Source organism: Micromys minutus (assembly GCF_963924665.1).
Source record: "Micromys minutus genome assembly, chromosome: 22".
Classification (NCBI taxonomy): Eukaryota; Metazoa; Chordata; class Mammalia; order Rodentia; family Muridae; genus Micromys; species Micromys minutus.
The window spans coordinates 45,206,612-45,271,562 of record NC_137957.1 but is presented as its reverse complement, the minus strand read 5'-3'; the positions used below and the strand labels follow the sequence as shown (position 1 = coordinate 45,271,562).

Below are 64,951 nucleotides of genomic sequence, written 5' to 3'. Positions count from 1 at the left end.
TTTGCCTTCAGAACAAAATGTAGAACGCAGCTCCTCCAGTCCTACATTTGCCTGCACACTGCCATGCTTCCTGCCTTGATGATACTGGACTGAACCTCTGAACCTGTAAGCCAGCCCCAATTAAATGTGGGTCTTATAAGAGTTGCTTTGGTCATGGTGTGTGCTCACAACAGTAAAACCCTAACTACGGCAAGCAGTCAGTGTTCTTAATTACTTGAGTCATTTCTTCAACTCCTTTAACATTATCTATTGAGCAATTTTAAGCAGTAATAACCGCATATATGTGTGCATATATACACACACATATATGAAAGTACAAGTTAATAAGCAGTTAATAACGAGATTCATAAGGGTTACCTAATTCTCATGGACAATAAAATGAAATACATAATTTATTCTTTTAAAAGGCACATAGGCAAAGTGGTCAGAAGTTAATCAGTCAAAGCAAGCTTCGAGTGAGGACAGTCTGACACAGAAAACTTTATTTTAAAATCCCTAGAGTTATTGTGCGAGTAAATATTTTCTGTACTCCAGGAAGTTCCTAACTGGCCCATCAAGATGGCTCAGTGAGTAAAAGCGTCTGCTGGGCCTGACACTTCGATGCCTCCAACCGACATGCAGAAGGAGAGCTCTGATTCTTGCCCTCTGACATGCACACACTCACCTTGGCACGAAGCTGAAGCTAGCTGTCCTTGCACTTCCAGCCATGCTCCTGCCTCTGCCTCTGCAGTGCTGGGATCACAGGAACACACCACCTCACCAGCTGCTGACTTGTCCTGGTTGGGAAGATGGCACTGGCTAAGAGAATCCCCAGCACCCGTGTAGACAATCTGTGTACCTGTAACCCCGGAGCTTGCTGCAGTCTCAGGGTAAGATGGCACAGCAGGTAAAGGCAGCCACCAATCTAGCTCCAGGTTCAACCTGTTTTAGGAAATAATACATGGCATCCTTCTCCCGCCTCCTGATGTACAAGATACCAGATGCCCTTCTCTAGCCTCCTGATGTATGCATGGACAGACACACCTGCATACATACATACACACAAAACACACATGCATCAAAGAAAGTGAGGTAAAATAAAGTATTTACCTGTGCCAAGTGAATAAAACAACAAATGCAAAGGGGAAGAGAAGAGAGACGGAGGAAGAGGACATGGGAGCTCAGCACCTTAGGAGAAACGAAGAGGAGGGAACTGAGAAATTCTGTCCACTGACTTTTGTCTTTTGGTTGTGAAATCCCTGCTATTAGCAATGTGGGACAGCTTGGACGTCCGGCAGCTTGAGGCCCTTGGGTGTACTGGAACCTTGTATCTGAGAACTGAGAGAGGGCAAAGGTAGCCACAACACTAAGTTCTGTTATCTAAAATCTTCGTTCGTTGCAGCCTTTTATTTCGGGTACTCCTCAGCTGATGTGCTCAATTCATATAGCCTCCTCTGTTTCAAAGGCAAATTGGGATTTTTAAAAGGTCCCATGAAAACTCTGAAAGCCAACTAATGTAAACCTCTCCTAGAATGCAACACTGAAACAAGGTAATTACGTGATAAAAATGACATCGTGGTACTGCGATTAATAAGAGAATAAATAAAGGCAAGGAAATGTGAAGATATAGTCATTTCAGGTTTTTTTTCTGTAAATTAGGAAAAAAAATATATTCTTGGTCTGTTTTAGTTTTCATGTTGAGGATTTCATACATGAATGTCATGTGTTTTGATCAAATCCATCTCTACTTCCTCCAAATCATCTTCGATAACAGTCTCTTTCCCTCACCAACCTCATGTGCTGTGTCCTTCCCTCTGTCTTTCTGTCTTTGTCTCTATCTCTCTGTTTTCTCTCTCCCTCCCCTTTCCCTCCCCCTCCCCCCTTCAAAAGCTTGCTCAAGTCCACTTAGTGGGTCTGTATGACAGGGCTGTAGGACCACCTACTGGGGCATGGGTAGCCTTTCCGGAGCCATGTGCCTGAAGAAGACTTACTCTTTCCCCTAAGCTGCTATCTGTCAAATGCCAGTGGCTTCTCGGCGAGCAACAGGACTTCAAGAGCCCCTCCTATGTCCGTGCTAGGATTTCCGCCGGCTTGATCTTCTGCAGATCTTGTGAATGTGGGCACAGGTGTGTGAGATCACGTGGCATATACTGGTTTGAGGAAGACGTCCCTCTGGATCCCACAGCCTTGCCAACCCCTGTTCCATGACACCACAGATAGCTGGTGGTTATTTAGTGCATTTCTGTATTCGTGCAGCCATGTTTCAAGTCAGGACTCAGAGGCCATGTGACCCCAAACTCACTTGACCTCCGGAATTTCCTCCCTCTTAAGTCATTTGTCAGTTTCTGTGGATTATAAAACAACCCGAGGAAACCGACTGTGTTTTGTTCGTCTTTACATTTCTTCTGTATTTCAGTGCTCTGTAAGCTAGCTATTATCTTGATAAACGTTGAAATGTTTACAAACTTCCACTGCATCTTACTTATAACCTATGCTGTCCATCTTTATACACCCTTCTTGACAATTTTTATTGGATATATTTTATTTACATTTCAAATGTTATCCCCTTTCCTGGTTTCCCCTCCATAACCCCCTTTTCTCATCCCCCCTCCCTCTGCTTCTGTGAGGGTGCTCCCCCACCTGCCCGCCCTGACATTCCCCTACATTGGGGCTTCTCCTCCCACTGATGCACAACAATGCCATTCTCTTCTTCACATGCAGCTGGAGCCATGGGTTCCTCCATGTTTACTCTTTAGATGGTGGTTTAGTTCCTGGGAGCTCTGGTTGGTTGGTATTGTTGTTCTTATGGAGCTGCAAACCTCTTCAGCTCCTTCAATCCTTTCTCTAATTCCTCCATTGACCCTGTTCTCAGTTCAGTGGTTGGCTGTGAGCATCCGCCTCTGTATTTGTCATGCTCTGGTAGAGCCTCTTGGGAGACAGCTGCCAGCATGCACTTCTTGGCATCAGCAACATTGTCTGGGTTTGGTGACTGTATATGGGCTGGATCTCCAGGTGGGGCAGTCTCTGGATGGCCTTTGCTTCAGTCTCTGCCTCAAACTTTGTCTCCATATTTCCTCCTGTGAATATTTTTTGTTCCTCCTTCTAAGAAGGACTGAAGCATCTGCACTTTGGTCTTCCTTCTTCTTGACCTTCAAGTGGTCTGTGAATTGTATCATGGGTAATCTGAGCTTTGGGGCTAATATCCACTTATCAACAAGTGCATAGTGTGTGTGTGTGTGTGTGTGTGTGTGTGTGTGTGTGTGTGTGTGTGTGTTTGGGTTATCTCACTCAAGATGATATTTTCTAGTTCCATCCATTTGCCTAAGAATTTCATTAAGTCATTGTTTCTAATAGCTGTTCTAATAGCTGAGTAGTACTCCATTGGGTAAATGTATCAGATTTTCTGTATCCATTCCTCTGTTGAAGGACATCTGAGTTCTTTCCAGCTTCTGGCTATTATAAATAAGGCTTCTATGAACATAGTGGAGCATGTGTCCTTGTCAGATGTTGGAGTATCTTTTGGGTATATGCCCAGGAGTGGTATATCTGGGTCCTCAGGTAGTACTATGTCCAATTTTTTAAGGAACCTCCAGACTGATATCCAGAGTAGTACATTCTTTCTTAACTACAGCATTCCACTATCTGAAATAAAATTTACTTTTTATTTATGGAGTATGAGAATGTCAAAACAAAAAGATATTTCAGCTTAGAAAATATTTAGTCTGTTTTATTCCTCAGATACTAAAGAAAGATTCAGATAGACAGATAGATAGATAGATAGATAGATAGATAGATAGATTTACATGTTTTATGTTTATGGAATCTTTACTTTTATGTACATCCACACACCAGAAGATGGCATCAGACACTTTTGAGCTGCCATGTGGGTGCTGGGAATTCAACTCAGGAACTTCAGGGAGCAGTGAGTGCTGTTAACCATCTCTACAACCTCCTGAAGGCAGAATCTTAAGTAAAATGATCTGGGCTGGACATACATTTAACCATTGATTCCAAGAAGATTCAGCTCAAGCCTCACAATTTTCACAAGCTGATATACAGATCAGTAAAGCTGAAACAAATATCTAGTCTTAAGATGTTGGTAAAATCAATACCAATTAATTAACAGCCAATGTCTTGGACCAGGGCAGTGGTTAAGAGTTCATACTGTGCACATGTAGCAGAGGATGGCCTTGTTGGGCATCAATGGGAAGAAAAGCCCTTGGACCTGCCAAGGTTCAATGCCCCAGTGTAGGGGAATGTCAGGGCAGGGAGGTGGGAGGGGATGGGTGGGCAGGTGAACACCCTCATAGAAGCAGGAGGAAGGGAATGGGGGAGGGGAATCCAGAAAAGGGGATAATATTTGAAATATAAATAAAATATATCCAATAAAATCAGTAAAAAAAAAAAAAAGGGGGGGGGGTTGATATTGCTCTTACCAAGGATCAGAGTTCAGTTCCACTTCAGGTGACTTACAACTTCCTGTAACTTCCCTCTGAGGGCACAAGACATACAGACACATAGAGACAACACATTGCACTAATTAAAAATGAAGTAAGTCTTTTTCCCCAAAGATTTATTATTATTATTATTATTATTAGTAGTAGTAGTAGTAGTAGTAGTAGTAGTAGTAGTAGTAGTAGTATATGAGTACACTGTAGCTGTCTTCAGACACACCAGAAGAGAGCATCAAATCCCATTACAGATGATCGTTGCGAGCCACCATGTAAAAGATCTTTCAGATCTGGCTTTAACAGCCTCTTTAGGCATCCAGTGCCCTGAATGATTATCTAAATAAATCGAGTGAATTGTTTAAGGGGATTAAGGATAGTGGAGTCTCACAAAAAGTTAACTCATCTGTATGGATGTGACAGAGAAAGCTGTTAGTCCGTTCAATGAATGAGCTCATAATGAAAGGCTGGGAAACAATAATCACACGGGCAGAAGAATATCAAGAAACAAGAGTGAACGCCAGGTGCCACGTAGCCCCGAACTCCAGGCTAAGGAGTCCTTTTGGGACAAGGGTTCCACCACAGGATGTGTGAGAGTTTCTTCAGAGAGGCGAAGGACAGATGCAGGTATGAGTTATCTACTGGGGACTAGAACTGTGGGACAAGCCCAGTGGACGGTATCTTACCGACCCTCTTATCCTGCGATGATCCGGGTATCCGGCTGTGTCTAAAGCAAGGGCGCCCAGCACCTTATCTTCCCAGCTCAAGCCCAAGCTGCACAAGTGTGCCTGTCGCTTTCTGGAGCCTGCTATGTCCGTGACTTGGAAGGTGTTCTCACTCATTTCTGTTGTGAAATACCTAGGCAAAAAAAGCAACTGGTTTGTCCAGATTAGGAGTCCAGTTACTATCCATCATTGTCCAGAAGTCAAGGCAGGAAGCCGAGACAGCTAGTCACACTCGGAGAGATAGAAAATACATGCACTCAAGCTTACTGCTCAGCACGGTGTGTGTGTGTGTGTGTGTGTGTGTGTGTGTGTGTGTGTGTGTTTTCACTCTTTCGCAGTTCAGGGTCCAGCCCACGAAATGGTGCTACCCACAATCAGGACGCATCTTCTCACCTCAGTTAACCCAAGAAATATTCCATCCAGGCGTGCCTTATCTAGGCAATCCCTTTCCCAGGCCACCCTATCTTAGGCCAAGTTGATAATGAAAAGCAACCCTCACAGGGTGTCTGATCAAAGTATAAGGCACGGCTCTCTACCTGACTCCGAGGGTCTGAGTAACTCGTGGAAGATCCTACCTCTAGCGAACGCCTGGGCTAGCCATAGAGTATAGTCTAGGTAGCTTCCAAGCTGCCCCTGTGGTTAGACATCGGTTCATTCCGGAGACTTGCACCAGGTCACGTGTCCTTAGGGGCAGGAGCTTTGCCAGCCAAGGGGCGGTCCCTGCCACTCGAGGGGGCGGGGCCGTGAGCAGAGCTGGACTGAGCTGAAGCGGAGCCGTCAACCCCCTGCAGCCTTGGTACCCGCTCCTGCGGTCTGCCTGGAGATCGCTCGCTCCTCTGCATCATGCTGTGGCGGGGGAGCCAGGTGCTACGGTACTTCTCCACCAGCCGGGTGAGTCCTGTCAAAGCGAGCATTCACATCCTGGTCTTACTTTCCAGACCTCGGGGGTCGCAGGGCCAGGACGGTGAGGTTGGGTGGGCAGTGATGCTCAGACCTTGCTAGAAGGGACAACAGCTTTTTTTCAGACTAGGAAAGTCCAGAGAAGCCTGTGGCAGTATCCGGAATGGGAATCGTCAAAGAGCCTTTGTCTGCTGCGAGGAATCAGCAGCAGACGCGGTTGTCTGGTCTGGCTGGGATGGCAAGCTGGGGACTGACAATGAGTAAAGGGAAAGCAGCCAGTCTGTTTTCTTCCTTTTTGCATTTCATGGCCCCCCGACGTGAGTGGACGGTGCGTAAGTGTGAGACTGCCTTCAATGTCTACCAGATGTGACTGGGACGCAGGCAAGCTCAGCGCTGCAAGCTGGGACAGCCTGGTGCTTCCCACCGAGTAGCAAGTAGTGACAGGCAGATTTCCAGGATCACCCAGCGCTGCAGGAGTAGCCACGCTGGAACATTGTAAAACTGTAGAGTAAGAACCGGGCCCCGGCCCAGCCCGCGGACGTGGGATTGCATCAGATCGCTTCTAGAAATGGAGAGAGAGCCGACACGTTGCAAGTGACTCTGCCTTCAGCACTTCGGTGGGTCTCGGATAGACAATACAGGCTGTTCCAGCTGAGGAAAGCGTCTATCCTGTGCACACAAGCCCTTTTGCGATCAGCACGTCCTGGCTGTGTTATAAAGGATTTCCCCCCCATTGGTTTTCTTCTGACAATGCCATATATAAAAAAGTTAAAGGCAGAATCCAAATAAATGGTCAGAATTTATCTTGCTCTGTTTAATAAATATTAGTGACTTTTGGGGACAGTCATAGTTTATAAGAGACCAGTCTGCTCTGGGCTTTTGACCCTTCTGCTGGGTAACCCTCGGACCCTTCCTTAGTTTTTTTTTTTTTTTTTTTTTAACCAGTCTGGTCCTGGGTCACAGATAACAAGGAACTGTGTCTACTACCCTGGTCTTTGCCACCACATTGTCAGTGACAGATGAAAGGAAGGGGTTTTGAAGGATGAGATTTCCACGTGGGAGTTCCAGAAGTTTTCAGTTTAGAAAAAAGAGAAGCTGAACAAGCCAAGTGACAGATACCAGGAATAGAAACATGGCTGGGCCATCAAACACTCACGGCATAAGCCACAGATACTCGAACGTTAGCAATACACAAATGACGAATCTTTCAAAGGCTTGGTTTAGGTTTTGCTGTAGGGGGTTGTTTATTTGTTTTGGTATTTTTTTGTATTTTGAGACAGGGTTTCCTGTGTGTAGCCTTGGCTTTCCTGGAACTTGCTTTGTAGACCAGGCTGGCCTTAAACTCACAGAGATCTACCTGTCCCTGCCTCCAAAGTGCTGGGATTAAAAATGTGGGCCATCGTGACCAGCTTGAAAAGCATTTTTAAAAAGCAATGATGGCTAGGCTAGTGGCAAACCTCTGGCCTGACACCCACAGTGATTCAGCTTTGATACTCCCCCCCCAGTACTGAGGGAAAAATCGCATGACAATTGACATGAACCCCTTCTTTATGGAATGATGCCCTAAGGAAATCGAGTTGCACAAGCTTGTCACTGATGACGGCATCTGCACGTCTTGCATCGATTCATCTCCCTGGGAAGAATGACACGAGGCTCCTATTCAGGTGAGAGCTTCAAACGCCAGACATGGGCCTTTGCACACACCAAATACATCCTAGGAATCTACCAGAAGTCAGCTATGAAGTCAGCTGTTACTTTCCCTCTCTGCTCCAGTTTTAAGCACACGAGGCATGCCTCCTTGGGACCAGGTCATGCCTCCATCGGAGTTACCTGAGATCTACTAACCCAGAAATGAATCCATGTCACTCTCCCGTCCCTCGGAGATTCCCACTGTCTTCAGAATATGATACAATGACTGGCAACAGACAAAGCCCCCTGCAGTTGCTGACTCCCTTGATGTTTGTCAGAACCCCGTGACTCCCCTATTCCGGATATGGTGCTATTAACCCATTTTCTTCTGCCTGGAACCTCCCAGGGTCCTCCCATAATCCTCCCCACCTTCTCGGCCAGCTCCCAAGATGAGATGCCTGAGATTCCGCCTGAGAATTCCCCTGGGGAGAAGGAGATGGCTCAGCAGAAGTGCTTGGTGAAGAAGCATCAGGTCTTGAGTTCAGCTTCCTGCACCTATGTAAAGAGCTAGGCATGGTGATGTGCACCTGAAGTCTGGGAAGGCAGACATAGGAGGATCCCTGGAGTCAACTGGTTTCCAGTGTAGCTGAATCAGTCAGCTCCATGTTTGGTGAAAGACCCTGTCTCAAATAATAACACGGAGCGTAGTGATAGAGGACACCAGACATGGACACCTGGCCTCCATGAACACAGGTGCACACACACATATACACCTGCATCCATATGTGCCCACGAACACAAACACATATGGACACATATGGACAAATATTCTATCTCCTACTCACTGTGAAGAACTCTTCCAGTGATATCTTCCCCTTTCAGAACCTCATTGTGCCCTGCCCACCTATCTTAGCACTAAGTCACTGATATGTCTACTTGAGTGCCTTCCCTCCTGACTGATGAATTACCAGACAGGGACCATTTTTTTCTATGCATCATGTCGTGTAGGGGGTCCTAAAGGGAAATGTGCACAGAGAGCAATGGACAGAGACAAATTGAAGAAGTGTGAGTATGTCTGAAAGAGATCTTCTTGACTATAATTGATGTGAAAGGGCCCAGCCCACTGTGAGCACCATCCCTAGACACTTAGGTTGTATAAGAAAGCTAACTGAGCAAGAGGGAGGGGGCGAGCCAGTAAGCAGACTCCCTCCATGGTTTCTGCTTCTGGTTCTGCTTTAACTTCCCTCAATGGTGGAGTGTGACCTGGAACTATGAGCCAGATAAGCTCCTTTCCTTGCCGAGTTGCTTTTGGTCATGGTGCTTATAGGAAAGCAGACTAGAAAATTCCATCCTGTTTCCTGGTGACTACTGGACGTCAGGCTGTCTCCACACATCATTGCTTTAATATCTTCATCATTTTTACAATGACTTATGAGTGCCTGTTTCCGAGAGTCTGTGTAGTCGAATCATGCATGTGAAATATTTGACATGGACCAACAACATTCCAGTCAAATGTTTCGAGTTGTTTCTACATTTTCTTCCTGCCCCAAGCTTCCCAGGGCAGTCTTTATCTTGCGGTCTGGCAGATGGAGCGGAGAATCGGATGTTAGTGAGCTCACTGATCGCTAGGAAGCCTTCTTCAGACAAAGCTTCCTGGGACCCTGATTCCAGCTCACTAGGTCTGCCATGAGAACCCAGAACCCACATTTGAAACAGCAGATTCTGAGTATTGTCAAGTCAGGACTGTGCTTGGAGAAATGAAAGCGACAAATATCTTAAGTCCAGTTTTCTGGAATCTTATAAATTCACAAATATACTGTGAGTCCTGAAATCTTGAGTATTTCTCAGTGTTAGAGACTCACCTTGGACTGGGGGTGTAGCTCTGTAGTAGAGCACAAGATTCAACTCCAGCACATGAGGTGGTGGTGGGGAGTGAGGAGTCGCCAGTTAAGCTCAGAGAGTGTTTAATGACTATGATATTTTCCGTGACAACATGGTTGCTTTAAACACCCCTTTTCAGCCGATCTAGAATTGAAACTCCAGCTGGCTGGATGACAGTCACATAGAACACGGCAAACACACTGCACTGAAGGGTGCTGTCTCCTGGCTTATGTGCTCTTTGAGGTTTTACACCAACACACCCATTTTTGGTAACAATAGTTGTCATACTAAATGTCTTGCATATGGGGAATAAATATTCCCCCAAAGAGCTAGAGCTACATACAGCCTGGCCCCTCTGTGTATTTTGAAAGCAGTGTTTCCTATGTCTTAAAATAGCTGGTGTTAGTAATTGCATGAGGTGAAGTTGAAGTTTTTTTGTAAGGAAGATTCTATTTCAGCTCTAATAATAAGATACAGAAATAATGTTTATAGAACATTTTTATATTTTTCTTGGTGTGTGTGTATGTGTGTGTGTGTGTGTGTGTGTGTGTGTGTGTGTGTGTGTGTACTGGCTAGAGGTCAACTCTAGGCTTGTGCCTTAAGTATGATCTTCTACTTTTGTTTTTTATTTCTTTGTGTGTGTGTGTGTGTGTGTGTGTGTGTGTGTGTGTGTGTGTGTGTGTACCAAAGTAGATTGAAAGAGAGTTGAATCCCTTGTAGCTAGAGTTACAGGTTGTTGTAAGCTACCTAACATGGGAGCAGGGAACTAAATAAGAGTCTTCTGAAAGAGTAGCAAGAGCTTTTAACTACCAAGACATCTCTCCGGAGCCCACTGGTCTTAGTTAAGGTTTCCATTGCTGTGAAGAGACACCATGACCAAGGCAACTCTCTCTAAAAGGACAACATTTTACTGGGGCTGGCTTACAGGTTCTGAGGTTTGGTCCATTATTATCATGGTTGGAAGACATGGTGCTGGAGAAGGAGCCAAGAGTTCTACATCTGCATCTGAAGGCCACTAGAAGAAGACTAACTTCCAGGCAGCTAGGAGGAGGGTCTGAAAGCCCATTCCTAAAGTGACACATTTCCTCCAACAAGGCCACATCTACTCCAACAAGACCATACATTTTAATAGTGCCAATTTGTGGGCCAAGTCTATTCAAACCACCACACCATTTATCTTGATTTTGAGACAGTCTCTCATTGGCCTGGAGCTTGCCCATTCAGATGGACTGGCTGGCTAACGAGCTCTAATCATCCACCCGTCTCTGCTCCCTCAGCACTGAAATTATACGTGCATGCCCCCAAATCCAGTTTTTACACTTTTTTTTTAAAAAGTAAATCATTTGAGCATTTCATATATAAGTCCTGTGTTTATAACACTTCTATTTCTCCTTTTCCTCTCAAATCTGTGACCTCCTCAATTATTATTTGTGTGTGTGTGTGTGTGTGTGTGTGTGTGTGTGTGTAAGACCTGCTAAGTCCACTTAGCATTGCCCATAGGTATGTTTTTAGGGCTGGTCACTTGGGATTTGATAACTGTCATGTAACCTTAGGTCTAAGAATTGTCTGTAGGTGTATCAGTTACATGTTGGAGTTGTATGTAGGTGTATCAGTTACATGTTGGAGTTGTATGTAGATGTATCAGTTACATGTTGGAGTTGTATGTAGGTGTATCAGTTACATGTTGGAGTTGTATGTAGGTGTATCAGTTACATGTTGGAGTTGTATGTAGGTGTATCAGTTACCTGCAGGATATTTAGAATGCAGTTGGGAATCATGGGAGTTTAAAAGAGTGGCAGTGGTATACTCCAAGATTTATGACCTCACTAGCCATGGGATGTTGGGTATTAATTCCCTCCTATTTGGAGGGTCTTAAGCCCTTAAGAACAATTATAAAGCTGTTTGTTGGTTACCACCAAGATGTAAGTTCCACGATTGCCCCTTTACAGATACATGTCCTGATGGTCACTGTGGTTCATAAATGTTACAGCTGGGTAAGACTGTAAATTGCTTTTCTCCCTTGGTAGCTTTCACAGCACCTTCTACTATGAAAGTTAGTCCTCAAGAAAGAGGCCTTCTGGTCAAATCCAGTTTTATTTTACTGGATCCTCTGTCTGAAGTTTATGGCATTTTCAGCAATGGGATCTTATCTTCAACTTCTGAGACACAACCAAAGTCAACAGTAATAGCATTGTTTGGGGAGTTTCTTGAACTCCCCTGACAAACACCTTGAAAGAAATTGATTCTTTCTCATGCTCAAAACTGTGTTTTGTTTTGTTTTATTTTGTTTGTTTGTTTTGTTTCTTGTTTCTTGTTGTTAGATATTCTAGTTTGGGGGAACATTAACACCCCAAGTAGCACAGCTGGACTGCAAGTCACATGTAGCCCAGGCTGGTCTTGAACTTGGGACCCTTCTGCCATCACACCAGACTATACCCGTTCACAGGTTTATTTAAAAAACAAGCTGAAGTTGGCACTTATTGGCCAGAGCCTGTTCGGACAGGAAGTCTACAGCCACCTCCGGAAAGAGGGCCACCGAGTAGTGGGAGTGTTCACAGTGCCAGACAAGGATGGAAAGGCCGACCCGCTGGGTGAGTGCATCCTGGGACATGAAGTCCAACGCTCTCGAGGCTGGCTGGTGATCTGAGATGCTTCTGTTGCATCTCACGTGAGCTTTTTCTTGTTGTGCCCTACCAAGACAACTCCTTCATGGTCCAAGGTTGCTGCTTCAGCCCCAACCAAGTCTATGTTCCAGAAAGCAAACAGGGAAAGGACGGAGCTGGGATGGTGGTGTAGCTACTAAAGAGCTTGCCACCCAAGCTTGGGGACAAGTTCAGATCTCCAGTACTCAGGTCAAACCTTGTGCCCTGGCCTTGTCTCTTACCTCAACATTGTGGGGTGGAGGTGGAGACAAGAGCATCCTTGGGACTTGTTGGCCAGGTAAACTAGATAACTGGAAAGCATTTGGTTCAGGAAAAGACCCTGTCCAAAAAAAATAAGATGTTAGAAGAAACGTCAGGGATGCCTGGTGTTGCCTTGTGGCCTCCATACACACAGGCGAACACATGGACACGTGCATATGCTCGTGCAAACATGTACACACATGGACAAGAGAAAGAGGGAGCACAGAATGAGCATTTTACTACAGACACAGTCAATTCTGGGCATATCCAACCTGCCAGATGCTAGGCACAGGCTGAGCCTGGAAACCCAGTTTGTCTTAGAGGTGGCTATATACTTAACTGTACAGGGTGTCTTAGTTTTGGTTTCCTGTTGCTGTGATAGTAATTTTTAAAAGTGCCCTGACAAAAGCAACTCAAGGGATGAAGGATTTCTCTGGCTTGCAGTTTCGGGTTACAGTCCATCGCCGTGAGAAAGCCGAGGCGGCTGGAGAGATCTCATCCATTATTAGATCAAGAGCAGAGAGTAAGGAATTCATATATGCATGCTAGTGTTCAGCTGGCTTTCAAACAGTTCAAGATCCCCTGCCCAGGAAACGGTGCTGTCTATTTTAGATGGGTCTTCCCACTTCAACTAAGAGATCAGGATAATCCGCTGCAGGCCAGCCCATAGACCAATGTGATCGAGACAGTTTCTCAGTGAGACTGTCTTCCAAGGTGATTCTAGGTTGTGTCAAGTTGGCAACTAAAGCTAGTCAACCCGCTAGGAGATCCCTCGCCTGGTGCGGACAACTAGCGATCCCTGCTGTGTACATGAACTTTTGGAATCACAGGTATGATTATCAGGCTCATTTCAAAACAGATCTGGGGAAGGGGCGTTCCCTTGGTCCCTGGATCCAGGATCAGGACCTCTTCCCATTGGCCATGACCATGTGAACTCATGATGTAACACAGAAAAGGAAGACAGCCCAACATGACTTTTACACAATGTGGCCTGAGATGGTACAGCTGCTTAAGCTCTGAGATCAGGAGACAGATGTGGCGTCTGCCCCTTTCCACCTGTGACCCTGTGCACGTCACTCAGCTTATCAACCACCAATTCAGTGGCGCATTCACAGGGTGAGGTGAGAGTTCTTGGGGGAAGGTATGCGTAAAATGCTTTGCCTTACATCAATCAGGCTTGTAAGCAAGGACAGCAGCCAACAGCTCTCCTCTGGAGAGTCCACTGAGCAAGCCAAAACTAGCTCTGAACACACAACAATATGGACACCAGTAAACTGCCATGGCAAGTTTCTACTTCTGCAGAGCTCTGTTTTTTACAGTGAAAACATCTTCTCTACCCCATTTTCTTTCCCATGAAACCTCAGATTCCTCCCATTATCACATAAGTAATGTGTGTGTGTGTGTGTGTGTGTGTGTGTGTGTGTGTGTACCTGAACTGTAGAGGATGTCAGGTGTCCTGTCCTGTGACTCTCCACCGTATTCCCATGAGGCGGGGTCTCTCATTAGGCTGGAGGCCATCAAATCCATGTGAGCCTTCTGTCTGTCCCCACAGTGTTAGAGTCACAGGTGCATGCAACCATGTCCAGTTTTTAAAAAGGGTTTATTTATAACAGCATGCTCCAGGACTTGGGAGGCAAAGGAGTGCAGATCTTTGTGAGTTCGAAGCCAGTGTGGTCTACAGAGTGAGTTCTAGGATAGAAGGAGCTATACTGTGAGATCCTGTCTCAAAAAATATTTATTATTTATTTTGTTTTAATTATCTCTATATCTGCGAATGTGGTCATCAGGCACTTAACACAGGTTCTGGGAACCAAACTACTGAGCCAGCTCTCCAGCCCTGTGTTCAGGTTTTTAAAATGTGACTGCTGGAGATTTGAACTCAGGGCCTCGTGGTTACATAGAAAGCACTTTTACCCTCAGAGCCACCTCCCCATTCCCCACTATCACATTTATCTCCACTTACCTGTGATCTGACCTGAGCTACACTTCTTGAACATTCTATGACATTAATGTTTTGTGCATTCTTGTGCTGGTTGCTCAGACTCTTTCAGATGGTTGGTCAGGGACTAGACTCCATTCGGATACCTTTGGGACTTAACAAGGCTTCAAGAACTCAGGTTTTGTCTCAGAGACTTCACCTCGTCCTTTGGGACTGAGATAACTGGAGAGAGAAAGGAAACAAAAGAACAGAAGCAAACCCTTCAGCCCTAGCTCCTGAAGATGGCCTATGATGGATATATATGCTGTCACACACAGGCACACACTTACAGATGCACACTTACACATGCAAACATACACGCATGCACATGTACACGCATATGCACACACATGCACACAAGCACACATATGCACACAGATACATATACACAGATGAATAGATACACATGCACATGAGTACACATATGCATAGATACACATGCACACACATGCAGACACATGTACACACACATAAATAAACACACATGTGCATACACATGTGCAGACATACACATGCATATACATACACGTATGCATTCACATACATACTCGCACACACATATATACACACACTAAGTGAATAAACGTGTAATGAAAGTTCTTTTAAGAAAAAACCCTTTCATCAAAATCTGAAAATATCATCCACTCACCAGCTTTCAAGCTCAGATACATTGTGCTTAAAGTGTATGAAGGCCCCTCTAGAAAGATGGAGGAACTGATACAATGGTAACAACATCAAATTCTAGTCATAGTCCCAGCTGTTCCCCACTGCGTTTAGCCTGTAAAAAGCTGTGTGAAATTGCAATGTTACGGCATGTTGATATAAGACCACGGCCTTTTCAAAAAGGACAATCTCTTTTTTGTGTGCTCAGCGTTGGCCGCAGAGAAAGATGGGACCCCCGTGTTCAAGTTCCCTCGGTGGAGAGTCAAGGGTAAAACCGTCAAGGAGGTAGCCGCAGCCTACCAGTCGGTGGGTGCTGAGCTCAACGTGCTTCCCTTCTGCACACAGTTCATCCCCATGGATGTCATTGATAGCCCAAAGCACGGTTCCATCATCTACCACCCGTCACTCCTACCCAGGCACAGAGGTGCTTCTGCCATCAACTGGTGAGACCTGTGACAGCAAGTACCTCCATTTCCATAGTCCATGGCTTTTCTCTTTCTCTCCTACGTGATGCAGAAAAACGATGTCTGCTTGGGGCTGGGGAGATGAGATGGTTCAGTCAGCGATGTGCTTGCTGTGTGTGCATGGGGAACAGGATTTGAGACCCCTGCCACCCACATAAATGCCAGGCATAGAGGCTTGCATCTGTAACCCCAGCTGGAGGGAGGTAAGCATAGGTCTGTTCCCTGGAGCTCACAGACCAGCCAACGTGGCTGACTTAATGGCCTCCGTGTTTCACGAGAGACCCGGACTCAAAAACTAGAATGGAGAACTGAGGAAGATATTTGATGTCAACCTCTGGCCTTTGCATGTGTGTGCACTCCACATGCACACATAACAGTTGCATTTAGCACGCACGCAGGTGTGCACATGTTCACACACACACACACCTCTGCATGTAACATCCTGATTGATTGCTTGAGTCGTTTGAACTCCCCTGAGAGCTGGGGACACGACAGGAAGCAGGACAGAATCCCCAACGATGGCCTCTGGGTATCAATTCCAGGGGCTGTAACCAGGTCCCCAAAGCTTCAATGGTCAGACAAATAAGATCAGTTTGATTCCTGCTGGTTCATCGAAGGACTTCTTTGTGCCTCTGACCTGTATCCTCATAGTCTTCATTAGTGTGTGATGCTATCAGAACTTTTTTCTTCTAATACCAATGATGTCAAGTACATTCAAGAAAGCGCAGAGTTAGAGGAAGCTGCCTTCTTTATCAGCCATCTCCCTTCCTTTGACTTAAAGCTTCTCAAGGAGATGTCGTCCAACATTTATTCCCACTTCTGTTGCATGAAAGTTCCTGACACACCATAAGTACCCAACACCAGGCTGATCTGGACTTTCCCCTCCACCTTCACCTTTGTTCTCTCATTTGCCATTTTCCTGGTTTCTGATTATTAGATATAAAAACTATCTATATGTGGTTTAAATGTGCTGAAAAATACTTTATGGTATTTAAAGATCGATGCCAGGGATCTATTTACTTTTGATTTTATAAGTAGTAGTACTATACTACTAGTAGTAGATACCTTTGCCCTTGAATCTGGTTTTCATTTTTAATTCTTTCTATGTGGAAAATCATTGAGTCAAAGCCTATGTACATTTTCAAGGCTCATGACACTGTGATGATAATTCCTCAATGTTTCTAAAAGGGAGAGGGGCTGGAGAGATGGCTCAGTGGTTAAGAGCACTGACTGCTCTTCCAGAGGTCCAGAGTTCAGACCCCAGCAACCACATGGGGGCTCACAGCCATCTGTAATGGGATCAGATGCTCTCTTCTGGAGTGTCTGAATACAGCTGCAGTGTACTCATATAGAATAAATAAATAAATATTGAGAGAGAGAGAGAGAGAGAGAGAGAGAGAGAGAGAGAGAGAGAGAGAGAGATCCACTTGATGACTGATTTAGGTGTTGCTTGACAGCTCAGAGAAATACAAACAATTTAGGGAGGGGTTGAGGCTGAAGAGATGGCTCAGAAGTTAAAAACATGTGCTGCTTTTACAGATGACCAGAGTCTGGTTCCTGCACCCAAATCAATATCTCACAACAACCTGTAACTCCAAGTCCAGTCCCTCTTCTGGCTTCTGTGGTCATCTGCACACACACACACAGGGCATCCACCCACACTCACAGGCACATACATATAAATAAAAATAAATCTTAAAAATGACATAGGACATTGCTGAAGTATTTATATTTTCTCTGTATGTGCCCGCTCTCTTCGATGAGTTTATAGACATCTTTCTACATATCCAGCTTTTTGTTTGTATTACAAGCCCCTACAGAGCCAAGCTAAGAATTTCTTTTCTCCTGGGCTGTATACAGCACACCGTATGAATAGTTGACTTAGTCAATTGACATAGACTACAGTTTACACAGCCAGTCTAGAGCTAATTCTAAGTTTAGGTGACATTTATACTAAATTATAAGCCTAAATTAACCATCAGTTTTCCTTTCACAAGTACCCTGTTACATTTTTCATTCTAATTCTGTCTAGTCTATGACCTGGTATAATGTAGGAAGTATGGGCAGGCATGAAAATGACTCAGTCCTGAAGAAGAAAGCCTGCAGTCAGTGGGTGGCAGTAAGGATGGATGGTGACACCTTTGAAGACAGACACACACAAGCCATTATTACAAGAGAACGGAGTGCTAGGAACGTAGGGGTGTTGCTCTTTACAAACGCTGGTGGCTTAGAGTTCTGCCGTGAACTTGTGAAGTTCTATACTCACTGCCTGCGTCTGCATCGCAACCACCTTACCCTTACCTGACCAATTCTCTACTTGATACAATCCACCAGCATTTTAAATGGAGACTCCTCTTTTCACAGGACTCTAATCATGGGAGATAAGAAAGCTGGCTTTTCTGTTTTCTGGGCAGATGATGGTTTAGATACAGGACCCATTCTTCTTCAGAGATCATGTGACGTCAAACCCAACGACACAGTGGACTCGCTTTATAACCGCTTCCTTTTTCCTGAGGGGATCAAGGCCATGGTCAGTATATTCACGGCATCAGCACGAATTTAGCAAACCTTTAACGTCTGAGGACTGGTTTTCTTTCAGCAAGAACTTGCAAGCCACGCATGGTGGCTCATGTCTGTAGTGTAACTTGGAGCTTGAAAGTCTCATAGTCTCTGATGATGACTTGTTCCATAGGGCTGGAACATCAAGGCAGCAATCAAACTGCTCTACCCTCCAGCCAAATACTTGAATCTCCAACCCTATTGATAATGACTAGTTATAAGGAAGAATTTTTAAAAAAACCTTTATTTTTTTTCTATGTAGCTTAGATTTCCTTTAAACCTATGTTTAGTCTATTTAACAGGGTGAAATGTGATTATTAACTTTATTCAGATGTTCTCAGAGTAAAAGATTCCAAACATGCCTATACACTGTGAAGTAAAGCATTTTATCCATAAAAATATTCAAAGACTCAGCAAGCAATTTCTATGCCTTTCGGTTATCTCCATGATACACACACACACACACACACACACACACACACACACACACGCAGGCACGCACGCACGCACCATAAAGAATTTGGTAGAAAAAGTAGCAAGGTTCTATTAAGTAGTTGTCACTGATGTGAAGGAAGAGTGAGACTTGTCCAGGTCACTTAGCGATTTGGCCAGAGGGTCCTTAGCGTCAGAGAGACCTGTCTGCAAGCTCATGTTCTGTCACCTACAGAGTGATGCCTTATGGGCTGACAACAGCAAGCCCTTGCTCTCTGGCCTAAGTCCTTCCTGTGCGGTGTTCTGAAAATGAAATGCCATCGTTGGCATAAAGGATCTAGCACACAGTAGGTGCTCAAAACCAATAATTACAATCAAGGTAGCACAGAGGCATCCATGGGCCTCCCAGCAAATGTGTCAGGAAAGAGAACTCGGACACATTCCAAAGCAGTGAGGCCATAAATAGCTAGGTATTACCATGATGGGCAGAACGGCCCATCCCCTCCAGCCCTCCTGTCTCTCTAGGGTGAGCCGGGGCCCAGCACGAGCTTGCTCTGGAACTTCACCTCAAGCCCCAACAAGGATTCATGCTTCAGTGCAGGCTTGGTGTTGGAGTGGGCACACCACCAAACACTTTGTTGTTGCGAAATGACACTGCATTCTACAAAGTGTGCACTCAGAAGATGTGCAGTTGAGGTACCAAAAAGCCAACCAACCAACCAAACAAACAAACAAACAAAAAAAAAACAAAGCCTCTTTTGGTGTTTTGAGTTAGTTTGTGTAGAATGTTGTGTTTGGTTGCATTCACAGCTATCCTTGGCCAAATGTGGTTGAGTCTAGAGTTAGTGGTCCAACTTTTCCGGAAATTACAGCTCCCTCTTTTGCAAAACGGGAACGTGGCATACGCCTTTCAGGATACTTGTGATGTCTGTAAGGGATAACTTCCGTAAAGGAGCTGTCGAGGAAACAGCAGCAGCTGTCACCGCAGACTGACTTCCTAAGCAGATTAATTATAGGCAGTCAGTGTGGTGGACTCGAGCGTCCATTGGTCCGGCCGTGCCTTTATCGCTCCCTCATACTAGTACTGGCTTTGGCTTTAGGTAGAAGCCGTCCAACTCATAGCTGATGGAAAAGCACCCCGCACTCCCCAGCCAGAAGAGGGGGCGACATATGAAGGCATCCAGAAGAAGGAAAACGCTGAGGTACTTACATCAGTAAGGCACAGCCAAGTCACAGCCCTCTACTGCTGAATAGGACCCAGGATACCATTTCCTGACCCAGCAGCAGCCCGTCCGTGTCCCTGCTTGATTCCCCGATGGCAGAGAGAAGTTAAGTGTCACCTCTAGGCTTCACAACCCATATTTCTGCTCACCTAGATTTCTTGGGACCAGCCTGCTGAAGTTCTGCATAACTGGATTCGAGGCCATGATAAGGTTCCTGGAGCCTGGACAGAGATAAATGGACAGGTATTCTTTTGAGGGACACATCTCCTCCATACAGATTCTCTCCGTCCCTCCTTCCCTCCCTCTGTCCATGAGTCTATCCGTCCATCTCTCTCTCTCTGTGTGACTCTGTCTCTGTCTCTGTCTCTGTCTCTGTCTCTCTCTCTCTGTGACTCTGTCTCTGTCTCTGTCTCTGTCTCTCTCTCTCTCTCTCTCTCTCTCTCTCTCTCTCTCTCTGTGTGTGTGTGTGTGTACTACTGGTATTTGAACCCTACTTTGCACAAACCATGAAAGCCCTATACCACTGTGCTGCACTTTGGTCCCCATCTTACTAAATTGCTCAGGTTGGTTTCAAATTTGTAACTGCAGCTCTGGGGAGGCAGAGGCAGGCAGACTTCTGTGAGTTTAATGACAGCCTGGCTTACATATCAAGTTCCAAGCCAGCCACATCTACACAGTGAGACTATGTCTAGAAATGGAGAGGGGGGGGAGGAGGGGTAAGGAGGGAGGGAGGGAGGGAGGGAGGGAGGGAGAGAGAGAGAGAGAGAGAGAGAGAGAGAAAGAGAGAGAGAGAGAGAGAAAGAAAGAGATGAATAGATAGAAAGGAGGGAGGGAGGAGGAAGGAAGGAAAGAAAAAAAGAAAGAAAACAGAAAGAATCAAATATATATGCCCAATCATGTAAACACATAGTCTCTGGTATGCAGGAAATATCTAATACATAATAATTATTACAGCCCAATAGATGACAGCCAGTATTTATAAAATGATAACTTAAAAAAATCAGTGTCCTTTGCTCTTGGTCACCATCCTTTCCAGTCTTGTTTACTTGAACTGACCCCCAGAAGAGCCTTCATGGCTCAGCATCCTGTATGGGAAGCATGCATGTTCTTGGGGGCATGAGCTTACTTAGGGTTCTCGTTGCCATGACAAAAAACTGATCAAGCAGCCTGGGGAGGAAAGGGGGTGTTTCATCTTACACTTGGGGTATCTGTCCACCCAGAGGGAAGGCAGGGCAGGAACCTGGAGGCAGGAGCTGAAGCAGAAACCGTGGAGGAACACTGCTTACAGTCTTGAATCCCATGGCCCGCTCAGTCTTTTTCATACAACCCGAGTCAACTTCGCCAGCGGTGTCACGGTCCCTAACGAGCCTCTCACATCAACCATCAGTTAAGGAAACGTCCCCACAGACACGCCTACAGGCCAATGTGATGGAGGCATTTTCTCAACTGAGGCCCCTCTCTGAGCACTCTAACTTGTGTCAAGTTAACAAACAAACAAGAAAACAACCTGGACAATTCCCCAGCCCCATAACCTGCCCACTGCAACACATACACAGACATACACATGCTCACACAAACACACACACACACACACACACACACACACACACTCACTCACTCACAGATACACACATTCAAACACAGACACACACACAAATTCATACACACATACACATTCACAGATACATTCACACACATACATTTATACACTCACACTCCAAGGCACATACTCACACACAGACAAACATATTCAAATGCAGACACAAACACTCACAAGCATTCACACACACATACACACACTTACACACATATGCACAGACACACACTCACACACCCAGGCACACACTCACACACAGACACACACTCATATACACTCACACTAATTCATGCACATATACACACACATTCACACACTCACACACATACACACATTCTCACACACATACTCACATACAGGCACACACTCACACACAGACACACACTCACACACAGACACACACTCACACACAGACACACATTCTCACACACACATTCACATACAGACACACACTCACACACAGACACACACTCACACACACACAGACACACACTCACACACAGACACACATATTCAAACACAGACACATATACTCACAAGCAAGCATTCATACACACATACACACGTATACACACAGACACACACACACACACACACACACACACACATTCTCATATACACAAACTCATACCGAGACACTCACACACACAGACACACAGAGATGACACACACTCACACACACAAACATACACAGGCGCGCACACACACACACACACCACAAACACACAAACTCTACCCTTATGTGAAAAGACTGCTTCTTTCTTTTAACCTTGGCCTTCTTTCTGACTATTTGAATGCATGATAAATGCACACTTCCATCACCTGGATGAAGCTTTTGTGTGTGTGTGTGTGTGTGTGCGTGTGTAGATGTGTTCACCACATGTGTGTGTATGTGTGAGGAAGTATATGCAGTATGTGAGACCATGTATGTGTGAGAGCATGTGCATGCATGTGCACAGGTGTGTATAGATGGCAGAATAAATAAACAAGTGTGTATGTGTGCACTAGAGTGTGCAGGAACACTCACAATTTGTATGTAGGAGCCTTCAGATCCCCTAGAACTGGAGTTACAGGTGGTGGTTAGTGGCCATGTGGGTGCTGGGCACTGACCTGCATCCTCTGCAGATTCCTAAGCACCTAGCCTGTCTCCAGCTCTCCTCCGAGACTCCACTTACACATTTGCAGAGATTCATGTCCATTGCATCTCTACTAATATGCTTGATCCAGTCCCACCAAATCAATGCTGAATGACAAAATCGTGTCTCAACTTTTCTACAAAAATGTGAACTTCAGTGTTTGTACAAGCCCACACCCCTGGCAGGGAGGGGCTTTAACTTCCTGACTTCACCGGGTTTGATCTCTTTTATTAGATGGTGACTTTCTACAGCTCATCACTGTTGACTGGTTCTGTGCCTGCTGGAGAACCACTGGACATTAGAGGTGCCAAGAAGCCTGGTCTGGTCACCAAAAACGGCCTTGTTCTTTTTGGGAATGATGGAAAAGCAGTGAGTGTACAAAGCTACTTTTTGGTTTTCCTTCTACTACCACAGTTATTAGGGACTGGCTTCCTCTGGCACTCACTGGGAGGTGGAAGGCTCATGGTGCCTGTGTCTCACATCTCTGGAGATAAGAGGTATTTGTACGCCCCAAGACAAGGTTTCTCGGGATGGACCCAGGGACATTCACAGTGAGACCACAGGGAGACCTGTGGTTACAAAATGGAAAAAAGGACCTCTGCTCATCCACCTGCTGGCTTGGAAGAATGGTTGTCCTTGCTGTGCCTCAGTTTCCCTGCCCATGAAGCAAGGAGAGAGATTCATATCTAACTCCCACTGTCAGTGATTAGGAAGATCCACAGAGACCCATGTGGCCTCCTCTCCCATTGTCCACTGCTGTCACCTCCTTAGGCCAGCACCACCAGTGCTAGCTAGCTCTGGACCTCCTGGACAGCTTCCTAGTGGAGAGTGAAAAGGAGCATTTGTAGTTTACAGATGTGCCCCTGTCTTTGTTTGGGTTTCTATTGCTGTGACAAAACCCATGGCCAAAAAGCAAGTTGGAGAGGAAAGGCTTTATTCAGCTTACACTTCCACATTGCTGTTCATCACCGAAGGAAGTCAGGACAGAAACTCACATAGAGCAGGAGCTTGGAGGCAGGAGCTGATGCAGAGGCCATGGAGGGGTGCTGCTTACTGGCTTGCTTCTCTGCCTTGCTTAGCCCGCTTTCTTATAGAAGCCAGGACCACCAGCCCAGGGATGGCACCACCCACAATGGGGCTGGGCTTTCCTCCATTGTTGAGAAAATGCTTCACCGCTGGGTCTCATGGAGGCTTTACCTTAGCCAAGGCTCCTCCCTCTCTGATGACTCTAGCTTGTGTCATGTTGACACACAAAACCATCCAGTACAGTCCCCATTGTTAAGGGTAAATGTTACAGTATTTTAGTGCTCAGCAGCTGCTACGTCTTAAACCAGCTGTTATTTATTACCTTGGTGACTAGACAGATCACTGAACTTCACTGAGCCTCAGTTCTGCAACAGAAGACAGGTATCATGGTGCCTGGCTCTGTTACGACTGATACTAGCACATGCACCTAAGTGCCCCAGAGGCGTTTGGACTGCATGCTGGCAGCAGGGATTTGTCCTCTCCGGAGTGGGGGTGGGGAGCAGAATCCATAGCATCCTGCAGGAGGCTTCAAGTCCAAGCCACTATAACCAAAATGCAAGTTTTCCCTGAGTGCACTGTCCACCCTCTGAGGGGCATCTGGCCCTTTAGTTGACAGTCATTTATCCATCCATCCATCTATCTATCTATCTATCCATCCATCTATCCACTTAACCACCTATCCACCTATCCATCCATCTATCATCTATCCATCTATCTATCTATCTATCTATCTATCTATCTATCTATCTACCTACCTACCTACCTACCTATTTATTTCTTTTTCTGCCACTATGAAGATGTCATTCCAGTCCTTTTAGACAAGGGAAGTAAGTCGACCATATGTCTGCATTCTCCGGACAAGCCGGCCTCGAACCCACCTAACACATTAGACTCCTTTTCCGGGCATCCTTGGTCTTGGGTGGTCCGAATCTGCCTCTTATTTTCCGGTTGACCTTCTGTAGCTGATGGTGAGAAACCTGCAGTTTGAGGACGGAAAGATGATTCCTGCCTCCCAGTACTTTTCCTCGGGTGAGACATCGGCGGTAGAACTGACGGCTGAGGAGCTGAAGGTGGCAGAGACCATTAAGGTGAGCACGTGATGTCCTTAACTTGCATTTCGGAAACGGATTCGTTCCTCGTCCCTGGGAAACCCTGTGCCTGTTTGTGGGCGGTTTCATTGTACTTAGGGCAATGTGTGTGTGTGTGTGTGTGTGTGTGTGTGTGTGTGTGTGTGTGTGTGTGACTTTATCTCCTCCTTTTGTATAAATTATGGTTAGGAAACACAGTATATAGAGATTTATTTTTCAGTTATAAGTCAACTTGGAGGTTTTGGGTGATAAGTTATTCTCTGAGGGTGAAATGTGCCAATTCAAGCCAGAGTATAGAAAGGCGGGTTTATTGGGAATCAGCTCTCTCTGACCACACAAGATGGGTTCAGTGAAGTCACCCCGGGAAGGGAGACAGAGTGGAGGGGGAAGAGAAAGAAAGCGGGGTGGGGGAAGGGAGCGGGGGAGGGAGGCAGAGAGAGAAGTTGGGTGGGAGAGACCCAAATGTCTGTATTATGTATGGAAGAGCTTCTGGAGGAGGGAAAGCCTAGCCCCTGGTTTGGGAAGTTCAGGGTCAAAAGGCTGGGTATGTCAGCCATGTCCTGCCCTGTAAAGGGTAAGGACAGAAGGATGCTGGGAGAACCTGTTTGTCCTAGGTCTGAATCCCCGTTGGGACATGGGGAATAAAAAAAATCCTTTAGAAACCCAGATTGAAGGTCATTTTTAGTCTAGCCAGAAGGACAAAAACTCACACATACTTGTACGTTATCGTTTTCCACGGCGCCAAACTGGTGGGGGCGGGTTGCTCTGGTCACACGTGACTGAAGGAGATGCTGAGCAATCCTGTCCAAGTTCTGCTTCCGGTGAAGGGAAAAGAGGTCTTTGCCCTGGGATTCCATGTGGTCTTTCTTCAGGAAAGTGGTCCTTTTTGTTCAGGTCATCTGGGCTCGAATTTTAAGCAACGTCCCGGTGATTGAGGACTCCACGGACTTCTTTAAATCCGGAGCGAGCTCAATGGATGTGGTGAGGTAAAGCCACCAGCTCGGACCCCACCCCCCACTCCCGCCCAGTTGTCTATCACAGCCCCCTTCCCTTCATGCTTTTCGCTGTTGTTTCTGTGGCCACTCACAGATCATTTCATTCATTTGTCACCAGCCAGGTTGTTTTGCATCTGCTTTAATGGTTCTAATTGTTATTGTCAAGAGATTATTACTATTTTGTGTATGTCTGAGTCAGTGAATGCCTTATGTGCAGTTACCCTGCACTAGATGCCCTGAAGCTGGGGTTACAGGCAGTTATAAACTGCCCTGATGGGGGCTGGGAGCCAAACGCAGGTCCTTTTCGAGAGTAGTATGTGCTCTTAACAAGGGAGCTACTCTGCAACCCCAAGACGTTAATTCTTACACCTCACCTGCCCATGTCCCAAGATGGCCATTTCCCACCCTCTCCACCCCTGAGCACCTCCCCGTTATTCTGGGGGATCATCAAATATATGAACTTCAAGAGCGTATGACATCATCAAAAGTCAAGAGGTTTAGGCCCCTAAACTGTAGTTTCTTAGCAATAATTCATGAGTTCCTAGAAAGTTCTGGTTAGCTTAATTGGCTGCATCGATATTTTACCCGCAGGAATTTCCCGTTAGAGTGAATTACATCAATCATGTGTGTGTGTGTGTGTGTGTGAGTGTGTGTGTGTTCACACAATCACATGCCATGACATGTGTGGAAGTCAGAGAAAAACCTGTGGGAGTCTGTTCTTGTGGGTTCTTAGGCTCAGAAACTCAGATTTGCTGGTGAGTTCCTTTATCAACGAATTGAGTCTTATCTACTTGAGATTCCCATGAATGAGATGAGAGGTTGGGGATCGATGTAAAAGCAAGAGGTTTATTAGTCCAGTGCACTGGGGTGGCTTACATCCAGAGGAGAGGCAACCCCGAATTTCCTGTTAGTACAGTTTTTATACATTTCGTAAAGGGCAGGCTATAGTGGTGGAGTTTAGGCGTCCAAGCATTGGTGGGGTCATTTGACTTTTAAGGTGATTGGCTGCTGCTGACTTGAGCTTTGTTGGGGTTCTTGGCCCACACTCCAGGGACTAAGCTGTGCTGGGATCTCCTGACCCTCACTCTAGGGGCTAAGCTGTGCCAGAATAGGGGCGGGTGTCTAGATAATGTTGGGGCATTTCTTCCTGGGAGAAAGGGCTGCTTGGTGCCCTGGAGACATTCCAGGGACTGTGGTGAGATAAGATTGAAGCGTTCTTCCTCCTGGAGGGGAGGGGTTACCTGGTGCCCTGAGGCTGGTGGAAAAGTATCAGCCTTTTCTTTTCATAAGGCTAGAAAGTGCTGTCTGTCCGGTCTCTGTAGTTGCCACCAAAGAGGATCTTGTACGATTTGAACATTAATCGCCCCCAAACGTCTTCACCAATGCCAGTGAACAGGCCACGATGAAATTAAAAATGGACATAATGTGAGTTGGTTCTCACTTTAAGGCTGGTGGAAGAAATTAGGCAGAAGTGCGGCGGGCTAGATGTCTACATGGCTACCAAGTTTGGAGATTTCATCCAAAAGGTTGTGCGGAGACTGAGGGGAGACGACGACCAAGAGGCAGAGCTGGTGGTGGATTATGTAAGTGTCTCATCGATGTGCAACTGCAAAGTCTTACAACCCACTGTTACAGAGGACACACACACTTGCCATTTACATGTATGGCCGTTAAGACTAGCTTTAGCGCTGGGTGGTGGTGGTGCATGCCTTTAATCCAAATGCACTTGGAGACAGAGGCAGAGGCAGGCAGATTTCTGTGAGTTCAAGGTCAGCCTGGTCTACCTAGTGAGTTCCAGGACAGCCAGGACTATACAGAGAAACCTTGTCTCGAAAAAAAAAAAAAAAGGTTAGTTTTATTGAGATAAAATTCACCCTACTTATAGTATTAAGTGAAGCTTACCATTCAATGATTTTTAGAACATCCACAAAGTGTACAATCATTATCACCACTATCTAATTTCACAACTTTTTTTTTTAATCACCCCAATGGGAAGACTGTATCCATTGTCAATCACACTGCGTTTCCCCTCTCCCGATCCACATTCAGGCTCCCAGAAACCACCAGTCTCTTTTTTCTGTGTTGGTGGATTGTTTCATAATGTCGGTAATTTCATTTAAACAGAATCGTGCACCATGTGGCTGTTTGTGTCTGATCTGTCTCCCTTGATATGGTATGTTCAAGGTTCACCCTTACAGCAGTTTCCACCACTTCTACTCTTCCTGGCCGAGTAATATTCCATCATGTCTGGTATACTTCCTCCTTTTAATCCGGTCACTGGGTGATGTGTGTTTTTGGACCATTTCACTCAGGAGGCTGTTGTTAAAATATTGATACAAAACTTCAGGCATACTATACATTTTGACATGAACATACATTTTCAGGTGCTGTACTAAGAGTGGAATAGATGGCTCATACCCTATCTAGCTCTCAAGCTTAACCTTTTGAGGGATTGCCAAAGGCAGCCACATCATTCTGGAATCCCACCCCCAATGTCACAGAGAGCCCAACTTCCTCCAGACCCCTCCTTGAGCTCTCTCGCCTTTCTCTCTAGCTGTCTTTGCAGGTGTGTGTAAAAGTACTGCAGTGTGGCTTTGATTTTGCATCTGCTTATAGACAGGGATGTTAGGTATCTTTTGAGTGTATATTCAAATCCTTTGTCCATTTCCAAAACGGTTTATCTTCTTATTGTAGAGTCAAAGTACTCTGTCCTTTCTTGACACTCAATCTTTATCAGATACGAATTTGTAAATACACATACATGAATACGGACAGACAGACACACAGACAGACAGACATTTAATGTCACTGTCTTCAGACCCACCAGAAGACCAAAAGAGGGCATCTGATCCCATTACAGATGGTTGTGAGCCACCATGTGGTTGCTGGGAATTGAACTCAGGACCTCCGGAAGAGCAGTCAGTGCTCTTAACCACTGAGCCATCTCTCCAGTCCCCTGTAATATTTTTTGACCTGTGTTTTGCTTTACTGTTTCACTTCCTTTGTAACAATTTTTGACATATAACAGTTTTTTCCCCATATATATACCCTATATACAGGTCTCACTATGTAACTCCACAAGTCCTGGAGCTCACCCTGTGGACCAGGCTGGCCTCAAACTCACAGAGCTGCATCTGCCTCTGCCCACCAGGGCTCAGCTCCGAATTTTATCTTTATGAATCGCTGTCACCACACTTTCTGTTTCTCCTTCATCTTCTTTGATGTAGGATTGCTTGTGGTGCCTTTGCCACCCTGAGTTGTTTCTTTCACTACATCTTATTTTCTTACTAGAAGCATTTTTGCTTAAAGCAATCTAGTTCAGGTTAACACCAGCTTAATACCAACAGTATAGGAAAACCTCACTACTATACAGCTCTCCTATATACCTGTAAATTTCATCTATAACTTTTCGTATTGATTCTGTCTGGCTTTGCTGGAAGCCCACAACAGGGTTTTAATTATTGCTTTATACAGCTGTCTTTGTTTTCTTGTTTTGTGTTGCGGTAACTATTTAAAATGGCATGACCGGTTCGCATCACCACTCCCTGCTGCTCCCTGGCTCTCTCTGGCCCGGGTGGTCAATCTCCCACACTAGTTCCTGCTCCGTTGGGTCATATGGAACTAGCATTAATTTATCTCCATGGCTCCATGCTGCCCCTAAGTACTCTCTGACCCGGGTGGTCTGTGAGCCGTTCCAGCGTGGCACCTCGCCATGTGGCTCCCTGGCGTTAGTTCCGGCGCCGCTGGCCCATATGGAACTAACGTTAATTTATCTTTGTCTCTCTTTCCCGGCTGCCTCTCTGCTAGCCGGGAACTTCGCTTACATTCTCTGCTGCCACCCCATGGTCTCGCCGATGGTTACCCTGTTGTAATTCCCTTGGCGGGTTGTTACCATATCAGGCCCACGGATCCCAATTCCGTGGTGGGTTTGGTGCGTCCCATCACTACACCTTCTCTTGAACTCAATTAAGTCACCACATGAAGGAAAACACCATACAATAAACTCTGATCCAATTGGCATGATATAATTTGTTCATCTAGACTATACAAATCATCCTGTACACACGCATCCCTTATAAAATATCCATAACATGTATCTATACAGAGATGATCAGAGAGAAATATTTCTGTCTGCATCCATTGTTGCCAGCTCCTCCCCCCAGCTCTGGCCCCTCCCTCTTTCTAAAATGTTGTTTCCACCCATCCTTCCTTCTCGTCCAATGACAGGCCTTGTTTTATTTTTTACCTGCCTTCCTGCATAAAGACATCATCTTACAGTTTGGGTTTTTTATTTTTAACTATGTGTATGTATGTGACCTGTGAGCTTGTGTGTGTGTGTGTGTGTGTGTGTGTGTGTGTGTGTGGATGCAGGTCCTCATGGAGGCAGCATCCCCCAGGGCGTCAGATCCCCTGGAACTGGAGTTACAGGCAGCTGTGAGCTGCCTCATGCTGGTTCTGGGAACTGTACCCAATCCTCTGCAAGAGTACAAGGGCTCTCAAGTACTGCACTGTCTCCTCAGAGGCAGACAGAAGCTGGTTTTAAAATCAGCGAGAAAGAGCATTTTATACATATTTCTCTATTTTCCTACTTAGTCACCTTGATAAATCTAATGTGAATACAAAATCTAAGTCTGTGTGTGTGCACGTGTGTCTGTGTTTGTCTATGCATGTCTCTGTTCATGTGTGTCTGTGTGCATGTGTCTATGAGTGTCTGTATGTGTATCCGTGTGCATGTGTCTGTGTCTGTATGTGTATGTGTGCATGTGTGTATCTTTGTGTATGAATCTATGTGAATGTGTCTGTGTGTGTGTGGAGTCTGTGTGAGTGCATGTATCTGTGTGTGCACATGTCTCTGTATGCATGTGTCTATGCATGTATCTGTGTGCATGTGTCTGTGTGTGCAGATGTATGTGTCTATGAGTGTCTGTATTCATGTACACATGTGTATGCATGCATGTGTCTATGCATGTATCTGTGTGCATGTGTCTGTGTGTGCAGATGTGTCGATGAGTGTCTGTATTCATGTACACATGTGTATGCATGCATGTGTCTGTGTGCATGTATCTGTGTGCATGTCTGTGTGTGCAGATGTATTTGTCTATGAGTGTCTGTATTCATGTACACATGTGTCTGTGTGCATGTGCGTGTGTACAGAACAGCAGAGTGGAGAATAGGGTACCGGTGCTCTTCTCTATCATCTGATGCTTATTCCTGTGAGGTGGGGTCTCTCTTTGAACTGGGGCTTCCATTGAGGCTCACATTTTCTTGGCTATGCTGGAAGCCACTAACCCCAGTCATCTCTCCATGTCCACACTCCTTCAAGCTGGGTTACATGTGTGCATGTTAGCTATGTGGGTGCTGGGTTCTGAACTCTGGTCCTCAACACTGTTCAGCAAGTGCACTTGACCCCCAAGCTGCCTTTCCAGCCTCTTCCTCCTGTGAGTTCATGTTGTTGCTTGATATCTTTTAATTCCAGCCCAGTAGTTCACTGGGGTATCACTGAACTGTGTCTACTCACTTGGGAATGCTTTCGCTTCTTCCCTTTGGACGGACGTGTTTGCAGTAGGAGGCAGATGCTGTCCTCCCTGTTTCATGATGAACACCCTGAGCTTGATGGAGACAAATACAGCAGTGTCAGTCTCTCTCATTATCTAGCAGTAGAGCGAACAGTAAGGCAGCTCATGTGTAACAGAAGAACATAAGGGTGAAATCTTGAGGTGGCCCCAGAGTAAAAGAAAAAACCAGGGTAAAGAATTTCCCAGGGATCCAAGCGGCACAATGGTGGTGCTGTCAAGTCTGCCAATAGATGACGCTGTCCACAGCTGTTTGAGGCACCCTTGTGTATAGGGAAGAATGTGAGCCAGAGCTGAGCCCAGACTAGAGCCTCAGACCTCAGGTGGCCCCTGAGCATGAAAGTGCATCTGTACTTGTGAAAGTAGCTGTCACTAAAATACCACCGAGCTGACCTCTTTCCACATTATTGAATGCCTGTCCTTTTTTTTTTTTAAATTATTTTTGGGGTTTTAATGTTTCTTTTTAAATCTGTTTGAATGTGTGTGTATGAGTGTTTGTCTTGGATGCATGCCACCCTCAGAGGTCAGTAGAGGGCATCAGAGGCCCTGGAACTTGAGTAACAGAAAATTTGTGAGCTGTTATGTGGGTCCTGGGAACCAAGCTTGGGTCCTCCCCAGGAACAAATGCTCTTACCACTGTGCCATCTCTCCAGACCCATGAATGTTTCTTTATTACCACCTGCTATCAGGTTGATAAACACAGAAACACAAAAAACAAAATGACTGTCTTAGGATTTTACTGTTGTGAACAGACACCATGACCAAGGCAACTCTTCTAAAGGCAAACACTTAACTGGGGCTGGCTTACAGGTTCAGAGGTTCAGTCCATTATCAAGGCAGGAGCATGGCAGCATCCAGGCAGGCACTGTGCAGGAGGAACTGAGAGTTCTCCATCTTCATCTGAAGGCTGCTAGCAGAATACTGGCTTCCAGACAGCTAGGATGAGGGTCTTAAAGACTACACCCACAGTGACACACCTACTCCAACAAGGCCACGCCCACTCTAACAGGGCCACACCTCCTAATAATAGGTGCCAGTCCCTGGGCTGAGCATATACAAACCATCATGTTGACTTTCCTCAGGTTTCCAAGGAGGTGAACGAGATGACAGTGAGGATGCCCTACCAGTTGTTCATAAACGGACGGTTTGTGGATGCCGAGGATGGAGAGACTTATGCCACCATCAACCCCACGGACGGAACTGTGAGTGACGACAGCCACAGTGAGCTCCCCGTTCAAACACACGTCATACCTGGCTCTTACCCACTCAGCTCTGACCCTAGCTATCTGTACGATGCTGACTTGTTTTTTTCCAGTGGACTAAGCATCTATGATGAATTTAGATTCCTGTACCCAGGCATCTCTCTGTGCACAGCTCCTTAGGGGAGGGGAATACTTCAGAGTCAGCAAGCTTCCCTGTGGAAGAATTGTATAGTTGTCCTGATGTTTTTCCAGAATGAGTTGACACATATGATGGACCGAGAGTCCATGTTCTAAGTATCTCCTTCTTGTCCCCCGTCTTTGCACTCAAGATGGATTCGTTTTCTGTCATAGAATTTTTCCATTTGATAAGCCATATTCTGCTTTTACTATTAATAGAATATTAATTCCAAGAGCCACACCGATAGATCCCTTGGGTGACCTGTTTCTGCTTGTCTTCAAATAGACAATATGCAGGGTATCCTGCGCTTCCTTAGAGGATGTTGACAAAGCGGTAGCTGCAGCCAAGGACGCCTTTGAGAATGGCGAATGGGGACGAATGAACGCCAGAGACAGAGGAACGCTCATGCACAGGTGTGCTTACTGGAGAATCAGCTACGCTGCTTTTGGAAATGGGTTAACATTGTCAAGACTGTAAAATTCCCACAAAGCATTCTGTTCTGAGCACCCCCATGGAAGACAGACGTGCCTTTCATTATTTGAGTCACATAAAATCCCACACCCAAGTTTCTGATGCCTGGGTACTGCTAGTATCAGTCAGAGGTCATCGAGGACTGTGCAAGACTCGGGGAAGAGCATGGGACTCCCACAGTGACTAAGGACCCACGCAGGGCCGATGGCAGAGTCAGCGGGTGCTCCTCCTAGGTCTGAGGCAAGACCCATAGCTGCAGACGAGTGCTCTAGAGACCTCTGTACATGCAGAAGAGCACTCTACAGTGGCCTTGGGAGGGACACCCAAATGGACCTCTCTAGGAAGAGGGGATAGGGAAGGAGGAAGGAAGGAGCAGGGAAAGGAGGAGGAAACAGGGGAGAGGGGACATAAAGATATATTTTAACTATTCACACCATCCCACAGACCCCCTTCCTGTTCCTAAGGAAGCTGAGTAACTCCACTGTGGACTTTGTGATGCAGTCCCCATGTTGGCACTGTCCTCTTTCGTCAGTTCTGAAAACACGTCTGTACCAATCAGAAAGCCACCCATGTTCACAGGTGGTATAACTCATGCTTTGACACCTCCCTGTGTATTCATGAACGACTCCACTGCGGCTTCCCTTAACCACCTCCTGCCTCGGAGCACGGTGGCCCTGCCATGGCTTTAGTGGCACATGCTGGGGACACAGTTGGCTTCTCCCTGACACTGTAAGGCTGGCTGGTTGTAGCTCAGCGGTAGAGCACTCATCTAGCATGTGTGAGGTCCTGGGTTTGAACCAAAGCACTGCAAAAGCTGTAATAATCACTTCTGGAAATCAACCATTTATACAATGATTTATTTAATACCAACCTTCCTAGACCATAATCTCCACAGGGGTAGCTGTGTTGCCTCTTGAACTAGTCTCTGGATTCGTAGTCCTGGGTCAGTACCCTATACATGGTTGGTATACACAGCTGGTCTGGGCTCCATCAATATGTGCTAAACGGGTTTCTTTCACTGACCATAGACTCGCCGACCTAATGGAAGAAAACCAAGAGGAGCTGGCAACCATAGAAGCGCTGGATTCTGGGGCTGTCTACACCCTGGCTCTGAAGACTCATATTGGGATGTCTGTGCAAACCTTCAGATACTTTGCAGGCTGGTGTGACAAAATTCAGGTAAGCAAGGATGCTGCTCACTCCTACTGGAAACCAGCCTCAAGCTTCTAAGTGTGTAGCAGGTTCAGCCTCTGTTCTGAGATGGCAGCTCATTCCCTCCCCACAACGCAGAAAAGCAGGCCTCCTGCTATGGGTCTCCTTCCAACAGCTTTCCTTTGTGTGAGACAGTAACTCTGGAAATAACTTTTCTCTTTATCTTTGAGGCAGGGTCTCTCTTATTTTCTTACCACAGTATCTGTCAGGCTACCTGGCCCAGAAGCTTCGAGATGATTCTTTGATCTCTGCCTACCATTTCTGGAGTGCTGGGATTACAGATGTACACACCACCACATCTGGCTTTTGTGTGACTTCCAGGAGTCCAATTAAGGCTATCAGTCGGGATCGCATAGCAAGTGCTTTGACCCACTGAGCCCTCTCCGAGCCTTTCTACAGCAGTGTGAGCCCATTCTCAAGGCTGAAGCCTCCCAGCTCACAGACTTTCCATTAGACTCTGCCTCCATATATATATATATACATATATATATAGCTGTGATCATGGTTAGAGCCACCATGGATAGCATATAGACAGCTGTTACCTTTATTCTGGGTAAGGACACAAGCATAGAAAGAGACCTTCCCTGTGTGACAGCAAGAGAACCAGAGGACCAGGCTAGAATTCGTGAGTTCTAACTCTAAGGTCTAGCGATGGTCTTTGCATCTTCTACTCTCTTCTGAGGATGTCCAGCATCTTGGGCTGGAATGAAGCTCCGTTGGCAGAGGGCTTGCCTAGCATGCATGAAGCCCAGGCACCACATGTGTAATGGTGTGTCTGAGTCCCAGCATTCTGGAGATGAGCTTGGAAGGACCAAAAATGCAAGGTCACCAGCAGCTACTTTGTGAGTTTAAGGCCAGCCCAGGACACATGAGACCTTGTCACAAAACACAAAAACAACAGTCTTATAGTCAGAACCTGGGATCATGACAGGGGTGAGGTTGTGGTCTGAGTGTGACGGGGACAGAAATCACTTTAAGTGGCTGAAGGAGACTGTAAGGGAAAAAAACTTGATAAAGACATGCATGCAATAAGTATTTAATTCCATCCCCAACTCTAAACCATGTGTGATGAGAAAGAAAGCCACACTGGTCTTCATGTAACAGGACACTCTCCTGTTGGTGTGTGTCTCTTTGTGCCTATGTGTCTTTGTGTGTGTGTGTATGCACACGAGTGTGTTTGATGGATGTTGGGTGTTTCTTCCTCAACTGCTCTCCACTTTTTTTTTTTTTTTTTGAGACAGGGTCTCTCACTGAGCCTGGAGCTTGTGGATTTTGTTAGAATGTCTGGCCAGAGAGCTCCAGGAGTCTGCTTGCCCTGTCTTTCCAGTGCTGGGATTATTGACATCTGCCCAGCTTTATACGTGGGCGCTGGGTATCTGAACTCAGGTCTCCAAGATAACACAGCAAGTGCTTTACTGAGCACACCTTCTCCCCAGCCAGATGGGAGCAGCTCTCTATTGTAGTGTGGGGATTTATTTCTTATACATTCAACACTGCCTCTTCAAATCAGCGGAGACAAAAGGAGAGGGCCAAAAACAGATTATCTGCAATTAAGCTTAGTATTTCAATTAGTGAAATACCAATCTTTGTCAGTGTGCTGAGTTATGTGGGTCAAGTGAAGGAAGAAGGTTACTCCAGAATGCAGTGAGCCTCTGAGGCAGCAGGCAGGGAGGTCCAGCCTTGGTAACTGGAACCTCAAACAGCCATGGGAAGCATATTGATTGATTGTTTATTTAGTGACCGAAAATATAACGAAGAGCAAGCATTTCATTCAAATGTCTACTGGGGATAAAGTGATTCTACTAGAATTCCGCTACGAACTTTTTTTTTTCCTTTAGGGCTCTACAATTCCAATCAACCAGGCCCGACCAAATTACAACCTGACCTTCACCAAGAAGGAGCCACTTGGGTAGGATGGGGGTGGGTGGAGATGGGGTTTGGGGTGGAGAGCCTGTGTGACTTGGCTGCTGTGCTGCTGTGAGGGGACTGAGGTCATGAGCCTTCTCCCACAGTGCCTGTGCCATTATCATCCCCTGGAACTACCCGCTGATGATGCTGGCCTGGAAGAGTGCAGCGTGCCTGGCAGCGGGCAACACCCTGGTACTCAAGCCTGCGCAGGTGAGCGTGGCCAGAGGGTGGGGGGGGTTCCCCTAAAGCATGCATATGTTTATAAACAGCATACCTTCAAGCTTGCCGTGGGTCACACACAACTCTTCATACATTATTGGAAAGTTCTCATCTGTGCAGGGGGAAAAGCGCATGTACGCATACAGAGGTCAGAGGACCACCGCCGGGGATTGTGGGATCTGGGAATCAAATGTGGGGCGTTGGGTTTAGTGCCAAGAGCTTCGTCGAATGAGCCACTTGCTGGCCCCATTCACATTACATTTCCCCAACATCTTGTAAAGATATGAAAGATAAGGGAAAAGCATATAAAATAACGTAGTAATTATGACATCTGTGTAAGCTCCAGAGGTGTACAAACTTTGTTGCTGTGATAGTAACAGCTCCATCCTCAAATGTGTTGGGCCACACACACACACAGGTATCCGGGGAGCCTGGAAGGTCTCAGGTTAAACATGGCTGAAAGCATGTATACATGTGTGGGGGGGGGGAGAAGAGGGTGTTAAAAAAAACCCACACTGGGCAGTTTTCAGAGTCATTTCTTTATGCTAGAGTACTTTCTGTTTAAGACAGTGTCTCCTGTGGCCCAGGCTGACCTTGAACTTACCATGTACCTAAAGCTGACCGGTCCTCTTGCAGCTACTGTCCAAGTACATGGGTCACAGGCAAATGCCACATCTAGCTTCAGGGTTTAAAGTGTTATTCTGCCCATGCTGGCTTCATTGCAGGGCATAACAACACGCTCTGTGGAGCGGCCCCCTCTCCAACGATAGCACTGAAACAATGGTAGAACGGCGCACAGGGCAGCTTCCGGTGCAGATGAGCAACCGAGGGGACTGTGACACAGACACACACACTGTGATCTCGATGTCGCCCCTCTCCCAGAGCTCCCCGGGCCCCTGCCCTTCATGCACACTGAACATTGCTGTCCAGACCTAAGTGTGGGTCACAGGTGCTTTACTATGTACCTGCCGGTTGAAGGAGATACTCAGTACTTACTCTCATTCTTCCTTGGATCCTCCTGCACACTCCACCGTCAGAGATCAAACGAAGAAGCGCTCGTTTAGATAAATCAGCATCAGTGTGGGGAAAGATGAGCAGGCAGAGAGGGGGCGAAAGAAATGCAGTGAAGACTTTAGTATCTGAGAGACCAGGGTGAACCAGGTACACGGAATTCCTTGGACTATTTTGGTAACTTTGCTGTGAGTCTAACATTATCTTAAAATTAAAAAAAAAAAAAAAAGCAAAACAAGGAAGCAAGGTAAAATACAAAAAAAAAAAAAAAAAAACTCTTGGGGGCTGGGGACAATGGTTCATTAGGTCTCAAACCCATGTAAAGAGCCAGGCATAGATGCATACGTTTGTAATCCCCAACACTGGTGGTGGTGGTGGGGATGCTACAAAGACATTCTAAGAGTTTGCTGTCAACCAGCTTTGCTGAAACAGCAAGTTGCTGATTCAGTTAGAGAACTTGTCTTGATAATATGGCGGACGGCAACCACATTCTGCTCTGGTCTCCAAGTCTGAGCATGCACCTTAAATATGCACTATACCCACAAATGAGTGCTCTTGTAGTCACAAAGAAGCAGGGCCCTGGTAAGGACAGTGATCACTGTGTTCATTTCCAGGTCACGCCCTTGACGGCTCTGAAGTTTGCAGAACTGACGGTGAAAGCAGGCTTCCCAAAGGGGGTAATCAACGTCATTCCGGGCTCGGGTAAGCCTGCAGGGCACAGACTCTGTTCTGCTGCTGCCCACTGCCGGCTTCGCCCAGAATGAACCACGTTAAGTATGGCTCACCAATCGTAAACGTAGTTACTGTAATAAAAGATAAAGATTGGAAATCTAGAGTGTGGGGTGGTGTGGGGGCGGGGCTGGAGAGTGTTGTAAAACTGCCCTAAGGGTAGGCCGCTTTCATTTCAATCAACACTACAACAGAGACTTCTACCCATCAATAAGGGGAGGCACTGACAACCGTATTGAGGATATTGTTTTAATCTACTTGTAATCAATGCAGAAGATGGAAAGTGTAGTTCAAACGCAAGTTTAGAAGGAAGCCCAGTTCAGCAAACACAAACCCAAAAGGGCATGTGTTGTTGTCCTCTAATGAATTCTACAGGGGGTGTCGCAGGACAGCGGCTCTCTCAGCACCCCGACATCCGCAAGCTCGGCTTCACTGGCTCCACCTCCGTGGGCAAACAGATCATGCAAAGGTACTTGCTGTAGGGAGTCCGTTCAACCGGGCTTCTCCTTGGAATTCAGCAGAGCACTTTGGAACACGGAAAAGCAAGGCTGGGGGTATGGCCCGATTGGTAGAGTGTTTGCCTCGATGCACCAAGCCCTGGTTTGATTCCATAAGCTGCAGAGAGCAGATGAGGTCGTCCACCCTGTAACCTCTGCACTCTGAGGTGGAAGGTCAGAGGTTAAGGTCATTCCAACAAAACAGGTACACACGCATATATGCACGCACACACGTACACACATACACACACAAGCATACAAACACACATACACATGCATACACATGCACACACATACATGCATGTACACACATATGCACACATAAATGTGCACACACATGCATACCCACACATACATGCATGTACACACACATACATGAATGTGCACACTCACCCAAACCAAAACAAACATAAGACACCACCATCATCAAAACTAGAGAAAAACCACAACAAATGGAGGGATTGCTATCACTGAGGAACACAGAGATACATAAAGCCAGGAAAGCTCTCCAGTGTCTACAATGAACTCAGGGCCACGGGCAGGAGACGGAGCTCTGTGGTCAGGTGCTTGTCTGGCACATCTAAACACGACAGCACAAAGTTGTAAGAGATGTGGCAGGTTAGACCCAAAACAATAGAATTTAATCAAAATGACCAAAATGGGTGCCGAGGCATGGAAGATTTTGTGGGCTACTTTTTCTTTTTTCTACCATGTTATCTGTTCTGAGAGAGAGAGAGAGAGAGAGAGAGAGAGAGAGAGAGAGAGAGAGAGAGAGAGAGAGAGAAAGAGAAAGAGAGAGAGAGAGAGTGCTTCTGAAGGCTGGGACTGGCTTCTCGTGGTTTATCATGATTACCACTCAAACTGCAAAACAAAAACCACAATAAATAACCTGCTTCCCACCCACAGGCCTAGCAGGCTGGCTCCTGCTCTACAGACCTTCACAGAACTGAATTCTTTCCTTTTAAATTTAGTTATGCATTTTCTCCCTTAATGAATCTGTCTGCATATACACCTGCAGGCCAGAAGAGGGCATCAGATCCCATTACAGATGGTTGTGAGCCACCGTGTGGTTGGTGGGAACTGAACTCAGGACCTCTGGAGAGCAGTCAGTGCTCTTAACCGCTGAGCCCAGGCATTAGCCCAGCACAACTGGATTCTTAAAGGTGAATTTCCCTTTGAGAAGCCTCATCCTTTGGCCACAGAAGTTTTTGAACATTACAGAAAACAAAATAAACAAAAGGAGCCACAAAGCACATGAATGCTGTTACACCGCCCACCTTAGCAGTGAACCACCTCCTTTCCTGTCTCTTCCTCTGCCCTTCCCCTGCTGTCTTTGAGACATGGTTTCTCCTGACTCTACTTTCTGATGCACTGCCACACTCTCATAAATGAGGGTCCTAACATTTCTGAAGCTCAGTTGAGTTCTGCATGTTGAATAGTAACTTATAGTCAGGGGAGGGGGTGGGAGAGGGGTAGTGATGAAGGGGAATAGAGTGGGGGAGAGGGTAGTGGGAAAGGTGAGAGGGGAGGGAGGGAAGCCCTAACCCCTCTTCCCTATTTGTTTTCCTCAGCTGTGCTGTGAGCAACCTGAAGAAAGTTTCCCTTGAGCTTGGTGGCAAATCCCCACTTATAATATTCAGTGACTGTGAACTCGACAAGGCCGTGCGGATGGTGAGTGAGCCAAAGCCAGGCTGTGGTTGCCTCCTCCGAAAACACATCTCATACAGTTTACGGGATCCAGTTTGGCTAGTCATAATAAGTGTCATCCTTTTGTGTGTCCTATTCAGAAATGGCATTTACAACAGCTCCCTCCTATCTGCTAGCATCTTGCCTACTTCGCCCTTCTTATCTGTTCTAGAAACTGGGCTCTAGTTAGATTGTCTAAACCAACCCAGCAAAGGGCTTGCCTCCATTTCTGACAGCCTAAGTTCCATCCCCAGCCCCACGTGGTGGAAGGAAAAACTATCTTCTGAAAGTTGTCTTCTGACCTACACACACACACACACACACACACACACACACTATAACATTCATGTACCTGCCTCCAAAAACTAATATGAAAACCTTTTTAAAAGCAAAAGCGGGTAGCAGGGCTTCCCTATGCCTGCATGGAACCCAGGGTTTGAATCCCAGGACCATATAAACTAGTCATGTGGAGCTCAGATGCACTTACAGGCAGGAGGGTGAGAAGTGCAACGTTCTGCACATGCTGTCTCTAAGTCTTGCCTTGAAGTCAAGGCTGCCCTGGGCTAGAGACTGTCTCAGAGCAATCAATCAACCAATCAGACAGACAAACAAACACCCGAGAGTAGCTGGCAGCTCAGTTTAGTGACACACACCTACAGTACTAATTACTCTAGGAGCTGAAGCAGGAGGCTCATGTGAGGTTCAGAACCAGGACAGACATCACAACGCTCCACCCCTTTGAAACGAAGCAGTACTTGGCAACGATCAATTTCCTGGTTTCTGCTCATCACATCACAGACGATGCCAGCTGAGGAGCCACAGGATCGTTAGTAATTCTGTGCCCTAAGGGATTTATGCTATTTCAAAGTGTGGAAACATTTTATATAAAACATGCCAGATAAATTGGGTGAATCCTCTCCCTGTGTCTGAGACAGATGTGCCGAGTAAGTCAGCGTGACGGTGCTGAGCCTCCTAGAGACTGACTCTGGTGGCGGAATGTGCATTCTCAGCCAACCCCCCCTGGCAAGGACCCTAAAGAGAGCAGAGAGGTCTGCAGTAAGGAGGCTCACACACTCCATGATCAGGGCCCCCTTATATACCACCTGGAGGCTCGAGTGACAGGCACAGGGTAATGCAGACTACAGCAAGGCCCAGGGATCCCCGGTCTCTGCTCTCACCCCAGCACTGTGGAGCATGTGTTGCTTCAAATGTGAGGGCTAGTGCGCATGCTTCTGTAGTCTCACCCAACCCACTGGACCATCCTGCCAGCACCAAAGCACTAAAGTTACATTTGGAGAAGAGAGCTAGGTGTGGAGGTGCAGGCCTGAATCCCCAGCATTGGCTGAGAAGGCTGGCTGAGGCAGGATTTTGAGTTTGAGGGCAGCCTGGGCAACCTGTCTCTCTCCCTCCCTCCCTCCCTCCCTCCCTCTCTCTCTCTCTCTCTCCCTCCCCCCCCCCTCTTTCTCCCTCCCTCCCTCCCTCCCTCTCTCTCTCTCTCTCTCAAGAATCATTTTACTGCAGTAAATTATTTTAGGAATACCCTCACTATCTACATTTTAAAATAAGTGCTCATGAGCCCAAACTGAGAAAAGTCAAAACAAGTATCTCCTAGTTCTCTTCACTAACAACCAACAGAACTTCTCTGTTGCCTGCGACCTTTGGAGGGTGACATGTGGGGCCAGAGGAGATGACACAATCAGGAACCAGCCAGGGACCGTTTGGATTCCCAGCACCCATGTAAGAAGCCAGATTGGGCAGTATGTCCTGGAGTCCCACCCAACACTGACTTCATTAGCCAGCAGGTCTAGCTAAACAGTCTCAACAGCTAATGTCTCAGTACAAAACTGAACAATGAAAATAAATGAAAACTGGCCCACATGCAGGTGCACACACTCGAACGTGTGCACTCACAATAAAGTCCCACCCTCTTTGTGTAACTGGATGGAAGCAGTCTGGGCGGGTCGCAGGCTCGGGGTGCGGCTCTGTGCGGCTCAGGTTCAGCGTGCAATGCTGACACTGCCTTCCCTTGTGCCGCCGCTGCAGGGCATGGGCGCAGTGTTCTTCAATAAAGGAGAGAACTGCATTGCAGCAGGGCGGCTGTTTGTAGAAGAGGCCATCCATGATGAATTCGTAACCAGAGTGGTAAGGCATCTTCAACTTTGCTGCGGGCTCCTCCGTAATCACTTCTGGCATTATTTCTGACTTTTCCAATGTGAGGCAGCAATAGCAGTATCACGAGAGTTACACAGGCATGTGCGCGCGCACGCGCGCGCGCACACACACACACACACACACACACACTTTCATACACACGCAGACACATAAACTATTGGCTCTCCGTGAAAGAGGATGACAGTTACACAGAGGAATCCCTGGCTCCTGAGTTTAATGGAATAATTCTCTTTGGGTCTCACTAGAACCCAGTTCACCATACAGATGTATCGAGACTTGTAGTATCTGACACTAGATGAGATTTCCAGAGCGGAGACCAGAAATGTCAAGCACTTGATGAACTAGTTGGTCCAGTACAAGCATGTTTTACACAAAGGACATTTTTTTTTATTCATTCACTTTATTCTTTTTTTTTTTTTTAAAGAATATTTTATGAATGGGATCTTGCTATGTAGCCTTGGCTGGCCTGAAGCTTCCTATATGAACAGGCTAGCCTCAAACTTAAGAGTTCTGCCTGCCTGTGCCTCCCAATTACTGGGATTAAAGCCACACACCACCCCACACAACTAAGGCAGGCATGCGTATGTGTGTCTGTGTCTATACCTTAAAGGTCAAAGGAAGTGATGAGCACCTGATGTAGGTACTAGGAAGCAAGCTTCGGTCTGTAGAACCCCCTTTCGGGGACCCCCACTCGAGTCTCAGGACACGGGATTACCCAATGTAACTCGAGAGACCTTCTTGTTGCAAAAGCACGAGATAGTTTAATGACGGAGCTCCGGGCCGATACGTATCTCATGCAGGAGATAGATGTATCAACCAAGAGGCTTGAAAGCTGGAGGTTTTTATAATGAGGGAGTTGGGGGCTGGGAAGAAAAGCTTGCCCAACACTCACTGTAGCCAGGAAGTCAGGAGCCCGAGCCCCATACAATGACCTCTTCACCCCATTCCCTCTTCGTAAGAGGATGGGCTCTTCTCAAGGACCTGGCATTTACACAAGAGCTAATTATACTCTGGGGTTCTGCAGTCCCAGGCACTGCAGTGTTTATACAAGATAAGTTACAGCTTCGCTAATGACTGTGAATTCCAGAGCTCCAAAATCGATGGCGTCCAGGTGTCCGGAGGAGGCAGTTAAGCAGTTAAGCCCTAAATTTCCTAGCTAACAACTGACAAGATATTTCTCCTAAAAGAGCAGATTCAGCATTGCAGAGACTGCCAGATAGTGGAAGGTCTTAATTATTAAAGACTGAAATATACTAACCAGCAACAGGATTATCACACCTTGAATTTAATTCCCTTTCAGGTCCTCTGTAATAGCATGTGTTCTTGTCCTCTGGTTATCTCGCCAGCCCCTCAACAGCTGTTTATTGGGCATCTAGCAATGCCACACACACTGTGCTCGGTGTTGGTAATACAAAAACAGGCAGGCAGATATGGACCTGTCTCACAGAGCATCTCTCTGGCACAGGGTTCCATGGGAGACACAGAGCAGCAGACTGATATTCAAATTTATAGGGCCATCCTTCTCACCAGACTGGAGTAACGGTCAGAAAACGTAGACAGAGTTGAAGACAGGGAGGATAAGAATCTAGTGTGGATCTGCCAATGAGGAACGGTGTGATCACTTCTCACCAGAACATTCCATCCTGGGGTTAGAGGCCAGGTCGGCCCTGAGATCATAGTCAATTCTCAGCTAGCCTGGGCTATGTGAGACCTATACATTCTTTGCTATCGAGAGCCTTACGGTGCCATGTAATGGGACACTCCATGTCAGTTTGCTTTGGGTAGGTTATCATTCGGGATTTTGATACATGGTGGTGCTTGGTTTGTAATCCTTAGCAAAGAGCACTTAAGAACTTGGCCTTTGTCCACTTAACCCCTTCAAGGCCTTGATTTACCTTTCTGTAACATGGAAATATTGAATACCCACTTCCGGTGCAGCTGCAGAGAGCCAATAGCCACACATCTGTCAGCTGTTCAGTATACCATGTGCCTAGCAGGGGCCCGGCCAGGGGTACCCACTGTTTCGACTAACAGGATTTCTTTTTTTGTGGACTGTATACTATCTATACAGGTGGAAGAGATTAAAAAGATGAAAATTGGTGATCCTCTGGACAGATCTACAGACCACGGGCCCCAAAACCACAAAGCCCACTTAGAAAAGCTGCTGCAGTACTGTGAGACTGGGGTGAAGGAGGGGGCCACACTGGTGTATGGAGGAAGACAGGTGCAGAGGCCAGGTCAGAATCCCTCTGGGGGAGCACCTGCCTGACGGCTCGCATCCCACCCCAAGGCCAGAACGGATGGCAACCCCTTCTGCCTGAGAGCTGCTCAGCCCTGCATTAGAATGGGATGTGTATGTGTGGCTACGTGCCTGTGAAAGCAGGTGTGCACAAACTCCAGATTTGCCACGCCCCTCTGGAGTCACAGCTCCAGTTACAGGGAGCTGGAGAGTGGTCCACACCCTTTACCACTAAGGCATCTCTCCAAATCAAGTGGTATTATAACATGACAAAAAATAATCATCTTTCTATCCTGCCTGGCCACTTTTTAAGCTGAAGGCACAGTGGCGGGGCACTGCTTTCCTAAGCCTCGGTTTCCAGTGTAGAACGGAGGGAATGGATCACGTTGATGGGCTAAGCCTGCTGTTAAAAGGGTTTTGGCATCAATGTTAGAAAAAGGATTTAGAGTATGTGTGTGGGGGGGTATATGACCCAAGGAAGTTCGGTAAGGCCTGAAGGCGAGGGGGTTGCATCTGGGGGGGCCCATGATGTTGGGAATCCCTTCCCCCTAAGGGACCAGCCACGCCTGGTTCCTGAATAGTTTATTCAGGTCCTGAGGGAGTTAAGAGGGTAGTAGAGTCAGAGAGAGAGAGAGAGAGAGGGAGGGGGAGGGAGAGAGAGGGGGGGAGGGAGGGAGGGAGGGAGGGGGGAAGGGGGGAGGGGGAGGGAGGGAGGGAGGGAGGGAGGGAGAAAGAGAGAGAGAGAGAGAGAGAGAGAGAGAGAGAGAGAGGGAGGGAGGGAGGGAGGAGGGGCAAGTACCCCCTTTTATAGAGTCAGGTCACTGGAGTGGAGCATACCTGGCTATTGCTAGGTAAATGAGGGGTGGGGTTTACAGAATCCCAACAAAGCCCCTTCCCCTGTGCACAAACAGGTGTGGTGGTGTTCTCAAGCACTGGGTGGCCATATCTAGTCTTGTCAGTCTGACAGGGACCTGCTGTTAAGGCAGGTCTGATGTTATGATTTCCCAAAGCAGAGACAACTACTGTCTTGACTGTTAATGTGTACTGGCTCCTTGGTACTGGTAGTTGCAAATAAAATGAAAGGTATTTATCCTGTTTCCTGGATGAATTGAATTTCCAGAAGACCAAATAGTGACATGGGGGACATTTCTACAGAATTCTTGGGATTAATAAAAGGATAGAGTAGAAAAAGAACTGAGAGAAGGATCAGGGATTTAGAGCCCTGGCTGTTCTACCAAAAGACCGGGTTTGGTTCCCAGCACCCACAGGGTGGCTCACAACTGTAACTCCAGCTCCAGTACTTACCCGACTCTGCTCTCTGTGGGCACCAAGCAGGCACATGCGGTGCATGCATAATACACACAGGCAAGCACAGAAAGTATTATTTTAATAAGAGTTATCATTTTTAAATTTTTATGTATATAGGTGTTTGACCTGTATGTAAACCTGCTCAGCACACACAGGCCTGGGTCAGAAGAGGGTCTGGATCGTCTGCCGGGGAGCTTTCATTTGGTTGTAGACACCCTGTGAGTGCTGAGGATTGAACCTGGTCTTCTTCCAGAACGGGTGCTCTTCGTAGGCTGAGTTCGCTCCAGGCCCCAATTATTAAAATTATTTTGATGACTACACTATATCGAGAAACAAACGCCACCCTCAACAAAGCAACAGCAAAGCAAATTAAAAATGGCAAGATAATGTACGGTATATCCGGGCAGGGTGGCAGACACCTGTACCTCCAGCACTGGGGAGGCTGAGGCAGGCAAGCGGTTCAAGACCAGCCTGGGCTACAGAGGGGTAGGGCAGGAGGGGGAAATATTAAAGTAAAAGACGTGAGAAACTGAACCACCGAGTGCACCTGTAGATTTATTTCATTCCTAAGTAGTTAGATCAGAAAAGGTGGTAATCAAACGACGGAGGGCGCGTGTCAATTTCTCGAGTGTGAGCGCTACTGTGGTCACGTCCTTTAAATGCCTTTTTTTTTTTTTTTTTGCCTCACCTGTTCCAAAGTGCTTGGGAGGGAGAGCTGGAGTCTGGGTCTTGCCTGAAGACATGGCACTGGGAGAAATACCAAGTCCCAGATGGTAACATAGGAATACTTTATTTTGTTAAGTACATTCTCTGCTTTGACATGTTTTAAGCTTTCGTGGTAAAGCCATTGAAAAAACAGGCAGCCAGGAAGGCCAACTCGAAATAGGAACCCCGCTCTTCTATTGGGGGTGGGGCTGAAGGAACTACGGGGTGATAGTGACCCATTTCACCTGTAATTGATGCTTTTGTTTTTCCTCACAGGCTTTTTCATGGAACCCACTGTGTTCACAGGCGTGGAAGACCACATGTACCTTGCCAAAGAGGAATCCTTCGGGCCTATTATGATCATTTCTAAATTTCAAAATGGGTGTGTTCCTAAGGCATATGGCGTAACTTGGGGTTCAGCTAGCTAACTTCCCTGCCTCTGCCCTGTGCCAGACATAAAGCATGTGACTGATGAATATTCTCCACCCTAAGAATACATCAACTACTTAAATAATTAGGAGCATCTGGGGGCTGGCGATGGCTCAGTGGGTACAATTTTGCTATGCAGACACGAAGTCCTGAGAGCAGATCCTCAGCACCTAAAAACACTAGGTGTGGCAGTCAGTGTGAACACACGGGCTGGGGCAGCAGGAACGGGAGGGTCATAACTGGCTTGCTGGCTAGCCAATCCAGACTAACTGGTGAGCTCCAGCTCCAAGGATAGACTCTGTCTCAAAGACTAAGGTGAAGACTGACAGGATCTGGGAAGGGTTTAGGGGAGGCACTGGAGAGCTTTGATCCTGCAGAGATCTGAAGAGAGAGGTGTACTCAGAAGAGATGCTATGAAAACCAGGGAGAAGAAACTCGACCAACTATCCTCACAGACTAAACAACATGAGGCCAGTCACATGGAAAGAGGCACTACAGGGCATGTGCAGAGTGGGGTATTTTGGATTATAGTATCTCCTGCGGCTTTCAGTGTAGGCCTGGAGCCTAAAACTTATAAAGTCTAAGGAGGTGCCTGAGAAGTGTCCCGTTTTAACATGCAGAAAACCTTCAAGGAAAGCAACCCTGTTTTCCTGTACTTTTAATGGTGTTTTCTGTTTCTGGAAACATAGGGACATCGATGGGGTGTTGTGGAGAGCAAATAACACTGAATATGGCTTGGCCTCAGGGGTCTTCACAAGAGACATCAACAAAGCCATGTATGTCAGTGACAAGCTAGAGGCTGGAACGGTTTTCATTAACACATACAACAAGACGGATGTGGCGGCCCCATTTGGTGGAGTGAAGCAGTCTGGCTTTGGAAAAGACTTAGGTATGTGTGGCTTATTTTGTTCCTGTGCATCCACGTTGCATCGTCCTTCGACGGGCATCTCCTACATGGCACTTTACAAAGGACACTGGAAAATTAAAAAAAAAAAAAAAAAAAAAAAAACATTGACCGCATCTTAAGACAACTTCAAGTATTTGTGCGCCTGTGTGAGTGTGTCGTAGCAACCGTGGTGTTCAGAAGACAATTGTCAAAGTCTGTCCTCTCCTGGCACCACAGGAGATCAAACTCAGGTCATGGGGCTTGCCCGAGAGTGCCTTCTCACCGGTAAAATCTTTTAGCTAAAATGTTGGGTTAGTCTTGTTGGGTTCAGTGATGTTTGGGGCATAAGTAGCTTCAGGAGTCAGTCCTGTCTCTGAGCTGAGTCTTGCAGGCTCGCTGAGACAGGAGGAAGGGTCTGCTGTTGAGCCTCTAGGGTCAGATAGGCACAGCACCAACACACCTCACTCTCAGCACTTGCTCTCACACCTCAGGCCACACTGATGCCACACTGGGCTTAATCCTAGTACTGTACCTGCTGAGCGTAAGAGCCCAGCAGACAGGTGTTAGGAACTCCTTTGTTCAGATCAGAGAATCACATGTCTGGGGGAGTAGCCCAGATTTGCACAGACAGGCACGGGCAGAGAAGTCAGAGCCGGGCAGACCAACTGAAGAGCTCCCCTCCTGCTCTACACAGTCCTCCACGGATTGAAAACAGTAGCTGTAAAAACACACGGAGGACAGGAGCACATGGTGTGGCGGGCTATGCCAGTAACCCAGTGCTTAAGGAGTTAGATTGGCCAAACAGCAAATGTGAGGCCGGCCTGGGCTACAAGTCTCAAACGACTCTGAAATAGAAAACATTGGATTTATTGAAATTTATCTGAACATCTGGCTCATTCAGGATTAGATTCTCTTTCCTAATCATTTCTGACAGTGTGTTTACAGGGATTCAGAAAAGTTTATTTCCATCTCTGGGTCTAAAACATAAGAAGCAACCATTTCTGCTTGTTCCCTGATGGTGTGACTAACAGGCAAAGGCTTGTTTTACCCTAAGACAGTTCACCTGGCAGTCCAAGTGTGACATCTCCTCAGTCAGCTTGTCTCAGTCTTGGCTCCCTCTCAGGTTACAGCCACCGAGGAGCTTCAAGGATCCAGACAGTTGATGTGATGCTCTGCATAGGCTAGGAACTAGAGTTTGCAATTCTGCCTGGGTTACTCTAATGAGAAGACATGTTTGGCAGCCCTCTGACATCTCCATTCATTTCCTGTGGTGCTCTGCCCCCAGCCTACCCATGGTCTAGTATCTCAACCCAGCAATGGAAGCTGCCCTTCCTTGTTCTTCCAAGTGAAATGTCCCCAAGCTTTGCCCCCTGTAATCAACTCAGCTTGGTTTAAGTAACACAACAGACAGCACTCTGAGTACAGGACTGGAAAAGGGAGACACAGGTAGGATTCATTGAACAGGGAAACAAGATGAAGGTCAGGCTCACCAACCAATGTACCGGTCCTGAGAGGGCTTGGAAGGCTTCCCTAAGCCCTTACCGTTTCACGGTCTATGGTCCTCCAAACATCTGCACTGGGCAAGGACAGTTAGGGATGGCTAGTATCAGGGACTTCCTTGAACTCAATCCATCTGCAAGTCAGCAAGGCCCTGGGATGATGACCCAGGTGAACCTGACCAGTGCTGGCCTAGGCACAGACCTTCATCTTTGTGCACATTCTACTGGTTACGCTTCTCTCCCCAGGTGAGGAGGCCCTGAATGAATACCTGAAAACCAAAACGGTGACCCTCGAGTATTAGCAAAACACATCAGGAAACCGTTGACAGCCCACTTCTCAACTCTTCACCAGTGGTACTGAGGAAGAAGGGGCCATCTGGAAGCCACAACATATGTACAAGGACCAAGAGAGTTGGACTACTCGTGTGAGCATTTACCTGAGGGCCTCAAAAGAATTTCAGTATATTTTTATCACCAAATGGCTTACCTCTTTTTAACAATGTTGGGCGTTGCATGTTTTTCTAAAGTATCAAAGCTCCCTTCCTCCTTCCCTCCCTCCATCCCTTCGTCCCTCCCTCTTCATGGTCACCCACTTGAACATAGTGACCTCACTCACAAGGACACTTAGGAGTTCTGGGTCTCAACTTCCAAGCTGTATATACTGAACACTGATTTTAAAGATTTGCTGTATGTATGTGAGTACACTGTTGCTATCTTCAGACACACCAGAAGAGGGCATAGATCACAGATGGTTGTGATCCACCATGTGGTTGCTGGGAATTAAACTCAGGACCTCTGGAAGAGCAGTCAGTGCTCTTAGCTGCTGAACTACCTCTCCAGTCCCTGATAACCCTTTCTTTAGCTGTGCATTCAGACAACAGTGTATCAAAGAACGTAATGCCTGTCCTCTTCCCTTCTCATATTAGAAGAAAGACTGATTGGTCTTTGTGACTTTGACCATTTTGTAACTCACTGTGACAGACAGGCAGCTCATGAGCCTTTCTTCCACATCCACCTATGTGGCGCACAGTACTATTGGTTCCAACACCACCCAATTATTGATATCATCTTTGTTTTGTAGTTTAAACCCTAGTAAACAGCCTGTAATGGACAATCCTGGTCATACTATACTGGCTTACTGTGTGAGTTGAGGAAAACTACCCAACTTGTGTGAGCTCTGGCCTCCTTGTGTATTAAACAGAGGTAGCAGTGCCTTCCTCAGAGGCCTCTGTACAACAAGGAAAGCCCCAGGTCTGTGCTCTATAACTCATGTAAATATTCAACTGAATTTAAATAATTCTTTTCATCACTACTCTAAAAGTATGGCTGAAAACTGACTAATGAGTGACCTTCCTAAGCAGCTCCTTAGTCAGTGAAGTTAACTGACGGATGAATGAACTTCCTGTCTGTCTCAATAATCAAGGCTCGGACTACTCTTCCTGCCCATTCTTCTTAAGGTCTACATAATAGAGCAGGATGCTGCCAACTGCCGCCGTGCAGTGCAAAACAGTGCTAGGCACAGAGGTTCGTGCCTGCAACACCAACTCAGGAGGCTGAGGCAGGGTCATGGCTGTGACACCACGCAGAGGCAGGGTCCTGTGACCTGAGGTCAACAGAGGCTATGCACAAAGTGTGAGGCCAGCCTGGGTCACACTAAGAGACAGGCTATGAAAACGGGAAAAAAAAAAAAAAAAAAACCAAACCCAACATTTAAAACACGTCAGTGGCCTCAGGAAAAGGGTCACCTTGTCCCAGTGTCCCTGGATGCTTGCTTTGCTTTTAACAGGGCATGTTGCTTCTTACTGCTCTATCTGCTGGTTCCGGTGTGCACTGGTTGTGCGATGTCAGAGGAGACAGTGACCTTATGTCTCCGAGTCAACATCTGTTGTAAGATGACAAGCTCCATGACTTACTGGGTAGACTGGTGGAATGCCCTTTCCCAGGAGCCGCGTCGTACCCCAGGACTGACCGCTGATTCTGTGCTGTGCTCAGTTTCCCACTGATAGCTCGGGAGATAGGTGATCCCCAGAACAATGAAGTGGCTGGGTTGGAATCTGGTCTAGAGAGATTCAGAAGCAGTTCTCATGGCATAGGACCTAGGAACCCATGATACCAAGGTACAGTGAGTTAATGTAAAAAGTGTCCGTCCAAGGAAATGTTTTCTGCCACAGGTCAGGAGTCAAAGTTGTATGTGCAGGGCCACTTAAGCCAGCAATGCTTTGTTCCCTCTGCTTAGTCTCGGTCTCCCTCCCAACTCTCACACCTACTCAGTATAGCCCTGACCTCCGAGACATGCCACCTAACACACACTACAGACTCTGTGCATTCACCACACACCCCTTCCCAAACCTTAAATGAACACGAATGGTGGGGAGTCCACAAGTTAGAATCTGCTAGAAAACTTGTTTTCTTCAGAACCATGAATTAGGAATGAACTGGTATGTTTAGGCCCAAGAACTTTACCGACACAAAGCTAAGAGAAAAGAGTTTATTGACACTATATATCCCATTCCAAGTAAGGCCCTGTGCCAGGCACTGAGGGCCTCACACAGAGCAGGAGATACACAGTCACACTCTCCAATACAGCAGAATATGGCAATGCACAGCTCTTTAAAATTACATCGCTCAATACAATTAGGTACACAAATGGCATCATTTAGCATGACAATTTTGCATATAATTCTGATTCACATTCTAGATCGCAGAGAAAACTTCTCAAAAGACTTTTAAAAAGTGTAACTGCATACAATAATATACACAAATATGAAGTGTACAATTTTTAAAAAGACTTATTTTATGTATGTGAGTACACTGTCACTGTCCTCAGACACAGCAGAAAGGGTGTCAGATCTCATTACGGATGGTTGTGAGCCATCATGTGGTTGCTGGGAATGGAACTCAGGACCTCTGGAAGAGCATTCGGTGCTCTTAACCACTGAGCCATCTTCTCCAGCCCGAAGTTTACAATTTGAGAAGGGTTTGCACGTTGTGAGTAGTGAAAGCACTAACTAGACTCAGGGGTTACATTCGGACACACGTAAGTACATAAACACAATGGCTGATAAAGGAGACTCAGTGAGAACCAGCCAGTCTCCACTACGGATGACAGGACACACGGCCCTGTCTCACACCCACTAATGCCGCTTCCATACTTTCTGGTCGCCTTGCTATGTGCTATTTGGGTTCCATTTCTGTCTGTTTTCACTGGCTTGAGGAAGACCCTGTACTTAGGGCATACACTGTCTCAGGTTCTGAGTGTCTACCCCAAGTTTTCCCGATTTAAATTACCTTACTTCAAGTTTTGCTTTTTGTTTCTGATTTCAGGCTTTATGGGGAGGGAGTTCCTCAATTATGTTTTAAACATGAAGAAGTTTTAGTGTGATGCCCTTATGATTTTACTCTTTTACAGTCACATTCTTCAATGTGTATATAATTTACCTTCATAGACAACTTGAGGCTAAATCTAACTTTTTTGAGAACAGCCTGTCCTCACATCTTGACTAATTTTACACAAACTTGCAATACATCAGCTTCATAGTAAGTTTTCATTCTCTCAGACCCACGCCGCACAGGCTGAACACAACAGGTTACAAACATACGTATATACATACCTACATACATGAATGTTTCAAGTTGGGTTGGATATAATCAAGATAAACTGTATAGGTATATGAAATTGTCAATGAATAAAACATATTCTAAAAAGTTCTTTTATCCTTTTTCTCCTCACTCCTCACAAGAATGTCCAAAAAACAAACACTTATTTACTGGATGCACGGATCCATGTAGGAAGCCCACTGGTAGTTAATGAAGTGGCCCCGGCAGGACAGAAAAATGAAAACTTTATATACAAGTTCAAGCATTTAGAACTCAGATAAGACAAGAGAAGCACCTCTGCTGGACACATGGTAGTCAAAGATGTCAAAATACAGAGTGAAAAAATAGTATTAAATGCTGTAAGACAAAAAGCCATGAACTCACATACATGAAAGAAGCATTCTTTCCTTCTTTCATTCCTTCCTTGTTGGGACCCAGTGTCTGTGCTTTTATTGTAGTCTGGAAGGGTAGATGTGTTTGTAGGCCCAACGTATAGGAGAGGACCTTGGGGTGGGGAGAAAAGAGTTACAACCAAGTGACCAGAATAGGCCTTTATAGCCCATGAGACCTGTTAAGGGATTTTTCTCTGCTCCTGCCATGGAAGTTCATTAATTATCTCTTCATTAATTGGGTGCCACCATCTAGTGAGTTGTGGGCATACAAAAAAAAAAAAAAAAAAAAAAAATCACCTCAGACACTCTGTCAGAAAAGCATGAAATGATGGACCTCAAGTGCATGAGGTAAGGGACTGACAACCAGCAAGGCTACCCTGTTATACCTAGCTGCTATACCTGGAAAAGTTGAATGCCCTGTTATACCCAGTTACTATACCCAGCTAAGATGAAAAGTTAGTGAAAAGAGTAAGAGATGCCCTGGTAGCCATCAAAGCATTTAGAAAGGTGTGAAAATGACTGAAAAATCCCTTCATACATCATGTCTGAGGAGGGACAGATTATGTCTGAGTGGCTCAAGAACCATCTTCTACCTCAGGCCACTGTGGAGGGTACAGATCATGGATAGCATCAGCTCCCAGTGCAAAATTGTCTCTATAGAATTCCTATTCCTATATGACTCTTAACTTGTGCACATCCTACATTAAAAAACAAGCAACAAAAACAAAACAAACATCAAGAACAAAAATAATGGAGAGAAACTTTAACATTAAAATCAGGGACTAGACAAGGCTGCCCACTGTCCCCCTATTCAATACAGTACTGGAAGTCCTGGCCAGAGGATTAGACAACAAAAAGTTGTCAATGGGATACACACTGGAAAGGAAGAAGTCAAAATATCCCTATTTGCAGATGATATGATAGTATACTTAAGTGACCCCAAAAATTCCATGAGAGAACTTTTACAGCTGATAAACAACTTCAGCAAAGTGGCTGTATATAAAATTAACTCAAACAAATCAACCACCTTCCTCTACTCAAAGGATAAACAGGCTGAGAAAGAAATTAGAGAATGGACACCCTTCACAATAGTCACAAAGAATATAAGGACACTGCCAAGAAGACAAAATGGCAGCCAACAGATTGGGAAAGGATCTTTACCAATCCTACATTTAATAAAGAGCTAGTATCCAATATATACAAAGAACGCAAGAAGCTAGACTTTAGAGAATCAAATAATCCTATTTAAAAATGGGGTACAGAGCTGAACAATTCTCAGCTGAGGGATACCGAATGGCTGAGAACACCTAAAGACATGTTCAACATCCCTAGTCATCAGGTATGGGAAGCCACCGCATTCGCCATTACAAGATGGCACCTAGCCCGAAGGGAGGGTAGCCAGTTTTGAGATAAACAACCTAAGTGCGCATGCACATTTGCCTGTTTTGCTGACTCATGCTGACTCTAGTCCCAAGTATGCTAATTAGGATGCACAGAATGCACCAATCAGGTGAAAGTGAGTGTAAGTTCTCCTTCTGCCCAGAAAAGACACGTAGAAAATTACAACAAATTTTCCAGTGTTTGAGGATGCAAACAATGTTAGATTTCACCAACCTTTAGAACTCAAACAAGTAAAAGAATTAGCAGAGTCTGTGAGAACGTATGGTGTGGGGCGCCGCCCTACATGCCATTGCAAGATGGCGCTGGTTTCCGTTAAGGAACAACGGTAAATAACCAGAGCATGCCCGCCTAAAGCCTAGCCACGCCCCTAGACCCGGGTGCTCGCTTCTGACATCACATCGCATGATTTGGCCCTAGCCCATCAGGAGGCGCCACGTCCGAGGCGAGACAAAACCCCTATATAAGGGGAGGGTTTGGTGCACTCAGGGTCTCCGCTTTGTATAGCTTTGGCTCTCCCTCTCAAGAGTTATTAAAGCTTGCTACAGAAGGATCCTGTGTGTGCCGCGTCGTTCTTGCGGGCGAGACGACTTGCGTGGGACATCTGGTGCCGAAACCCGGGAAAATTTTGACCAGACCATCGTCCCCACCTTTGGAGACCCCCGTGGCGGGGTGGATTCAGAACTGTAGCGCAGACTACGCTTCAGAAAGGTATGTCAGATTTTTCTCCTCTCTCTCATTTATTGGGTCTCTCCGGTTCGTTAGTAGGTCTCCCAGAGGCGATAGTTGGACTTGTTCTTGTTCTTTTGTTCTTTATCCTCACCTCCTACCTCTGTGAACATCGGGTAAAAAACTGCCTGGAGGATGAGGCCTGCGAGGAGGTTAAAAGAGAGGGACAGATGGTCCTAGAAACTGTGCAAGATGGCATGTCAGAATCTGAACGTAGTGAGAGGATGGGTGCGCGCGCCAAAACATATCCCCCTAGACATATAAGTGAAAAAGGCCCTCCCGCAGACCCGAAGATAGGGCGGGAGAGAAGACTGGGCCCCAGGCCCGTTTCACCTGATAGAGGGTCCGACTCATGGTGGGAACCTGTTGCCCGGCCTCGTTTTAAAACAGGCCTCATTTATCCAACACAAGAACTTGCGGCGCTTCGCGTCAGCACCCCTAGAGATTCCTCTGAAGAGGAGGGTGAAAGGTTAGATGCAGAAGAGGAAGCAGATCTAGAAGAAGAAGCTGCACGATATGAAGGAGAAAGATATCACCCTGATGAGCGGTGGCACAGGAACCTTGCGACCAACCGGGCGCCGCGTTCAGGGCCTGAACCACGAGCTCAAGTAAAGGCTTCCCCCCGGCCAGCCTCGGTGGCCCCTACGGCCCCACCGGCTCCGCCGCCCTACGAGACCCGCCCCAAGGCTGTTTCGCGCCTTACAGACAAAGTCCGCCATCAGCTCAGCCTTGCTTTTCCGGTTTTTGAGAGTCCTGACGATGCCAGAGTTTATGCCCCTGTTGAATTTAACCAATTAAAAGAGCTTGCAAAATCAGTAAGGGAATATGGTCCCAATGCCAATTTCACAATCATGCAGTTGGAGCGACTGGCATTAAATGCCTTAACACCCGCTGATTGGCAAACCATCGCTAAGGCTGCCCTCCCTAGTATGGGTCAGTATATGGAATGGAAGGCATTGTGGCATGAGGCAGCGCAAAGTCAGGCGCGGGCTAATGCTTCCGCGCTTACAGCTGAACAAAGGGATTGGAGCTTTGACCTTCTTACCGGGCAGGGCCGCTTTTCGGCAGATCAGGCAAATTATCCATGGGGAGCCTACGCCCAGGTGTCAGGTACGGCCATCAGGGCGTGGAAGGCGTTAAATAAGAAAGGGGAAGGAGGCAACCAGCTCACAAAAATTCTCCAAGGCCCCCAAGAACCTTTTTCGGACTATGTGGCACGAATGATGGATGCCGCGGGCAAAATTTTTGGAGACCCTGATGCCGTGGGTCCTTTTCTAGAACAGTTAATTTATGAACAAGCTTCCCAAGAATGCAAAAATGCCATAGCCCCTAGAAAAAATAAGGGCCTACAAGATTGGCTTAGAATCTGTAGAGACATTGGCAGCCCTTTGAGTAATACAGGACTTGCTGCCGCCATCCTACAGGCGCAGAGGCGGCCTCCCCCTACTGGGCGAGAACGCACTTGCTTTAATTGCAAAAGGCCTGGACATCTGGCAAGAGACTGTCAAGAGCCAAAGAAAGAACGTAAGGCTCCTACATTGTGCTCCAGATGTCAAAAGGGTTATCATACGGCCAATCAATGTAGATCGGTCAGAGATTTGAGGGGCAACCTCTTACCACCCCTTCAAAACTCAGCCAATGAGGAGCCAAAAAACGGGCCAGTGGGCCCCCAGTTCCGGGGCCCGCAAAAATACGGAACTCCGTTTGTCAAGGCCCAATCTCTATCCAAGGGGAGCCCGCAGCCGGACACTCAAGAATGGACTTGCGTGCCGCCTCCTCAATCTTATTAATGCCTCAGATGGGGGTGTGCCCAGTCCCTGCACAACCACTACACCCCCCTTTGCCCAAAGATATGGTGGGCCTGATTATTGGCTGTGGTGCACTTACTGCCCGTGGACTAATTGTTTACCCAGGAATTATTGATAATCAACATGTCCCTGAGATCCAAATTTTGTGTGCAAGCCCCCAGGGGGTGTTTTCTGTACAAAAGGGGGACCGTATAGCCCAAGTTTTACTGCTCCCCGCCCCCGGAGAACCTATACAAAAGAGTAAAAACCAGATGGGGTCCTCTGGGACAGACTCAGCCTATTTAGCATTAACCTTAGGAACTCGCCCACGCCTGACAGTAACCATTTGTGGCAAAAGCTTCGAGGGCATTTTAGATACAGGGGCAGACAAGAGCATCATTTCTTCCCATTGGTGGCCAAAAAGATGGCCCCTCACTAAGTCATCTCATTCCCTTCAAGGGCTAGGGTATCAATCCAGTCCAGACATGAGCACTGAAGCCCTGGTCTGGAAAACGGCTGAAGGAGAAACGGGGATATTTACCCCATATGTGTTGCCATTGCCAGTTAACCTCTGGGGTCGAGATGTTATGACTGACTTAGGGCTAACTCTTACAAATGAGTATTCGCCCCATGTGAGAGACATGATGGAAAAACATGGATATCAAGAGGGATCTGGTTTAGGAAAATATGAACAAGGAGACCCATGCCCCGTTTCTCCACGGGCACACACTGATAAAACAGGTCTGGGTTTTTCCTAGGTGCCACTGGGGCAACACGACCCATTCCGTGGAATACAGAGGATCCGGTGTGGGTTCCCCAGTGGCCTCTTACCTCTGAAAAATTAACGGCAGCAATAGACATTGTAGAAAACCAACTTGCTCAGGGAAACATCGAGCCCTCTACTTCCCCGTGGAATACCCCCATATTCGTCATCAGAAAAAGATCTGGAAAATGGCGTCTCCTCCATGATCTGAGGGCCATTAATAAACAAATGTCCCTGCTGGGGCCGGTGCAGAGAGGACTGCCTCTATTGTCAGCCCTCCCTCGGGGGTGGCAAATATCTAACAAATGGAGAGGCCCGGATCCTATCCTTATAAGATCCAGGGGAGCTGTTTGTGTTTTCCCACAGACTGAAGAAAATCCACTCTGGGTCCCAGAGCGATTAACACGCACAATCACCCAGGAAGATGACTGTCCTCCGGCTTCTGCTGATGACAACGCTGGCGGGAATGTCTGCTCATGAGTATCGGTGGGGGATAATGTCAACTTTCCCTTTTCCCATGCCGGTGATGTATGATGCCCAAATTTTCCCTCGGTTCTTTACTACGGATAGAGAACTAGGTTTGCCCTTTCTTCCCTGGGATTCACAGATAGAAAGGGTCATAGACAATAGAACTCATTATCTCCCTGGGAGCTTATGTTTTGTCCTTAATTCAACAACCCCTGGGTGCCTGGGGCTGCATGTTCAGTCTGTGTCTAATATTGTTAATGGTTGGGATAATAAGACCCATTGGGGCCAGATCTTCTATACAGAGCTTACTGGAACCTGGCCCCGCTCAAGCTATTCAGAAAACTTAAAGCAGCCAAAGTTAGCCCCGTTTTGCCGAGCAAAAAAAGACATGCGCCATATCTTACCCTGGTCGGGGTGCCAGTCGCGCATGGTAGGCGAGGTCGGCCCATATTTTTCCCTGTCCCCGCTCTTGTCAGATAACACAGGAAATGTGGTTAGCCTTAATGGTAAAGAGACTTTGGAATTTCAGCCCTGATTGTGGGCATCATTGCTGCCACAGCCGTGGCTGCCTCTGTAACTGCTTCTGCCCTGGCGTTGTCCGGCACAGTACAAGCCGCAGCCACCATTAATGAACTTTCCTCCACTGTAACTACAGCCATGGAGGCTGGGCATTTGGCTTATACCCAAATCCAAGGAGGACTACTGATAGTCAACCAGCGTATAGATCTGGTGCAAGAACAGATAGATGTACTGTGGCAGATTGCTCAACTGGGGTGTGAAAACCGCCTGCCCGGACTGTGTGTGACCTCAGTCCAATATGAAAAATTTGCTAAAGCTGCTAATCTTTCTAAGGCTTTGTCTCAGCACATTTTGCAGAACTGGTCGGTGGAGTTTGACCAGACCCTGAGAGAACTTCGCACGGCCATCCTGCAGATTAACTCCACACGCCTTAATTTATCGCTGACCGAAGGATTCGTCCCCTGGATTTCATCTGCGCTGTCCTACTTTAAGGAATGGGTGGGGGTGGGTTTGTTCGGGGTTTTGTTTAGCCTTGGACTTGTGTTTATTCTTTGGTTGCTTTGCAAATTTTACAATCAAACAAAAAGAGATAAGATGATGAGGACTCAGGCGCTTGTCGCCCTAGAACAGGGAGCTTCGGCAGGCGTTTGGCTCGCGGCTCTGAAACAGTAGGCAGCCCGTCGCCGGCCTGATAGCTCTTGCACCCTCTGTGTCCTTAGACACACTGCACGAGGATGAGTGTCAGGCTTGAGCAGCCCAAGAGGGTTGTAGAGCAAAGGGCATCGCACAGAGAAGTCGCCCCCGCCTTCTCTGGGAGACAAGCCTTCTTGCAGAGGGTTGCCTGCCCCAGTGTCCCTCCCTCACAAAACGGCAGAGAGACCGGTCAGGGCCCTGTTAGGGTAACGTCAACAACCCTGACGGGGTGCTTGTACATAGTCTTGACCGCACGCAACTAATTGTGCGCCATGATCATTCGAGGAGAATGGCCTCTATCTCCACCCTCCGTTTTTTGGGTGTCCGGCTGGCCTTGTAATAAATAATAAAGGGGGAGATGTGGGGCGCCGCCCTACATGCCATTGCAAGATGGCGCTGGTTTCCGTTAAGGAACAACGGTAAATAACCAGAGCATGCCCGCCTAAAGCCTAGCCACGCCCTAGACCCGGGTGCTCGCTTCTGACATCACATCGCATGATTTGGCCCTAGTCCATCAGGAGGCGCCACGTCCGAGGCGAGACAAAACCCCTATATAAGGGGAGGGTTTGGTGCACTCAGGGTCTCCGCTTTGTATAGCTTTGGCTCTCCCTCTCAAGAGTTATTAAAGCTTGCTACAGAAGGATCCTGTGTGTGCCGCGTCGTTCTTGCGGGCGAGACGACTTGCGCGGGACAGTATGGTGTTAATGCTAATTATACGCAGTCTCAAATTGAGAGGTTAACAAGTACGGCAATGACTCCTACTGATTGAATGCAAGTGACAAAGGCCTGTTTATCAATGGGTCAGTACTTAGAATGGAAATCTATTTGGCATGACTACTGTCTAACCCAAGCTCATGCTAACGCAGCAGCGGGACAAACTGCTTGGACCTTTGACATGTTAACAGGGCAGGGTCAGTGGTCTAACAATCAAACGGCTTTTCCTTTGCAAGTAATGAGCAGATTAATATGACAGCAGTTAAAGCATGGAAAAATCTGGAAATAGGGGGGAAGTCAGAGGAAATCTTACAAAAATAATACAAGGAGCTATTTAACCTTTTTCAGACTTTGTTGCCCGCATGATGGAAGCAGCAGATAGAATATTTGGGGATCAAGAAACTGCCATGCCTCTTATAGAACAGTTGATATATGAGCAATGTACCAGAGAATGTAGAAACGCCATAACACCCTGGAAGGCTAAAGGATTACAGGCCTGGATGAAGGCATGCAGAGAGATAGGTGGGCCGCTCTCCAGTACAGGTCTGGCAGCAGCTGTTTTGGCTGCCCATAAAAGGAAAGAGATCACCTGTTACAAATGTGGTAAACGAGGACATTACAAAAACAATGTAGACAGGAAATAACTCAGCTCAGACAGGAAAAGACTCCAGGGATGTGTCCAAAGTGCAGAAAAGGAAAATGCTGGGCTAATGAATGCAGATCTGTAAGAGATATGCAAGGACGACTGCTTGCCCCAAACACTCGAGAGTCAAAAAACCCCGTGTCCCCAGGGCCCGCAAATGTATAGGGCAGTTCAGCCTTCTGTATCTCTCTGTCCGTCGAATCCCTGCGCAGAGCCACTACAGGTTCGGCAGGACTGGACCTCCGTGCCACCACCAGAACAGTATTAACACCCCAGATGGGATGCCAACCTGTCGCTGTAGATTTTAAAGGGCCCTTACCAAAAGATACTGTAGGGCTATTACTAGGGAGATCATCTACTTTAGAAGGATTAGTAGTGCATCCTGGAGTTATTGATCAAGATTTTACTGGACAAATAAAAGCTATGTGTTCCTCCCCACGAGGAATCTTTGCCATTTCACCAGGAGATCGAATAGCTCAGTTATTAGTGTTGCCAAGTTGTCATAAAATGTATCCTAGCTCCGATAAAATTAGAGAAAATCAAGGCTTCGGTTCCTCAGGTACAGATGGAGCTTTTATATCATTACAATTAGATCAACGCCCTACGCTCACATTACAAATTGAAGGCATGCAATTTTTAGGTATATTGGGCACTGGAGCAGATAAGAGTATACTTGCAAGTAAGTGGTGGCCTACCTGTTGGCCTGTAAATCAATCGGCTCATTCATTGCAATGATTGGGTTATGAATCCACCCCCTTGATTAGTGCTAAGACTTTAACCTGGAAAGATGCAGAAGGGAGGACTGGTCAATTCCAACCATATGTTCTCCCTCTTCCGGTTAATCTCTGGGGCAGAGATGTACTAATGGCCCTAGAATTTGTTTTGACCAATGACTATTCAAAAAATAGCCAATAACTTATGAGAAATATGGGTTATATACCTGGGAAGGATTTAGGAAAGACTTTGCAAGGAAGATTGGACCCTATTCCAGCCATGGGGAAAACAGATAGTGCAGGACTGGGTTTTTCATAGGGGCCACTGAGGAGCCGCTACCCATTCCATGGCATACGGACAAGTCCATCTGGGTACCTCAGTGGCCACTACTACCCAAAGAAAAACTTGAAGCGGTGCAGCTTTTGGTCACAGAACAACTAATATTAGGTCATTTAGAACCATCCCAATCGCCTTGGAATACCCCTATTTTTGTTATGATCTTAGGGCTATCAATGCGCAGATGAATATTATGGCACCTGTACAAAGAGGTCTCCCTTTGCTTTCTGCATTACCAAAAAATTGGCTGGTTATTAATATAGACATTAAAGACTGCTTTTTATCAATTCCTTTAAATAAAAGAGATAGGTGCAGGTTCACTTTTACCCTCCCATCTATTAATCATGAACAACCAGATATGAGATATCAGTGGAAAGTTGTTCCCCAAGGTATGGCTAAGGGTCCCACTATGTGTCAACTTTATGTGGGTCACGCCAGAAATCCAATAAGAAAAGAATGTCCCGATATAAAAATACTCCATTATATGGATGATATTCTTTTGGCTGGTTCCCAAGAAAAAGATGTTATTAATACCTATATAAAGATTGTTACTACCTTAAAAGAGGATGACTTACACATTGCATCTGATTAAGTACAATATTTGACCATGGGACACTTTCTGGGAGCCATTATTAAGCCTTCAAGCATTAGACCTCAAAAGTTACAAATTCAAAGAGATCATTTAAAAATTCTAAATAACTTTCAAAAATTATTAGGTGATATAAATTGGCTCAGACCTTTTTTAAAGATTCCCACATCTGATTTAAAACCATTATTTGCTATCCTTGAAGGAGAAACTCATATTTCTTCTCTACATCACTTAACCCCTAGTGCCTTGAAGGCTCTTCAACAAGTAGAGACTGCCATTACTAAAGCTCAATTGAGCAGGATAGATCCTAAAAAACCATTCTCTTTATGTCTATTGCAAACTGCCCTAATCCCAACAGCCGTTCTGTGGCAAGATGGGCCACTTTTATGGGTCCATTCACACTCATCTGGTTCCAAGACAATAGAGCATTATCCTACAATGATAGCTGAGTTAGCCCAAGCAGGACTTAAACGAGCTTTAACACATTTTGGTATGTTACCTGAAAAAATTATTATCCCATATACAACAGACCAAATTCAGGTATTGAGTGCCACCCTCAATGAATGGGCTATATTGCTTTGCACTTTTCTGGGAAAATTTGACAACCATTATCCAAAACATCCTTTGTTACAGTTTGCCATTAAGCATCCTATTATCTTTCCAAAATTAACCTCCACAAAACCCCTTGTTAATGCATTAGATAGTTCGAAAACAGGAAGAGGATACTATGTTGTGAAAGATCAGGTGCATTCCTTTCAATTTTCACCTGATGCACCTCAATTGGTTGAGTGTATGGTGGTATTGAGAGTTTTCCAGCATTTCCCCCTACAGTCAATTAACATTATTTCTGATTCTCATCACATGGTAAATGCAGTTTCTCAGAAACTGCGAGGATGATTAAACAATCTAGCAAAGTGGCTGACATATTTGGTAATATACAAAATTGTATCCTTTCCCGATCACACCCATTTTTTATTCAATACATTCGAGCTCATAGTCTGTTACCAGGTCCTATGGTACAAGGAAATGCATTGGCTGATCACGCCACAAAAATGTTCCCCATCTTAACTAAATCACCTCTAGAAGCCGCTACAGACTTCCATGCTCTCTATCATGTACCTGCCACTACATTGAGGCTTAAATTTTCTATCTCTCGTGCAGAAGCATGAGATATAGTCCTAAGATGCAGTAAATGTGCAGACTTTATTTCCAAACTTAATGTGGGGGTCAACCCTCGCGGTATAAGACCTTTAGACATATGGCAAATGGATGTGACTCATATCCAATCTTTTGGTAAGCAACAATATATCCATGTGTCTGTTGACACTAGTTCTGGTATCATGCATGCTACACCCCTCTCGGGTGAAAAGGCTTCCCATGTCATTCAACACTGTTTGGAGGCCTGGAGCACTTGGGGAAAACTACTGTTGCTAAAAACAGACAATGGTCCTGCTTATACCTCAAGCAAATTTCAACAATTCTGTCTACATATGCAGGTTAAACATCTTACAGGATTACCGTATATTCCTCAAGGACAAGGCATAGTTGAACGGGCACATCACACCCTTAAACAACATTTACTAAAACAAAAAGGGGGAATAGAAGGAGTTGCATCTACCCCTAAGACGATGTTATCCCTTGCTCTATTTACACTTAATTTTTAAAATTTGGATGATAATGGCCAATCAGCGGCAGAAAGACATGGTCAATGGCCTAAACCACCCATTGATAAGGCATGATGGAAAAATGTATTGACTAATAAATGGCAAGGCCCAGATCCCGTGTTAATCAGATCCAGGGGAGCTGTTTCTGTTTTCCCACAGGATGAAGAAAATCCCATTTGGGTGCCAATGAGATTGGTGAGGATCATCAAAGACCAGGATGAGGGACAAGCAACAACCCCGGAAAAGGATCCACCCATGGATTCTGAGAATACTGATGGGAATGTGGTTTGTACAGACTGAAAGTATCCCATTATGGGCCATCGTTAGAACCTGGCCTGTCCCTATACCTGTGCATGCCGATTCCACGGTGTTGCCAGTGTTTTTCTCAATAAACT

At 46.3% G+C, this 64,951-nt stretch overlaps 1 protein-coding gene across 1 annotated transcript; it reads left to right on the top strand.

Annotated features, from left to right (window-relative positions):
* Window positions 1–5,995: 5,995 nt before the first annotated feature.
* Window positions 5,996–49,852, top strand: ALDH1L2 (aldehyde dehydrogenase 1 family member L2; the record flags this gene model as incomplete). The annotated part of the gene is made up of 23 exons (XM_080935240.1): window positions 5,996–6,043; window positions 12,009–12,153; window positions 15,315–15,549; window positions 17,935–18,104; window positions 19,666–19,763; window positions 19,938–20,027; window positions 22,752–22,886; window positions 24,506–24,631; window positions 25,526–25,617; window positions 27,074–27,209; window positions 32,282–32,401; window positions 32,865–32,992; window positions 34,079–34,229; window positions 36,101–36,171; window positions 36,275–36,380; window positions 38,015–38,102; window positions 38,505–38,598; window positions 40,198–40,297; window positions 42,356–42,454; window positions 44,556–44,721; window positions 47,013–47,118; window positions 47,855–48,054; window positions 49,797–49,852. 23 exons carry the CDS (start codon window positions 5,996–5,998, stop codon window positions 49,850–49,852), a joined length of 2,760 nt encoding a protein of 919 aa, XP_080791366.1.
* Window positions 49,853–64,951: the final 15,099 nt, after the last annotated feature.